We start from the raw sequence: 71,941 nt of genomic DNA, 5'->3' as shown, positions 1-71,941 counted from the left end.
ACACCATCCCATGACAGTCTAGACCCTTTGCTGACACTCTCAGCTGAGCTCAAACATGCACACATTCTACAGCAATTAGTAAACGCCAAGAGGCGTGGTAAAAGAGCAGTACACACTATGTGGCATTGGTATGCTAGTGTAGATGTACCCGCCTCAATGCATAGTGGGGATACAATATATGAAGTGCGAGTCATGGCTCAGGATTCTATGGGAGAAGAAATGTGTGGGGTCAAAAGAGGGAAAGAAGAACAAACCACAGGAAAAGGTGTCTGCCAGGTAATGTTAAAATTGGGGAAGCAATTAGAGATCATAGTTAGATTAGCAACACATCACAGCCCAAGTAATTCTTATTATGTTGCTGTTCATATTTGGAATGATAAAACCGGGGCCGAAATCCGATCATCAATGAGGTTAAAAAGGAAAGACACTCCTGATCCTGAACTTTTAATTACTGCACCACTCAAAAGTGAGATGGTGGAGGGGAAAATAAGGTTACACATTCCGTCCCAAGGAGTGTCAAACAATCTGTATAGACGCGATGTTAGGGTGATAGAGTTTGAAGTGGTTGAAACAGAGGTAACAACAAATGTGTTATGTGGATGGGCTAATCGGTATAACGAAAATGTGACAACTTGGGGATTACACCGATGTGGATTGGTAGTGTTTGAAGAAGCAGGTGAGTGGTTTGCTGAACTCAACCAGACAATGTATGAACCAAACATGTCTTACGCCTTAGAGTTTACCAGTACCTCCCAGGGGGGAAAAGCAGTTAAGCGAACACATCCGTGGTCGGTTCCAATTAAAGAAAGCGAGAGTGGGTACACTGGGACAAAAGGTAATGGGATTATTGAAAATTTTGTCACACAACCAAGTACTTATCCATACCCCCAGCCAGGTGAAAGAACGTCAGTTACCACATCCAAACATCTACCTACAACAGTAACTACACAACCTGTTAGCCATCATGTGACTCTAACACCAACTCCCGAATTAGACAGAACTAACAAAGTAGATACGACGACCACTAGTACAATTCAAACCGTCAGGCCAACATCGGATAAAGTGTTATATAAGGGGAAGCGTCTGTCTACAATAACGCCTGTAGATGTTACACAAAATGAAGCCATAACTTTAGCAGATGTCCCGACCACCTCCACAAAGCCAAGTAAAACGACAGAGGAAAGTCCTTATGGTGAATATGATGTCTATAGTGATTCTGAATGGCCATTGACAGGGGATAATCAACAGGTTAATGTAGGTGCAACAGTTAAACCCTTGCAGAGGAGTGTGAAAACTTATACAGATACACTTTGGGAAGCCGCTAGTCATAATGAATGGTATCAATGGGCTATGTATACAGTGAAACAGATGACACCTAGTGAGTGCATAATATGCGCTGAGGCCCCTAGGGCACTTCCCACAGTAATACCGGAAAAGTACAGTCATGAGGAATGTGCAAAAGTACAGCAACAAAAGTGTAGAAGTGGTGAGTTTACCCCCAGACCAGAAATTCCAGCCTTGTTCGGACTTCCTATGTGTGGTATTCAATGTAGACTCCTTTATGGCTCCAGAGCAGTACACGGTTACCTAGATACGTGTGTAGATTGTACTTTTAAACAGACATGCAAAGAGTTCTCCATTTCAACATCTCAAGATGAGCCACCGACAAACTACAAAGTAGATGAATTGGCTGAATACGAGTGTTTCGCCAGCGGAGGATTTATTAATTCTCCAGGGGGAGGGGTTCATGTAGGGAACACAACTGTTAATTGTAAAATCACATGGGTGTTGTCATGGTTTCCAGAAGCTAATATGACTGAGCCGTTTGTAACCAGACCAATTTGGTTTGAGAACCCTCAGCCGATAGATCAGACATGTGTAAATATAACTATGACCAGACCTAGTATATATTTTTTCGGCAGCCAGACTTTTGCAGTTGCAGACAGTTACTGGATGTGTGGTGATAACATTCTACGAAATACAATACCACCCAGGTGGATCGGACTTTGTACATTAGTACGAATGAAGTTACCTGTCGTCGTGCTGTATGATGGTATAGATGGAATTCTCAAAATAAATGGAAAAACAGCCGAATTAAACAGAAATAAAAGACAAATCAGTGAGAATGTGTACATTAACAGTATGGGTGTGCCCACCGGAATCCCAGATGAGTTTAAAGCCCAGGACGAAGTCAGAGCGGGATTAGAGTCTATTCTTCCGTGGATCACTATTAACAAAAATGTTCAGTGGATAAATTACATATACTACAACCAACAGAGGTTTGTTAATGCTACATCTGAAATTCTGCGAGCATTTGGCAGCCAACTACATGCAACAAGCATAATGACACAACAGAACAGACAGGTTTTAAATTGGCTAACCGCAGATAAAGGAGGAGTGTGCCGCATGTTTGGGAGACACTGTTGTACATTTATTCCAAATAACACAGCACCTGATGGTATATTCTCTGTGGCTATGGAGAAATTGACTAAGCTAAAAGGGGAACTCAGGGAGAGTGCTGGCAAGGGGGGGATGTCTGGTGATTGGTTAGACCAAATTTTAGGGAAATGGGGAGCCGTTTGGGCTAAAGTTGGCATTAGTGCATTAATAGTCCTAATACTGGTTTCCTTTTTGGCATGTTGCATCGTTCCCATCCTGAGGAGACGGTGTGAGCAGGCTCTGGACAGACAGCTGATGATGGTGGCTGGTCTCCAGCGAGCACAAATGTTGAACATGATGACTCCGTCCCAAAAAGCACAACTCTGCCTGGACGAAAAGGACGCAGAGAATGGGAGATATCCGGACTTGTACCCCAATCTTGACTACTGTGACGACTCTGATGGAGATGAGCAGAGTCCCGTCTGAGGTAACTCGTGAAAACTGAATGTTGTCAGGAGCAAGAGGATATCACAAGGGACGATGGAGTAATGGGAATAACCAAGAAGTGGCCATTAAGTGGACATTATATTGCAATTAACCTTTATACTACTTTCTCATATTCTCACAGGTGAATACATATTTCAGTTCATGAGTATGTTATGTTTTAGTATGTTTAATCATGTTATCAGTTATAATCGGGATAATACGTTCATTTAAGTTCATGTAATCAATACAGAAGGTATACTTAGAGGTTTAGCTACATCAGCTTCAACAGTTTTAAAAGATGGGTAATTAATCACATTTATCCTTGGGAGAAATGCTTACAGTTAAGATATTTTGTTAATCATCTCAAATGGCTTCTATGGTAATTGTTGTGTTTAAGTGAAAAGTGTAGTGACTTGAAGTTCACGATGAAGGTCGCCAGCGGGTGGGGCCGTAAGGGAATTTCCTGCTAAAAGCAGCCGGCAGGTTTTCGCCCTTGCAAGATGTGAACTTCTTAAGGTGAATGATGTATTCTGCATTCTGATTATGATGAAGTCAATGTTCTGGTTATATACAGACATCTATACGTGTACTCCAAAGTAGTTAGACTGATATTATCAAAGCTAACATCATTTTGTAATCCATGGTAACAATATTACATTTCATATATGTATTTTTGTTGTTTTTAGCTAAAGGAAGAACGTGGACTTTCGGTGATGTCATTGTGGGATTGCATTTTATTTAAATTCGGCTTTATGCTAATATAATCCCAAAATTGGAATTATAGGGGGGATTATGTTAGGGCGAATTTAAAGGCTAAACATACAGCTATTCGTTTCATGTGATGTTTGTGAGATTCTAGTTGAGGTAATTTCAGCCAGACCTGCAGCAGACTTGTTCTCGGAAAAGGTGCTTGTGAGAGAGGTCAGAGGTGAGTTTCTCAGCAGCGAAAAACAATACTCGAAACCTTTGCCAAAACGTTCCACCCTGATAAGAGAGTACAGGAAATCTCATGCCGTGACCAGTGGTAGTTTGGCTGGAGCCAAACTATCCCCATAGTGACGAGTTGGCAAAAACAGACACATGATGACGTCACTGAAACCTTCCATAAAGATACATGTTTGAAGCTGAGGGGAGTCGGTCCGTCCATCTACCATGATTGCTGTGTTTCGAGCTGTGTGACTTCAATAAAACCCGCAAAGGCTGCCAAGTTGATTCTGTCGTCTCATCATTGATATATGTGTATTTGCATCTGGGAAATCCTTAACAGGCACCAGTGTGTATGGTAAGTAGTCTGCACCCCCTTTCCCAGTCACAACCACTTACGAGCCCTTGGTCTGGAATCTCCCCTTTTATTAGTTTTCTTTTTTTTATTAACTGTTTTATCTTTTTCCTCTTTATGGTGAATTATTGTTGCTGCTGCAGGTGTTTTAAGTAATACCAAATAAGTTATACATTTGATCTTGAACTTAATTACCACTAAAGGTTATCCAAAAATAAATATATTTTTGAATTTCACTACTGACTCTGGTTTCTTTACTTGCTGCCACTCTGCCGTGTCTCAGTAAAACTAGTCCTCTTGGGGTTAAATCTAAACTTGGTAATTTCCTCAAAGTAGTTATATTTTGGGTCTAACCTAGAGCTTGGTCACATATAATTTCCACCTGTTGTCTATTCCATTTGCACAACAACATGTGACATTGATTGTCAATCAGTGTTGCTTCCAAAGTGGACAGTTTGATTTCACAGAAGTGGGACTGACTTGGAGTGACACTGTGTTGCTTGAGTGTTCCCTTTATTGTTTTGAGCAGGGTATTATGATAGAGTATAACTTTGATTGAGAGGCAATTCATGGCAATAAATAGTTCACAAGTCAAACTCAGTGTTTTTCAGGGGGCTTTTTAAAGAGTCGGAAAGTGAACCTTTCCCAAAAGAACATCATTTGTTCCGTGGACACCCTCTCCAGTGAGAAATATAGCAACATCTATGTTTTCATACCTTTGGGTAGATGATTAAAAATATGCTAACTTTTAATATAGGTCTCTCCTGCTTATTAGGTGCAATTTTTGAATAACTCTCTCCTTTTCTTGCTGGCTGAGTCCTTCTCAATAGGGGAGAATAGAGGGCAATGTGAGGCAGTGGGTAATGAGGGACACCCTCTGTATCCTGGCAACGGACCATATTTGTAGTTATCTGACCATTGTGTTTTCAAGCCCCTTCCATTTCCCCTTGGCCATGAAGGAGAGGATCTCATGGAGCAGTATTAAGCATGATATTTGTAAAGAAACGAATTTTTGTCATGTAACAGTAAATTTTCTTGCTGTTAACTTAATCAACTTTTGTGCCAAAGCAAACTGATTCAGATAGAAAAACTTTTTTCATAGATGTTGATGACCTATCAACATATAAAACCATGATGTTAGCTGAAGATTAGTCTGAATTGCTGAGAGAGGTTGTTTTTTCAAAAAACTGTGGTGGTGAGGTAAAGTGAGACAAATGGTGTGGGGTAAAGTGAGACAGTGATCACATAATTTTTTTTAAGGTTAACTAAGGCCAACTGATCTTGCCACAAACCTAAATCTTACAGTAATGAATTGTCTACTGTAGGTAGAGGTTGGTTTGGCAGCTCTCTAGCACATCTTCCTCTCTCTGTCCAAACTCCAGAGGCAACATCCCTGGAAAGGGCTACAGCCTTCAATAAAGCTACAGTTGGGGAGTTCTTTGGGCCATTGTAAGCTTGTGATTGAGAACATGGTCCACAAGTGTGATATATCATTATTGTCATCTACAGAAAATGTGTTGCCACTGTCTGTACAAAGGAAAGTACACAGATATACTTCCCATTTGATGGTTCATGAGATTAACCTTTAAGCTATTTCAGAAAACAGGTTGATCATTGGCTGGTCGAACGCTTCTCACATTTCTATTTGTTAGAGAAAGTCAAGGCTGACCAGGGAGCAATTCACCAATCCAGACAGATTTAGAAAAAATGTCTACTGGAATTGTGTGGAAAGATGCTGTCAATGAAGGCGGACACTTTCCTTCTAGCTCCCTCCTCCCTATGTGTACCAGTAGAACTCCAAAGCAGATGGAAAATTTTACAGTCTGCCTGTTCCAAAACAATTTTTTTATCTCTCTTTCGGCTCCTCCGCGTTGGCCTTGGTAGGCTGATAAGCGCTCTTCTCTCCTGGATGGTATGCAGACAGATGCTCTCTCCCTCCCAACCCCCACCTTCCACCTGTGAACTTGTCTCTGGAGGATCAGAACTCTTTGAGGTCGTCTCCACGGCCACCATCAGACAGCAGAGAGATTGTCGAGTCTGGTGGGGATGAAGTCCATGGGCTTACACATACACAGACATGAACTCACATGGCACACACACAACCTTGAACTCAACGCCTTCGTTGGCTCTGTCAAAGTTCATCTGTAGAGGGTAGTGCGTGAGTGCCCGAGAAGGCTGCATGCCCACGAGACCACTTTTTAAAAAAATAATTTTCACTGCCCTTCTTCCTGAATACAATCTGATGGTTTCCATTGCTAGGAAACATCCTAAATTAATGGGAAATGAGTTAATTTTCCACATTTGTTTTACACACATTTCTATCTGCATCCATTCTATGTACCTGGTACCTCCAGTGTTGCCACACATCCAGGTAACTACCCAAATCGCAACGTCAGTGCAAACCCACTATTGAACCTTATTTATTTATTCATTTAAATCAATTTAACCATATCTTTATTTTTGTTGTTGTTGTTGTTTTTGGCTAAAGTCAAAGTTTGATGATCACATTCATCAGTTTTATTTAAATTCTTAATTCAGACTCTGACATGTTTTGGGTACGTTTGAGCAGTACTGTACTTTTTAAAGAATAGATTTTATCTTATAATGCTATTCATTTTTTATTATTTATTTTTAGACATTTTTCATTTGTTTATTTGTTTCTTTTTATTTACAGTCCAAGTCTTTTTTACATTTTTACTCATTGTAACTTCTTTATACCTAAATTTCTATTTATTTGTTCTTTATTTTTTCTGTCTTAAAAAATCTTAAAATCGTCTTTCTTTCTTTAAGCATTTCATTATTTATGAGCCTCAGAGTCTTTTCTTTTTGTTCTGTGTGAAGCACTTTCAGTGCCAAACGTGGATTAGATTGGATTATATGTCCGAGTTTAAACAGGAATAAAAAATATATTCTTGTTGTTTTCATCCGCGTTGGTAAATTTTCCACTGAAAGCGGAACATAAAGTCCGCAGCGACACAGTCGGGGCTATGTTGATGTGACACACAGCAGAAGTATAAATAATGGAGGCAGTCCTGCTGTAGTAGCTCACCTCTTTTCTTCACTTGTATCAAATGCACGATGTCCTCACCTGAATCCCTGAGGGAGTTTGTGACCGAGCGGCTGGCTGCAGCTGCTGAAGACATTCTGTCCGCTTTTCAAGCGACCATCGTCCGCTACGAGGAGGAGATCGACCGGCAGCGCAGAATGCTGGATGTGGTTTGGAAACCTCACATTAACTTACACAGAATTGGTAAGTCTTAAAGATAAACCGAAAAACTGGGGTCATACTGGAGTAAAATAGTGTTACTGTGAGAGTGAAGACCTTATCACAGACCACTCCTGGTCTGTTTTGAAGAGACATGTCTGGAGAGCAGACTCCCTAAAGTGATGCACATGTCCAGACTGGAGTCAAGCCAGCACACAAGTAGAAACACTCGGTCAAGCCAGCTCACACGTTGTTTTATGATGCGCGAATATATGGCAAATTACGGTAATAGCGGCAAACGCCTAATTTCAAAGTAAAAACAATCTGACTGATAGTACAAGACGTGAGGATTAAACTCAGACAAAAATCAACTCATTCTGATGTGGAATTTCACAATAAAAGCCTTCTAAACTTTCGAATCTCACTGTAATTTGTCGATAATTAGATTATAATTATCAAAAATATATCTGTAGTTATAACTGGACCATTCCACTTTAGACTGATAGTACTTGACCTCAGGATGACACTCAGAAAAAAATCAGCTCTTTCTGATGTGGAATTTCACAATAAAAGCCCTCTGATTTTTTTCTGAGTGTCATCCTGAGGTCAAGTACTATCAGTTTAAGGTGGAATGGTCCAGTTATAACTACAGATTTATTTTTGATAATTATAATCTAATTATTGACAAAAAACAGTGAGATTTGAAAGTTTAGAGGGCTTGTATTGTGAAATTCCACATCAGAATGAGCTGATTTTTATCTCAGTTTAATCCTCACGTCTTGTACTATCAGTCAGATTGCTTTTACTTTGAAATGAGGCGTTTGCCGCTATTACCGTGATGTGCCATATATTCGCGCACCACAAAACAACGTGTAGGCTGGCTTGACCGAGTGTTTCTACTTGTGTGCTGGCTTGACCTCGGTATTTCCAGTTGTTTTCGTAGATTTTCAGTCACAGCTGACAGTATGTGTGACTACTTTTCTTTGTAACTATTTTTATTAAAATTCTGAGACAATCATTGGAATAATGGAGACTGCTTTTATTTTTGGCTTTAAACACAGTCTCTAAGATCTGTGTTTCAGATGTTACTTGTAATGGGCTGCCTTTGTTTTCCAGGAACAAACTCATACACACTCCTGTCTGTCACTTGATATCAGCCGCCATGAGGACCACAATGTGCTTTTTTTTTCAGTTTGCATTTTTCAGACAGTTTTTGTGGACATCTTGGACGTTACACTCCCTAACTGTACTTTTTTGGTTGTCTGACAGTTGTTTAACTGCTCTGCTGCATTGACCATTGTTAACTTAAAATCAGAATCATAACTCTGCCTCAATTCTCTGTTAGATAACCCAACTTTTGGTCCACTTTGCTCTGGACAATCAGTGCACCTCTCCATGCCTCTTCTCCTGTCTCTGCGTCTCTGCTGTGATTGACGGATCACTGCAGCCACAGTGAGGTCACTGTCTTTACAAAAAGCTGGCTCTCACCATAGACAACTATCAGCATGTGCCAATGCATAGACCCCGATTAAAAGAAGGCCCCCTACTTTTCACATTATTTTCAATAATGAAAAAAACTTTGGCTTATATTGTGGCCAATACTGTAATTCATGTTTCCTGTCTCACCTCAGTGATGCTTCTGTTTCATGTTCCTGTAGAGCTCCCACAGCAACATGTCTGCAAGGAGGAGGAGGAGGACGACGAGGTTCTCTCTGAGCAGCAGCTCTGGAACCAGGACAGGACCTCCAGTCTGGACCAAGAGGACCCAGAGCCTCCTCAGATTAAAGAGGAACAGGAGGAACTCTACAGCAGTCAGGATGGAGAGCTGCTTCAACCAGAGCTGAGAACTGAAGACTTGAAGCAGAGTCTTACATTTGAGGATGGGAAGAACTCTGAACTGGGACAAAAAAATAAAGAGCAGTTTCATTCTCCAGACCCTCATGTCCCTAAGAACCAAGATCCAAAGACAGACCAGCATGGAGAGTCCGAACCAACCGGACTATCAGAACTAAAACCTAAGAAAAGGGTTGACAGAAGAAGGAGTCCCAACCCCAAACTGTTAGAGACTCAGCAAGCACAGAAGTCCCTTCAGTGTGACACATGTGGGGAAGATTTTAAGTATAACTCAGAGTTACAGACACATTTATTCAGCTACAGGTCATTACTGACCGCTCACACAAGAACACACACAGGTGAGAGACCGTACTCCTGCAAAACGTGTGGGAAACGCTTCAGGTTCAGGCGCACTTTCACTGCTCACATGAGGACACACACAGGTGAGAAACCGTACTCCTGCAGAATCTGTGGGAAATGCTTCAGAAGCAGCCCAACACTAGTGGTCCACATGAAAACTCACACAAGTGAGAAGCCTTACTGCTGTGACACCTGTGGGAAAAGGTTCAGTCAGAATGCTTACCTGAAGAGGCACGCTCTGACTCACACAGGGGAGAAACCTTTTCCCTGCTCCGTGTGCAGCCAGTCCTTCAGAGAGAAACGTGCTTTGACTGAACACATGAGGACACACACAGGTGAGAGACCCTACTTCTGCAAAATTTGTGAAAAAAAATTTAAGTATTCAAACTCTCTAAAGTCCCATATGAAGACTCACACAGGTGAGAAACCTTACTGCTGTGACACCTGTGGGAAAAGGTTCAGTCAGAATGCTCACCTGAAGAGGCACATTCTGATTCACACAGGGGAGAAACCTTTTCCCTGCTCCGTGTGCAGCCAGTCCTTCAGAGATAAAGTTACTTTGACTGAACACATGAGAACTCATACAGGGGAGAGACCCTTCTTCTGCAAAATTTGTGAAAAAGGATTTATGTCTTTAAACACTATGAGGTCCCACATGAGGAGACACACAGGTGAGAAACCGTACTGCTGTGACACCTGTGGGAAAAGGTTCTACCGCAACTCCGAGCTAAAAGTGCACCATCGGATCCATTCAGAGGAAGAACCGTCCTTCACCTGCAAAACCTGTGGCAAAGCGTATCGGTTCAAGAGTGCCCTGACAGAGCACATGAAAACACACACAGGCAAGAAGCCTTACTCCTGCAGCGTCTGCTGCAAACAATTCCTGCGAAGGTCATCTCTGAATATTCACGTTCTGATTCATACGGGGGAAAAGCCGTTCATTTGTGAGACCTGCAGCAATTCTTTCAAATCCAGCAGTGAGCTGAGGAGACATGTAAGAAAAATCCACACGAGAGAGAGGCCACACTCCTGCAGCACCTGTGGGAAAGGATTCTTTGAGAAGGGAGACTTGAATAAGCATTTTAAAAGTCAGTCAGGTAAAAGCTGCTCTCCTGTGGCACCTGTGGAAGGTCACTCAACATGAGGAGTTCCTTTTATCAACACATTCAACCAAATTGAAATAAACCCTGTTAATCTGAAATACACCAGGTGTGTCTGCAGTCCGTCCCTGTTTTGTCACTGCAACTGATCCGATTAGTTTCCATTCAAATCAATCTGTCAACTAACACTGGATCTTTTCATCGCAGTCTGCCTGGCTGCTCTGTCGTGTTGCAGGTAATATGCAGCTGTCCTATTTTAACCAGACCTGGAGTCAACAGGTTTGAGGTTTCACTGCCCAACATGAATGAATGGAGTGGGAACTCCTCAGTCTGTGACTCCAGCTGTCCGTCTGTCTGTCAGGCAGCTTGTTGGACTGAACACACAACTGGTGTAAGTTGACAAACACAGTCAAGACGCAACGTAATGGAGTCACACTGCCGACGTATCTGGTGTAATGGAGACGTGATGCAGCATGTGGAGCCTTAGGCCATGTCCACACATAGCTGGGTATTCAGCATATATATTTATATGTTTAGGCCTGTTGTCCACATGAAACCACAGTTTTACACCACTGTAAACAATGTTTTCTGAAAACTCTGGCCAAAGAGTAGATCTTTGTAAAACTCTGGGTTCATGGTTTTGTGTTAGACGCTGGGAAACAGAGTTTTGTTTTCTCAAACAAGATCTGTGTGAAAACCTGCAGTCACACACCTGAGTTTGTAAGTCCTATGACATCACATGCGTGGAAGTGGCCGTGTGTAGATATGCTGGAGACGATTCAGTTGAAGTGATGGCTGTGTCTCTGTGTTTGAATGTGTTTCATATCCAGAGGAGATCTGGGTAGTGTCGATGTAATGAAAAGATTTAATTTGAACAATGTTTTCAAGTATTTTTGACTTTTTCCTCCTTTGAATTTCTGCTCATATCAAACATCTATCATGGATAATAAAGCTCATCACTCCTCATATGAAACAGTGACGTGTTTTTCATTGGCCTTCATGTCCTCCCTGTCCTGACACTAACTGCTCAGACTGAAGACATCAGACTGTTGTTCTTCCCTGAACTGCTTATGAACAAGCTGAAACAGAAGAAATAAACCTGATGACTGTTGGTACCAAAGACTGTTGGGATCTCACCTGTGTTTTCTGATGAAAAACCTTTGTAACATGAAGATGTGGGTTTAAGATCACTGCGGTGAGACATTCTGTTCACCACACCTTCAGATGACCTACATGCAGATGTCAGGGCTTGGTGTGAGACTGCAGCTACTTTTGCACAGTGTTTCCTATTTCAACACGTCTGGTGGTCAAACTACATTAGACATGTCCTAAGTCAGGCTGAGGTGCGTTTTCATCCAGCCTACAGTTTTCGTATGACTAAGTATTCATTACATCACTGTACGCAGCTGACATCTTTTGCCCTCTTTTGTCCTGTCAGGTTATTTTTTGCTCAATTTTTTGGCTGAAATTTTGGTTTGTCACCCCACACAGAATGATATTTTGTAAGAAGGTTTTTTTTTTTCATGACCAAGGTACATTTAATCAGTCTGTTTTCTGAGTATAAAAGACACGAACAGAAACAAGAAATCAAGCTGTTTTTCCATTTTGTACAAAAAACAAAAAAAACAGGAAATGGCTTGTTTTTTTGTTTTTGTATTTTGCACAAAAAAACAGCCCATTTTTAGTTTTAACCGTTTTTACACAAAAAAAAATGATGATTCCACTCAATATTTAATTTTGTTAGTGAAATGCCAGTGAAAAAGAGACACCCACTACTTTCCTCCTTCATTTTGAACGCCCCTGAATGGGCACCTTTGATCAGCTGATCAGTGTTTACATGCTCAACGTGGCGACCACTGCCAAGCGAGAGACCGACTGGGAAAATCGCCTCCATGGAGCGGCGGACTGCCAGTCTGCCGGTGGATGGCCTGGTCCATTTACGCCACTACCATCTGTAACAGTGGTACCATACAGCAGGTAAACACAGCAGAGCAGCTGTTCACTACTACAAGCCCCCCCCCGCTTGCTTGACCACAACTGACGTGAATGCAGAAAACAGCATAGTCCTTGAACCTAAACACGGAGGCACCATTTGAACATCCTAGAAAGGTAGTGGTGAAGTACGACTTCTGCTGGAAGAGCATAGATGCTGCACATGTCAACGAAAGTCCTCCACTTACTGTATGTAACTTACAGATAATAGCCATTATGTTTATTTTCTATTCGTGAATAATAAACTATGTAACAAAAAATGTACCCGAAACTACTGCGATTCATGAACATGACAACACTACAGTGTCAAATTCAGCGTTAATACCTCTTTCAGGGATGACCTTCGTGAAATAAGCAAGATTAACATTGGTGGGACACCAGATACTTACGTCAGCATAGTGACATCAATTCAGCAAAAATTTTAGCCCAATCAGTGTAGTCCAATATTTATAGTTTATTTTTAGTTTTTTTTAAGCATTATTTTTGACAAGATGTGCTGATTTATTCAGTATTAAATGGGGTATTTGATGATCGCAAAACTGATTAAAACATCAATATATATATATATATATATATATATATATATATATATATATATATATATATATATATATATATATGAAACCGTTTTAGTTTTTTTCATGATTCAAGATTAAAAAAATGAAGTATCGTCAAAGTATAATCATCCATGTATGGATCACTTGGACTTTTAGGGATGATTGAAGGCATCATTATGGCACGAAACACCTCCGGATCATTTAAATGCCTACTTTCCTCTTGTCTCCTTGATCTTTTCCTGTGCGTTTTATCGCAGACAAAAAGGTTTCTCTCTCAATCAATAGATTACTTCCGTGTAAATCCTGTACCCTGTAAACTACTTGTGTTGATTTGGATAAATGCAGGCAGTTCACTGAAAGTCCGATTCTCCAAGCCTGCCAGAGGAGTTTTATTGTGACGGGCACAGCACTGCCGGGGTTCAAAGCCCCGCCCACTAACAAAATGAAATGTTGAGTGGAATCGTCATTTTTTGTGTAAAAATGGTAAAAACAAAAAACGGGCCTTTTTTTTTTTTTTTTTTGTCTTATGTGCAAAATACAAAAATGAAAAAACAAGCCATTTCCTGTTTTTTCATTTTTTGTACAAAAATGGAAAAACAGCTTGGTTTCTGGTCAGGGGACACTAGTATAATCCGTTTTTCTGTCAATACTAATGAACAGAGAAAGCGAAAATGGAGCTTTTTTTCCTGCGCAGACGGGATGACGCAGGCTCCGTTCTCTGTGTCCCAACCTGCCTAGTTTCCAGCGGATGGAGCCAACTGATCAGCCGGGGGAGCGGGGCCCCACTCCTCCTAGAAGTAGTCGACGGCACAGAATCTGCAAGGGTGGTGGGCTGGACCCATGCAGGGAACTTTTGCCACGTCCCCATCGCCCTGACGGGGGCTCCATGCACAGCCCTGGTTGATACTAGCTCCACAGCGACATTGTTGAGACCAGACGTGGTGCCAGAGGGGACACATTTAGAACCCACTGAGGTGCAGCTACGAACAGTGACTGGTGAGCTAGCCCCCATGATTGGTAAGGGTGTGGTAACCATACGACTGGGGGGGCTGTCTGTTAACTTTACGGTGTGGGTTGCAGAAGTGCAGGACCCATATTAGGTCTGGACTTTCTCTGTGCTACACTGTGTGTGTTAGACTTGGGGAGGAACACACTGGCTTTCCCTGGGGGCCCCACAGTTGAAATGGTGTGCCCCAGTCAGACCTTGGGAATGCACCTGCCAAGCGTGAGAACAGCAGAAGAACATCAGGTGGCACAGTCTTCACCACAACTCACCTCCCCTGCACCCCAGCCCCCTGTTTCCCATTCCCCAGTGGTCATGCAGCATCCTTCCCAGACCCAGCCTCCCACTGTAAGTGTGAAAGACAGGATGACAGTGGTAAAGGAGGTGTGGAAACGCAGCTGCCACAGCTTGGATGCCACACAGCAGGAGGAGCTGTGGCAGGTCTTGATGGAGTTTCAGGACATTTTTGCTCTGACAGAAGAAGAAGTAGGCCTGACTCACCTGGTTCAACATGACATCGACACAGGGGATGCGAGGCTGATTAAGACACGCCCCCGGCGCCTTCCACTGGCGCATCAGGCGGCTGCTGACGACGCGATCAGTGAGATGCTAAAGGCTGGCATCATTGAGCCCTCAAACAGCCCTTGGGCCTCTGAAGTTGTGATGGTATACAAAAAGAAGAGCCCAAAGATGAGATTCTGTGTGGATTACAGACCTCTCAACAGCGTGACCAATAAAGATTCGTACCCGCCGCCCTGCATAGATGAGTCACTAGACTTGGTCTCCGGCTCTTCTTGGTTATCCTCCTTGGATCTGCACAGCGGGTACTGGCAGGTGCCTCTTAGCCCAGAGGCCAGACCAAAGACTGCGTTTTATACTGGCAGGGGCTTGTGGCAGTTTCGGGTCCTCTCCTTCGGCCTGTGTAATGCCCCAGCCACGTCCGAAAGGCTAATGGAGAAGGTGCTCGCTGATGTGCCCTGACAGGAATGCCTGGTCTATCTGGACGACATCTTGATTCATGGCAGCTCCTTCCAGATGGCCTTGGTGTCCCTGAGCAGACGCTGCAGAAGATAGCAGCGGCAGGTTTGAAGCTTCACCCAGACAAACGCTGTTTCAAAAGTAGAGAACTGGAGTTCCTGGGGCACAAGATTGGAGGTGAGGGCATTAGCACGCTGGAAGAAAAGGTGCAGGCAGTAAATCAATTGGCCAACTCCCACCACCCTGAGAGAACTGAAGAGCTTCATTGGCCTGGCGACTTACTACAGGCGGTTTGTGCGTGGCTTCTCTTGCATAGCTGCACCCTTGTTCCGCCTGCAGCAGAAAGACAGAGTGTTTGATTGGACCCCTGACTGTGAGCAGGCTTTTAGGCGCCTTAAAGAAGCCCTGACAGAGTCGCCCATCTTTACCCCCTCGGACCCCAGCCTGCCATTCCTACTAGACAGAGATGCTAGTGACGTGGGTATGGGAGCTGTGCTGAGTCAGATGGGACTAGAGGGGGAGAAAGGGGTGGCTTACTTCAGCAGAACCTTCAACAAAGCAGAGAGGCAATACTGTGTGACACGCAGGGAACTTTTAGCCATTGAGAGAGCAATAAGTCACTTCAAGTACTATCTGTGCGGCCTGCCTTTCACTGTCAGGTCAGACCACTCAGCTCTCCAATGGTTGATGTCATTCAAGGAGCCAGAGGGGCAGATCGCGCGGTGGCTAGAGGAGCTGGCACCGTACACCTTCAAAGTGGAGTACAGGGCTGGAGCATGCCACGCCAACGCTGACGCTTTGTCCCGCCGCCCCTGTGCTCCTGACGGCTGCTGGTACTGTGAAAGAACGGAGGCCCCGGAGATGGAGCTCCACACCGAGGAGTGTGAGTCCATGCTCAGTGAAGACCAGCTGGCCTGCAGAGCAGCGCAGGTTGTCGATACAGCTGAATGGCGAGTGCTGCAGGAACAGGATGCTGAATTCAAACCAGTGCTGCAGTGGGTGGATTCTGGACGGAAGCCCCAGTGGAATGAGGTTGCCGGTGCTCACCTGTCACTAAGGGTCTCCTGGAGAAGTTTGCAGCGCTCAGACTTAAAAACGGGGTGCTTCAGAGAGCCTGGAAGGTGCTACAGGGGAAGAGAGGTGGCAGGTGGTGGTCCCCAGTGCCCTAAGAGAGACTGTGCTAGGGGCCTGTCATGGCACGGCCGGGGCAGGGCACTTTGGAGTCTCCAAAACCCTTCGCCGGCTACAGCAGAGCTTTAACTGGGGCCAACTCAGGCGGTATGTGGAGGATTTTTGCCGCCGCTGCGATCTCTGCACAGCACACAAAGGCTCTCCCAACCAATCACACGCCCAGCTTCAGCAACTGGCAGTGGGAGCCCTGATGGAGAGAGACATAATGGGTCGGTTCCCACGCTCAGACAAGGGGAACCGTTATGTTTTGGTTGCCATGGACTACTTTACAAAGTGGCCGGAGTCGTATGCCATTCCAGACCAAGAGGCAGACACACTGGTGGAGGGCATGTTTACCAGATTTGGGTCAGCTGAGACCATCCACAGTGACCAGGGGCGGAACTTTGAGTCGGCTGTTTTTTCTGTCATGTGTGAGCGCCTGGGAATGGATAAGACACGGACCACACCTCTGCACCCACAGAGTGATGGGCTCGTGGAGCGGTTTAACAGGACCCTGGCGAAGCAACTGGCCATCCTCACTGCAGAACACCAGCATGACTGGCATGCACCTCCCCCTTGTTTTACTGGCCTACAGGTCTGCTGTGCAAGATTCCACCTCGTGCACACCTGCCCTGCTCATGTTGGGACGGGAGCTGCAGACCCCAGCGGAGATGGTTTTTGGAAATCCACCAGACACACCAGCAGTCCCACCAGGGCCGTAATATGCCAGGAGGCTACAGGACAGGATGGAGTCGGCTCATGCCTTTGCCCGTGATCAGCTTGAGAAAGCAGGAATAAGACAAAAACGGAACTACAACCTGAGGGCTAGAGGGAGAGACTTCAAAGCTGGCGATTTGGAATGGGTGTACAGCCCTAGGAGAAATAAGGGACGCTGCCCTAAGTTGGATTGCCATTGGGTAGGGCCCTGTGAGGTATTAGAGAGGTTGGGAGAGGTGGTGTATAGGGTTCAGCTGTAGAAGAGCGGCCCTTCACAGGGTCAGGCTGGCCCCATACAGAGGAGAGGCACGCCCACTTCAACGCCCCAGGCCCCCCAACATCCCCTCAGAGAGGCGACACAGCGTCAACCATGGACTTCCCGTCTGTGCCGCTGCAGGATACTGCAGGGCTGCCAACAAGGCCCCAGAGACAAAAAAAGGCCCCGGGCCACCTCAAGGACTTTGTTTGTAACCCCTCGGGGCGAGGGATTCAGTAAGGGGGGGAGAGGGGGGGGCAGTGTAACAGCTGTCCTATTTGTTCTGTGTTTGGTGTGATGTTAGTTGTTCCTACAGTGTGTTGGGTCAGTGAAGGCTGTGAGCGGGAGTGCAGCAGGAGGGAGGGGCGATGGTGTGTGAGTGAGAGTTGGAGCTGAGAGAGAGCCTAGAGACGGACTGAGAGACGTTTTTGAATGAAAGTTGGTTGCTTTTCTAAACTCTGTTGCTGACGTGGTCACGGCCAACAGTGGCCTGTTTATAAAGAGTTGTTCAACAAATCAGCATCATCCTTAAGCGGCCGTTACAATATGAATTGGCTCAGACTGCCATCTACTGGTCGAAAGGGAGAAAACGTGCTGTTCGCTGGCTCTTATCAAGGAGGAACAGCGTGGATGAGCATTGGTTCTACTCCAAGCTCTTCCCAGACCACCGCATTTCTCACCCCGTCTCTGAGAAAAAAGCCCAGCCATCCTGCAGAGGAAGTTAATGTCGATCTTGTCAGGTCAAAAGCCATATCGTCAACACTTTTCATGAAGGAGAACTAAATCATAGCCAAGCATTAACAATCTCAATTCCACGCATTAAATGTCTCTTATTGTCTCTAATAGATATTATTATTATTATTATTATTATTATTATTATTATTATTATTATTATTATTATTACTAAGATAATCATAGCAGTGTACATAATAAACACTGTACAAAAATAAAACAGTAATTTAACCTAATATATCTTTTATTACCCATTTATCAGGAAGGCTTTTATTTTGGTAGGAAGTCCAGTTTACCTATGATCGCGCTCTCCCGTTTCTTCGTTTTTAGGCCTGAAACAAAAAAATGAAAAAGGAAAGTTCAAAAGAAAAATTCGGCCCTAATTTGGTTGTGTTGGTTTTGTTTTTCCTTTTTCAATTCAAAAACAAAAAAAAACTTTTTTCGTTTTTGTTACAAAACGAAAAAAGGAAAAAAGGCTCCATTTTCGCTTTTTCTGTTCATTGGTATTGACAGAAAAACGGATTATACTAATGTCTCCTGACCTCCCCTGACCGTTTCTTGTTTCTGTTCGTGTCTTTTATACCAAGGAAACAGACTGATAAAAGGTACCTTGGTCTTTCATGAAAATCTTTAAGTGTATATATTTTTCATTTTCATGGGTCAGTTATAAACTGGGGGTAAATTTCCAATGTCACTGTTTATGAAGAAAAAAACAGTAACAACAAAAAATAAGCAAAACGTCCTAAACCAACAAATTTGAAAATATGATCAATTTTTGAGGACTGGGGATTTTTCTTTTCAGATTAGGCTAAACTATAAATAAGTTTAGAAATAAAACTGTTTTTGATGCATTGTTAGTTTTTCACATTTTTTTTTCTTTTAGTATAAAAATGGTGACATCATAACTGAATGGGCAGAGATAATATTAAAAATACTATTGAGTATTCAGTTTTGGACTGAAGTTAATTGAAAGATCTGAGGAAAAATAATAAACCAAAAAATCTGTTTTTTGTTTTTGTTGTTGTTGCAGCTTTTGGTAGAGGACATTTTTGTCCTCTTATGTCCTCAAAGTGTTGTACATTAAAGCAACCCATGAGGGTCCAAATGAATTTATTCATCACAATGTGAAAATGTGCTTCATCAGAGAGGACACAGGAACAGAGTTATGAAATGGAAGGTGAACAGTAGTGTCTAAAGTGGCACAAGTTATGTATTATTATTGTGTATTGAAAAAATGTAGTGATATATCTGTTGTTAATGTGAATCATGAATAGGTGGTTGAAGCAGTAGGTTCCAGCACTTGCAAGAAACTCTCTATCACAGTCTCCCTGGAGTCTGGGCACCCCTAAAAGTCTGGTCCTAAACTGCCTCTCATACACAAAATAAATACTGATTGGCTTTGCTTTTTCTCCTCTGATTGGCTAATCCACAGCACAGGTGTTCGATGAAAGGTTCATCTTTTAGCAATCAGGGAAATTTAAAAAAAAAAAAAAAAAAAAAAAAAAAAGAACATCTCCATTTCACGGCAGACTGCACTCAGCATTCTGGTGCTTTGCTGCCATCTATTGGAGTCTGGAGTTATTTCCCCCAATTACATACAAAAATCTCCTCGATACAACAACCATTGTGGAATGGGCACTAAAATAGTCTGCTCTAGTTTAAATATTTGGTTGTGGTAAAAGTGTCTGCCTTCAAATCTACTTCAGTTCATGTGGATGGTGTTGCGTTTTCCCTTCATGCGGCCACCAGAGGGCAGAAACACGGTGACCATGACTCTACGCTGCCAGATTTACATTAACGAAGAAGGTCACCTCCTCCTGACATATGAGCTGTGTCCCAATTCAGGGGCTGCAGCCTACAGAGGCTGTTGCCTTTATTTATGCCATTATTATTATTATTATTATTGATATAGTATAGAATCACCATTTACATGAGAGTGAGGCAACAATGTACATTTTTAACATTTGATCAAGTGCTGGGGGGATGATAAATAAAAAAATATAAAATACAAGCTGCTGAAATGATTTAATGTCTTTTTTGAATTCCCTGTAAAAATAAAAATAAATAATGAAAAAAAACACCAAGTAAGTTTTTTTCCCAAGAGAATTTACATTTATGAACATATTTTTATATAATAAAGAGAAGATTGATAAAGAGCTGTTTTTCATCAGTATATTACTTGAAAAGAGCCCAAACAGCACATTTTCACACAGAAAAACAAGATATTCTTTCATGTTTTAGAAACACAATCACATAGTTGTTGCCAGAAATCCTTCATATCTGGATAAAACAGGACTCCTTTTGGAGTTCGGCCGTGTCCATCATGTTCCGCATTCACGCCCAATGAATCTTGGGATATGTGAGGCTATGAAGGATTCACCGAACCCGTCCTTCTTGGCCCCCGAAACGGAGGACGGATTCGTTGGCCGCATTTGGAGGAGCCTCCCTATTGGGACAGCCTCTGATGCACCACTGTGATGTAATCAGTCTTCAGATCCAGCCTCTGTAGGCTGCAGCCCCTGAATTGGGACACAACTGAGGTGTAGAGCCCTGGGAGCGTCTCAATGCGTTCATTTCCTGCCTCCTCCATCCTTTCTCCTCAGTGGCATCGGAAGTACTTTCTTAGTCGCCATTTTGAAGACTGTTCCAAAGGGCCTTTTTCAAACCGCCCTACTCACTCCCCCTCCATGACGGAGTGCAGTCCATCATGGAGTCCCACTTGCAGCTGAATGAAGTTCACTTCATCAGGGTGTAGGGTATAAATACAGCTTTGGGACAGAAACTTCACTAGATCTCAGGCAGAAACATGTAAAGAAAAATGGAAAATAAAACACAGAAAAGTCAAAAGAAACATACTCCCACGCTTCTTTGGCTGCATTTCTTTTTCTAATTGAAGAGTTTCTCATGTTTCACTCTGGCTTGTATGAATTCTTTTGTTTTTGTGACAGTCCCTGTAAATATTAAACACTCAAATAAACACAAACCGCCTGAACAAATACAAGGCAGGCCTTAATCAATGAGACGTACATCTAAAGTTGTCATGACAAACACTAAATATTTGTGTTAGTTTAACAGTGTTTATGCAGGCACATATGCGTGGAACTTACATTTGTACGTTGCTTCCTCCATGGCTGACACCGGACACAATTTAGCGCTGCACATGTTCAGTGAGTCGACATTTGTGCAGACTCACTTGTGGAGGGTTTTATACAAAAATATACATAGAAAGACTAGATAGCTTACAGACGCTGTGAGCCAATGAGGGCTGACGTCGTTATCCTGATGCGCATGCGCCACCCGGCAGACACACAGCAAAACTACACAGCAGAGCTGCCGCTTTTATCTAGTTTTTAAAGGTTTTAAATGCTTTTAATGCATTGAGCCTTGACTATAGGGTCTCTTTTAAGTTGTGTTTTTAACTGGATAAAAGGTTTTAGTCATCGGACTATCGGATTTCACCGAGCATGGCTAACGCCTCGGCTAATGCTACGGCTAACGCTAACTTACCTGCAGAGGTAGGGCACCAACTCAAAAGGGCCCACAAAAAGATCGCTGATCTTCTGGAGGATATTGGACGGCTGTCGGACGAACTGCAGAGGAAGGACTCATTGCTGACCACCCTCAAATCCCGGCTCCCGGCGTTGACCAGCTGGCTGGAGACCACACAGACTGGTGAACTACAACACCATAACACTATCGCGGCTCTGAGGGACACCGTCATCTGGGAGCCTTCCTCCTCCAGCGGTCAGCGGCCCTCCTGCTCTACTCCGAACGGTGGGGCCCTCTGGTCCGAAGTGGTCGTCCGCAGTCGGAAACGGGCTCCTGGCGGCGCTCCTGGCAGGGCTCCGTGTGGAGTCTCCCCCTCCATCGGCATCAACCTCACCAACAAATTCTCAGCTCTTTCCATGAGCTCGGAGCCGGCGGTCCTGGGCCCTGCTGATCCCGACGTCTCCCAGCTGACGGACGCGGTGCCCCGGCTGACAGACACCACAGCCTTCCCCCCACTCAGACCCGCCAGTGACCACCGTGATAGACGTCCGGCACCGGACCGTGCGGTGACGGGCCGCTCACCTCCATCCTCCCGCCCCTCGTCTCAGCGAAAGCGGCTCCTCAGGGACGCGGTGCGCTGGCACACAAGGAGTCCTCACCTCCGGGCGCCTGACGGAGATGGCGGGGTCGCCGAGCCGGCCGCTCACCCCGGTCAGCTGGCCACGACACTCCTCATCGGGGATTCCCTCATCAGGAACGTTCGTCTGAGGGGGGCGTCCACCCTCTGTTTTCCTGGCGCCACAGTCTCAGACATAACAGAGAAAATCCCCGACGTCCTCACCTCTCATCCGCAGGTAAACAAGATCATCATTCATGTGGGCACCAACGACACCTCCAGACAACAGTCCGAGCTTTTAAAACGTGACTTTACGCAGCTTTTTAACAAACTCCAGCAGCACCAGCTGAGTGTTGTTATCTCTGGCCCCACCCCCACCTGTGGAAGGGGCATTGGCCGTTTCAGCAGATTGCTCAGCCTGAACACCTGGCTCTCCTCAGCCTGAGGCACCCACAGAGTGGGCTTTGTAGATAACTTTGATGTGTTTTGGGAGAGGAGATACCTTTTTAGCACAGATGGCCTACACCTGAATAGAGCTGGAGCCCGTGTGCTGTCTGCCAACCTGGCCCATGGTTTTCAACACTCACTCCCCTCACTGTCAACACATCACCCCAATAATACACAAACTGAACGGTCCACCCCTAAATGATGTCCCCCTGGTCCCACTTCCTATGTTTTTAGTTCCACCTCTGACACTCACAATACTGGACTTGGGCCCCCTGTTTTCACCAACCACTCATCAATCCCTGTTATTATCACTCATCGTCACATAACCAGACTTCATCATGCTCATTCTGTGAACTTCAATAACCTCAGGCCTCTCCCAAAACATCAACAACCCACCAATACAGACTGTAACTCACCTGTCACCATCAACATGGCACTTTTAAATGTCCGTTCCCTTTTAAACAAATCTTTTATTATCCGCGATTTGATTTTAGATAACAAGTTAGACTGTTTGTTCTTAGCTGAAACGTGGCTGGGTACAGACGCACCAGTTATTCTCACTGAGGCCTCCCCACCAAATTTTAACTTTACATTTTCCCTAAGAAGTGGCAGAAAAGGTGGTGGTACTGCATCAATAGTCAATAGTTCTCTTAAGACAAAAGAAATAAAATTTGATCAGTACACCACCTTTGAACATCATGCAATTCTTTTTAACAGTCCTTCAATCCTGTGCATCACTGTTTACAGACCACCAAGACATGATGCTGCTTTTATCAGTGAATTTTCTGAGTTTTTATCCATAATCCATGCCACTTACAATTTTATTATTATTTCTGGTGATTTTAACATACACATAGACAAACCTTCAGACTCCATGGCAAAAGAGTTTTTAAATTTACTAAACTACTTAGATTTTAATCAACATGTCACGCAGCCGAGTCACGAGAGGGGACACATATTGGATTTAGTCCTTAGTTATGGACTGTCAGCCAGTGTGTCCTCTGTCGTTGACTTGGCTGTGTCAGACCATTACTGTGTGTTTTTTAATATCACCAGTTTTATTCAACGGGAGACCTCGGTGAGAACTGTCAGGAAGCGCTATTTTACCCCGGAAGTGGCTGCAAATTTTATTGAAATATTAAGTAAACACCCTCCAGCTCCTACACCTACATCCTGTGATTTTATTGTTGAACATTTTATAAATAAACTGAAAACAACAATTGACCTTGTAGCTCCACTAAAGACAAAAAAGGTACTGCCAAAGCGCACACCTCCATGGAGAAACGAGGAAATTAAAAAATTAAAGAGAAATTGCAGGGTAGCTGAGCGGAGATGGAGAAAAAATAAGATATTCATTAATCATCAAATATACTGTGAGCAACTTAGAATATATAATATTGCTCTCAGACATGCTAGAACAAGCTATTTTACTAAAATTATCACGGATCATAAAAACAACCCAAAAATTCTTTTTAGCACCATTGATCTTTTAATCAACCCTGTTTTTAACAGAAACCAAATCACCCCTTCAGACTCTCTTTGTGAAGGCTTTGCAGACCACTTCAGCGGTAAAATAGATTTTTATAAGAGCTTCTATTTTTAACCAAAATACTGTTTTTAACACCTTAGAAAGCTTGTTTTTCCCTGAGGAAACACTGGACAGTTTTGCACTGGTTGATGCTGAATTGCTTGGTAGAGTTTTCTCCCAAGTAAAACCAACAACCTGCCTTTTAGATCCTATTCCAACATCACTTTTTAAATCGCTTTATGGTTTCCTTGAAGTTGAGCTTTTAAACATGGTAAATTGTTCTCTTCAGACGGGCTGTTTCCCTGCTGATCTTAAAACGGCAGTGGTGAGACCCCTCCTTAAGAAGAACAATTTGGATCCTGATGTTTTTAATAATTACAGGCCAGTGTCCAACTTACCATTTTTAAGCAAAATTCTAGAAAAAATTGTTTTTATTCAGCTGAATGATTTTTTATATAAACATTCCATTCTTGAGAAATTTCAATCTGGATTTAGGACGAACCACAGTACAGAGACTGCCCTACTAAAAATTGTTAATGATTTTAGGTGCAACCTGGACTTGCACAAACTCACAGTCCTTGTGCTACTGGATCTTAGCGCTGCTTTCGATACAGTGGACCACACAATTCTTTTAAATAGACTAAGACACCATGTAGGCCTCTCTGGTACTGCCTTTCAGTGGTTCAGTTCCTATCTCACAGATAGAAAATTTCTGGTAAGTCTGGACACATGCTCCTCAAGGACCCATGAAGTGAAATGTGGTGTTCCCCAAGGCTCAATTTTAGGCCCCATACTTTTTAATATATACATGCTCCCACTAGGAGATGTCATCAGGAGGCATGGTATTATGTTCCATAGTTACGCTGATGATACACAGCTGTATATATCCATGTCTCCTGATGACACAGGGCCCATTGATGCCCTTTTTAATTGTATTCTAGACATTAAATCCTGGATGGCAGAAAACTTCCTACAGCTCAACCAGGGCAAAACTGAAGTTTTAATTATTGATCCTAAGGCTCAGGGAGAGAAACTTTTTTCAAAACTCCAAACCCTGTCTTTAACTCCATGCAATCAGGTTAAGAATCTGGGCGTCATTTTTGACTCTGAGCTCAATTTTATTCCTCATATTAAAAGTGTAACTAAAACAGGGTTTTATCACTTAAAGAACATAGCCAGAGTCCGCCCGTTTCTCTCCCGGGCTAACACAGAGACGCTAATGCATGCTTTTATCTCCAGTCGTATTGACTATTGTAACGCCCTGCTTTCTGGTCTTCCAAAAAGAAACATCTCAAGTTTACAATTATTACAGAATTCAGCAGCTCGTGTGCTGACGAAGACCAGAAGGCGGGCTCACATTACCCCGGTTTTAAAATCACTGCATTGGCTCCCTGTGTGTTTTAGGATTGATTTCAAGGTTCTTTTAATGGTTTTTAAATGTCTTAGGGGTCTTGGACCTTCTTATCTTTCAGAACTACTTTTACCATATGAACCCTCGCGGACCCTGAGATCCTCTGGCACTGGCCTCTTAATAATCCCTAAAGCTCGAACACGGACTTACGGTGAGGCATCTTTCCAACATTATGGCCCCCGTCTGTGGAACAGCCTGCCAGAGGACCTCAGGGCTGCAGAGAATGTTCATATTTTTAAAAGTAGACTCAAGACCCACCTTTTTAATTTAGCATTTAATTAATCCCATATTTTTATCTGTTATTATTTATTTTTTTTATTTTATTTATTTATATTATCTCGCCTTTTTACTTGTTACTCTTATTCTATTACTATTTATTTCATTTACTAGTGTTTTATTTATTTATTTATTTTATTCATTTTATGATTGTTAGCATATGTAGTTTTATGTTTCTACTCCATATCTCCAGTGTTTCCTCAGCAGGGGGCTGCCTGCACTGGGGGCTGCTGTTGGCTCTGGCTGGGATGTCTCTGTCTGTGGCGGGCGTCGTCTTGGCCAGGTGGGGGTCTGCAGCAGCGTTTTGCTGCAGTGGGCCCCTTGCTGGTCCTGTAGCGAGGCATGCCCGGGTGGAGGCGTCCTGGCTTTAGACTGTGGACGCCGCCCAGTGCGGTCGGCCTCCTGGCGTTTCCTGACCTGGCTCCTCTGTACTCAGCCACACGATTTTATATCTACACATTAAAATCATGTATTGTGTGTGCATATGTATGTGTGTGTGTGTGTGTGTGAGTGTGTGTGTGTGTGTGTGTATATGTGTGTGTGTGGGTGGGTGGGTGGGTGGTGCTTTGGGGTGGAGTTTGAATGGGGGGGCGGGGACTGTTTTTAACATGTATAGCACTTTGTGCTGCATTTCTTTTAATGTATGAAAAGTGCTTTATAAATAAACTTGATTTGATTTGATTATGTGGCGGCCATCTTACCTAGGGCCTGCAGGCTCACTGATGACATTAATGCCTATGGAGCATGTACTATTCGATTAACCATAACTTGCTCAATTTTCAACTGATTTTTAAATGGTTTGATTTGTTATAAACACCAAAGATGTACTTATGTGACTGCATATTTTCCCTGGTTCATCATAGTGAAAGCACTCTGAACGTTGGCAGGCAGGTCTTTGAGTTATCCTATAAGAAGAGTGATGCCAAACAGCTCCTCCAGAACAGCAGACGAGAGCTGAGCCTCCAGCTTCTCATAGGAGTGTAACAGATCTGCATCTATGGTGTTAGAAGGTTCCAGGTATCTGAAAATGAACAAGTGACAATGCATGTCATGCACCCATCAAACTTATTTAAAAACATGATATTGCTGCATGCAGTAAAAAACATGTGATGTAGCAGTAGTTATTTTAAGGGTTTATGTTGACCCACCTGTGCAGGAAAACTTTGACATACTGAAGAAATGAAACACACTGTAGTCTCAGGTCCTCAGCTTCATTATGGAGATTGACCTACAACACATAGAAGATATGTCAGCGTTATTCCCTAAGATTAGAAAAAAAAAATCCCATAGTTGTAGAATTGAGTTAGCATGCCGTTAAACCCATAGATACATCTGGGTAGTTAGTCTGTGGACACTTCTAAAAACAGCCGATTGCAGAAAACCCCTTGTAGTCAAAGAAGACTTGGAGGTTGAATGCCATATTTCAGGCAGCTTGATCAACAGTACAGAGTTGGGGGTTTACCAACCTATTCTAGGTGTTAACAGATGCTAAAATCCTGTCAAATTGTAATCTAAAAACTGTGATTTGTCTGATAACATTAAACTGTGATATTCATTATAATCAGTGTTTAAATTGTCTTACTGAATGGACATTCAACAGTCCAAAGTTCTCATACTGACATGAATAGCAAGTGTCTGATTATTAGCTGGTAAACAAAATCACCCTGGAACATGCCAAAGTCATTAGAGCGAGACTGCACCAGCATCTACAGCCTGTAAATCTTTTGTCTGAAAAAAAAACAAAAAACAAAAACAAAGATAAGTAAACAAAAACCAGCAACATTTCAATGAATCAATATCAATCAATCAGTGTGAATTAGCAATAGCTGTGATCTAATGTTTTTACCTCCAGAGGATATGGAGTTGTGGCAACATATTGTAACATTAGCTTCAGCAGTACATTTGTACTTCCAACAAATAAAATAAAATTTAGTTTTAACTCTCCCTTGCCTTAAGAGACCAAAAAGGAGTTTTGTTGATTCCACCAAAGCCGTCTCAGGCTAGACACCACCCTGTTGGCTATGGCTGCCTTTTGCAGCAGCTCTCTCTTCTTTCTTGTAAATTTTTCATCTCTTTTTCGTAGTCTTTGTATTTGGAGTGGATCATTACTTTGTATGGCTCATTTTTTGGTCATAGGCACCAAACTTTTTGTGGCTAAAGCAATATTTTTACTCCTTTTTCTCCTGTGTTTGTCTGGAGATCCTACATGTAACCATGGCTGCATTGTTTACATGTGAAATTAGCTGTTGGCAGTCTATAGCATGTCAATGCTAACTGGTGTAAGGCCTGATGTCTTCCCTCAAGGTGAGGAGAAGGAGGTGGGGACGGCATTCTGGTTCTCAGGTGTGAGCTTAGAAGTGACGACATCGACCTGTCCTTCCATCCATCGTCATTGGAAACTTAAGATCTTTCTCCAATAAGATGGATAAGCTAGCCATGCTAACCCAGCAACAGAGGGAATATCAGAAGGCAGAGTAGCATCATGCTATTCACAGACATGGCTAACAGAGCTAACAACACACACCAACGCCACATTGGATGAACTTCACCTGCTGTGAGCAGACAGGATCCAGGAGACAGAGACTGAACAGACTGCTGGGGAGGCTCAGTCCTGGACCCTGTGGAGGTGGAGGCTGGCTGAACTGGAGAGTGGTGAACGGGATGTCATCATCTATTTTCTTATGGACCTTTGTGCACTTTCTGTACACTTTCTTACTTTGGCTTTCTTGATTGCTGCTGTGACTTTAATTTAGTTGTACTTGTTACAATGACAATAAAGTTCTATTCTATTCTATTCTATTCTATTCTATTCTATTCTATTCTATTCTATTCTATTCTATTCTATATTTACGGATGATTATAACCATGGACTTTCATATTGAATTAAAAAAGTAGATTGTAGAGCATAGCTGCACACATACACACGGTGAAATTAAGTAGTCTGTGTTTATGTGAAACATTTAATAGTTTGATATTTTATATGTCTAATTAATACATATATGTAATATAAAGGGGAAAGTTGACTCACATGATATTTTAAGCTTAAACTGAACAAATAATGTATGGACATTATATGTGATTCATATTGGTTCAATTTACCCCATGACTTTTGGTTCATCTTGCGCCATGACCGTCATTTTGATAAAACCTAATAGATTTAATGATTCAGAATGATCTTTTGCTAAATGATTCACATAGTTCTATAAATTGCATATCACTAACATGCGTAATATATATGTTTAGACCTGGGTCCATTTGCTTTAGCATAAAAATAATTATACCACAAAAGTCAAAGAATTCCACAGCAAGTTGGAAATAATGTTTGTGTTCTTATTCTAGGGTCTCGTGACAACTCGTGACAACTCATGTGTATAGTTTTAAAGATCAAGAGGATGGTTCATTCATCTTACCTGTCCTCCCCTACATATATTCTATTATACATTTTTTAATACACATTCAGTAACATGACATCAAGGTTTCTTTTATTAACAGGTGTGCACAATTACAAAAAAATTCAACTGTTTTTCTTTGCCCTCCTCTCCCTCGCCAAGACTTTGCTCTTCTCCCGCTGCAGTTTCCGCACTGTTGCCAAGGCTGCATCGAGTTTGGCCTTTATAGCCTTGGGGCAGGAAGGCAATGCATACAGGTGGTCAGAGGCCTCCCTCTTCAGGCTCTTTCTCCTCTCTCCAGTGGCTGTCTGAGGCTTTGGAAAAATATATCAATAATGATAATAATAATGAGGACAGTATTAACGGTAACTTTTTAACAATTCATGTTCACCTATCAGTGCTGAGTTCAATACAATGGTATGTTCTTTAAATCTACAAAATGAAACCCAAATCAGTGTTCTTTTTATAAATTGATTTTAATAAATTCTCTTGGCTAAAGGTAAAATTATGTTTTAGGTCCCTTGACAAAAATGTCAGTTATGATTGTACAGGTTTCCTACACCTTGTTGTAGTTACACATGCTTATTCATAAAAGTGTATGAGTGACATGAGCAAGTGACAGCCTGTGGTTCTCAATCCTTTTACACAGATTACCACCTCAAATTATATTAGGTTCTTCAAGTAACACCATCATATCCCTCCCTGGGAACCACTGAGATAAATCATTTAGGTCCATGGGCAGGCTTTCTTCTGCTCTTCTAGAGGCAGCAGTGCTTTTTGTTGCTACTGGCTAAAATATGCAATTAAATGTTAAAATGTCCTTAATGCACAACATTTTATGTATTCCTAAACTTGCAGAAATTGTGAAAATACGTAAATTACATATTCTTGTTGGCCAATGATACACATACCATTTGGAGATGAATAGAATAGAATAGAATGGAATAGAATAGAACTTAATTTGTCATTGCAACAAGTGCAACAAAATTGCAAAAGCCCTTTAGTCAGTGCAAAACAGTTAAAAGTGCAAAAAAAAGTGAAAAAGCTGCCATGTATAGGTGCATTGATAACATGGAGGTAATTGTTATGTTGTAATCATTTGACGGCTATGGGGTATTGATTTCAGCCTTTGTTTAGGACCCTTACAGCTGTTGTGTGACAAAGTGATAATTTGGTGTACTTAGGGGAAATCACAAACAACGCCCCCGAGGGACTCAAGTCCCCAAGGATGAATAGACAAAGTCTAAACCGCCCAAAACCAGGGGCACACAGGTGAGTATTGAGGAGGCAAGAGACGTGGATTACAAAAATATGCTTTTATTTTATGTTACCAAAGGGAAAGAAACTGAAGCTGAAAAGGAGAAAAAGAATTGTTAAAGCAAATGAAACAACCCAACCAAGAAGTGAATTAAAATTATCCTTAATTACAATATTATCTATTTTTTTCTTAAAAGGCCTGGTAAAAAGGGATAAAAACAAACTAAAATTTGATTGCTAACCTAAAGACAACTAAACCTAAATGTGGAATGGACACCGCATGCGCCGTGCCAGATGTAAACAAACGCAGGTAGTCTGCCAGGACGAAGAGACACGATGAGAACTAGAGCCTTATTTAGCGTTGTTTTTGTGTGAAAGTAATGCGCTGAAAATTCTCTAAATAAAGTGTGAATGCAGACCCATAACAGATTTTTTCTGTGGGAGTCCGTTTATTTGTGTTTTTGGTCAAGTAAAATATGGCCCCGTCTGAGTGCAGAGGAAACCGGCAGAGGAGCAGGGAGGGGGTGTTTGGTGCGAGCGCTCTGGGCTTCTGCTGCACAAAAACACTGCTGTAGGGGTCATTTCTGCCCTAAACCTTGTGATAGGACCCAACTTGTTCCATCCCAGAGTATCACTTTAAAGCTCTAACACAGTCTTTTTTAGTTCTTTGTTTACCTTTTTAATTTTTCTCATGTTGGCTGTGAGAGTCTGGACAGCGGATTTAAGTTGCTTGTTTTCGGCGCTAAGTTGAGTTATTTGTTCATGACAGAATTGTATGTTTATCCTCAACTCTTGAAATTCTTTGTGCAAAACCTCAACAGGAGCTATGCGGGCCGCTATCCTGCTGCTCATCTAAATGCACCTTTGCTTCATTCAGCGCTCCACACCTGCGGGGTGCGGTCTAATCAGCACCAGATGTCAGTCCTCTCCTTGATTACTTCATGCAGTACTAAAAGAAAAATACTAAAACCACTCTACAAATTAAGATGCATTAAAATTCACACAAAAAACTACAAACTATAAAAACTATGGTGAGGTGTGATAAACTGGCACTGTGACATTTCTCCCCCGATTTTTGACAATGTTCATCCCGACCACTAGTCCTTGTTCATACCTGTCTGGTTCATTACCTAAATTACTACGTTGTGAGCGACGAAGAGGCTCAATATTAGGGACTGTTGGTCTTTGAGGAGGGTCAGGTAGGTTGGCCAGAGCTGGGCCTGGTGCCTGCCCTGTGGGCTGCTGGGTAATGTTTATCAAACTGGGGAGCCATCAAGTGGGTGGTGGGAGTTCAGCAGGTAGATTGGCTTCTTGGTTCCTTGGCTGCTCCTCTCGGCCCTGGTTGTTCTGCAACACATTTAGAGGGCAGATCTGAAGGTTATTGCGATGAACAGTGCGTGTTGGTCCTTCCTTTTCCTCAGTCTTCAGAACATAAACTGGGTGACCCTCTTGAAGTTGTGCCACCACCACAAAAGGCACTGGGGTCCATCTTGGGGTCAGCTTTCCTCTAGCTCTCCTGTGGAAATTGCAAATGAGAACTCTCTCACCAGGAAGCAGGGGTGTCTGTTGAGCCTGTTGATTGTAGCGGGCCTGGTCCTGTTCTTGTTGTTGCCGAGTGTGCTCCTTTACAGTTTTGTAGACTTGACTCAGGGGTATGGGGTTCTACCCTGGGTCCTAGGCCGGTTGCCCAATCAACAGGGAGTCTGGCATGTCTTCCAAAGACTACATAATGTGGTGTCATCTTGGTTGTGCTATGGATGGTATTATTGTAGGCTTGTAGCGGAGCCGGCAACTGGCTGGGCCAGTGTGTCTGATCAGTCTCCGTCAGGGAACTCAACAGCCTCAACAAGGTTTGGTTGAACCTTTCACAGGCGCTATTCTCCTATGGTCGGTATGCTGTTGTGCAGCTCTTTTTGCATCCATACAGCTGGCCCAACTCATGCATCACAGAAGAATCTATTCCTACAATTTCAAATGGATATGAAGTGGAAATGGGAACTAATGGGGCTCTTACCTCTGCTCCAGCTTTTGCACACACGCAGTGGGGACAAGCCACAGACCACTCTTTCACATCTTCTGTCATTCTGCCAAGCACACCGCCTTTCAAACTGATTCTGTCCCATTCCTTCAGCAGTCTTTTCAAAAAAGGGGAGGGAGATGGGCATACCTCTGGCTGTGGTAATTGCTGTTCTTTCCATCGTCTAATCTGAGAGAGGTCAGGGTCTCTGACCTGAAGTTCTTCCCATGTCTCACCATGTTCAACCACAACCTAGTCTACTTGCACTGGTGGAATTTCTCTTCCTGATTCTTGGACAGAGCATCAGCATTTTGATTTTGGGTACCAGCCTGTATTTGATGGTATACTGGGAGTTAGCAAGCTGGGCCACCCATCGCTGCTCCCCTGCTCCAAGTCTGGCAGTCTCTAGATGCACCAATGGCTCGTTATCTGTAAAGAAGGTAAAATCAGAACCATGGAGATAGTCTTTGAATTTTTCTGTATAGCCCATTTGAGGGCCAACAATTCCAGCTTGAATGAGCTGTGATTTTGATCATTATGCTCTGTTGGGTGAAGGCTGCGACTGACATATGCAATCACTCTTTCTTTGCCTCCCTGAACTTGGGCAAGCACTGCTCCCAGGTCATCAAAACTTGAATCTGTGAAGTGCCTAAAAGGGAGGAAGAAGTCAGCTTATGCAAGAATAGGTGCATTCACCAAGGCCTCTTTTAACTGTTCAAATGCATTCTGACATTTAGGGGACCAATTAACTGGAGCTGACTCTTTTTTATCTATTTGAATCAGTTTAATCATATATTTATTCAATTTCTTTGGCTAGAGTCAAAATTTGAAGATCACATTCATCAGTTTTATTGCAATCCTAAATTCAGACTCCAACATGTTTAATTACCAGTTTTGAGCAGTACTGTACTTTTTTAAGAATATATTTTATGATGCTGTTATTATTTATTTTTTATTATTAATCTTAAGCCATTTTTCATTTGTTTATTTGTTTCTCTTTTTATTTCCAGTCCATGTCTTTTTAACCTTTTACTCATTGTAACTTCTTTTTACCTTAATTTCTATTTATTTATTCTTCATTTTTTCTGTCTTGACTTTATTCTGCTGCTTTAAAATCGTCTTTCTTGCTTCAAGCATTTCGTTATTTATGAGCCTCAGAGTCTTTATTTTTGTTCTGTGTGAAGCACTTTCAGTGCCAAACATGTGGATTAGATTGGATTATATGTCAGAGTTTTAAACAGGAATAAAATAATTATTAGTGTTGTTTTCATCCGCGTTGGTAAATTTTCCACTGAAAGCGGAACAAAAAGTCCGCAGCGACACAGTCGGGGCTGTGTTGATGTGACACACAGCAGAAGTATGAATAATGGAGGCAGTCCTGCTGTAGTAGCTCACCTCTTTTCTTCACTTGTATCAAATGCACGATGTCCTCACCTGAATCCCTCAGGGAGTTTGTGACCGAGCGGCTGGCTGCAGCTGCTGAAGACATTCTGTCCGCTTTTCAAGCGACCATCGTCCGCTACGAGGAGGAGATCGACCGGCAGCGCAGAATGCTGGATGTGGTTTGGAAACCTCACATTAACTTACACAGAATTGGTAAGTCTTAAAGATAAACAGAAAAACTGGGGTCATACTGGAGTAAAATAGTGTTACTGTGAGAGTGAAGACCTTAGTACAGACCACTCCTGGTCTGTTTTAAAGAGACATGTCTGGAGAGCAGACTCCCTAAGGCAGGGATGTCAGACTCGTGCCATGGAGGGCCAAGAGGCTGCAGGTTTTCCTTCCAACCAAGAACTCCACCAGCTGGTTTCACTGATTAGTCCCTGCTCTCTGCTTGAAGGTGAGGTAATCATTGGAATCAGCTGGTGGAGTTCTTGGTTGGAAAGAAAACCTGCAGCCTCTTGGCCCTCCATGGCATGAGTTTGACATCCCTGCCCTAAGGTGATGCACATGTCCAGTTGTTGACATAGATTTTCAGTCACAGGTCTATTATGGGTTTCTTCCTGTCACTTATGTTGGAAATGAGGTAAAAACTATGCGTTTTTGAATTAGCATTGTATTAGAGTATGTGTGATTACTTTTCTTTGTAACTATTTTTATTAAAATTCTGAGACAATCATTGGAATAATGGAGACTGCTTTTATTTTTGGCTCTAAATACAGTCTCTAGGATCTGTGTTTCAGATGTTACTTGTAATGGGCTGCCTTTGTTTCTCAGTAGCAAACTCATACACACTCCTGTCCGTCCCTTGATATCAGCCGCCATGAGGACCACAATGTGCTTTTTTCAGTTTGCATTTTTCAGACAGTTTTTGTGGACATCTTCAACGTTACACTCCCTAACTGTACTTTTTTTTGTCTCACAGTTGTTTAACTGCTCTGCTGCATTGACCATTGTTAACTTAAAATCAGAATCATAACTCTGCCTCAATTTTCTGTTAACTAACCCAACTTTTGCTCCACTTTGCTCTGGACAATCAGTGCACCTCTCCATGCCTCTTCTCCTGTCTCTGCGTCTCTGCTGTGATTGACGGATCACTGCAGCCACAGTGAGGTCACTGTCTTTACAAAAAGCTGGCTCTCACCATAGACAACTATCAGCATGTGCCAATGCATAGAGCTCGATTAAAAGAAGGCCCCCTACTTTTCACATTATTTTCAATAATGAAAAAAACTTTGGCTTATATTCAGGCCAATACGGTAATTCACGTTTCCTGTCTCACCTCAGTGATGCTTCTGTTTCATGTTCCTGTAGAGCTCCCACAGCAACATGTCTGCAAGGAGGAGGAGGAGGAGGAGGAGGAGGAGGTTCTCTCTGAGCAGCAGCTCTGGAACCAGGACAGGACCTCCAGTCTGGACCAAGAGGACCCAGAGCCTCCTCAGATTAAAGAGGAACAGGAGGAACTCTACAGCAGTCAGGATGGAGAGCTGCTTCAACCAGAGCTGAGAACTGAAGACTTGAAGCAGAGTCTTACATTTGAGGATGGGAAGAACTCTGAACTGGGACAAACAAATAAAGAGCAGTTTCATTCTCCAGACCCTCATGTCCCTAAGAACCAAGATCCAAAGACAGACCAGCATGGAGAATCCGAACCAACCGGACTATCAGAACTAAAACCTAAGAAAAGGGTTGACAGAAGAAGGAGTCCCAACCCCAAACTGTCAGAGACTCAGCAAGCAGAGAAGTCCCTTCAGTGTGACACATGTGGGGAAGATTTTAAGTATAACTCAGAGTTACAGACACATTTGCGTGGCCACACAGGTAAAGAGACACACACCTGCAAGAGCTGTGGGAAAATATTCAGCTACAAGTCATTACTGACCGCTCACACGAGAACACACACAGGTGAGAGACCGTACTCCTGCAAAACGTGTGGGAAACGCTTCAGGTTCAGGCGCACTTTGACTGTTCACATGAGGACACACACAGGTGAGAGGCCGTACTCCTGCAGCACCTGCGGGGAAGGGTTCTCCCGGGTATCGCACTTGAATCGGCACATCCAGACCCACACAGGTGAAAAGCCATTCACCTGCAAAATATGTGACAGATCTTTCAAGGAGAAACACTGTTTGACTGTTCACATGAGGACACACACAGGTGAGAAACCGTACTCCTGCAGAATCTGTGGGAAATGCTTCGGATGCAGCAAGACACTAGTGGTCCACATGAAGACTCACACAGGTGAGAAGCCTTACTGCTGTGACACCTGTGGGAAAAGGTTCAGTCAGAATGCTCACCTGAAGAGGCACGCTCTGATTCACACAGGGGAGAAACCTTTTCCCTGCTCCGTGTGCAGCCAGTCCTTCAGAGATAAAGGTGTTTTGACTGACCACATGAGAACTCACACAAGTGAGAGACCCTACTTCTGCAAAATTTGTGAAAAAGAATTTAAGTCTTTAAACACTATGAAGTCCCACATGAGGAGACACACAGGTGAGAAACCTTACTCCTGCAGCACCTGCGGGAAAAGGTTCTACCGCAACTCCGAGCTAAAAGTGCACCATCGGATCCATTCAGAGGAAGAACCGTCCTTCACCTGCAAAACCTGTGGCAAAGCGTATCGGTTCAAGAGTGCCCTGACAGAGCACATGAAAACACACACAGGCGAGAAGCCTTACTCCTGCAGCTTCTGCTGCAAACGATTCCAGCGGGGCTCAGATCTCAATATTCACATTCGGATTCATACGGGGGAAAAGCCATTCATTTGTGAGACCTGCAGCAATTCTTTCAAATCCAGCAGTGAGCTGAGGAGACACGTAAGAAAAATCCACACAGGAGAGATGCCACACTCCTGCAGCACCTGTGGGAAAAGATTCTTTGAGAAGGGAGACTTGAATAAGCATTTTAAAAGTCAGTCAGGTAAAAGCTGCTCTCCTGTGGCACCTGTGGAAGGTCGCTCAACATGAGGAGTTCCTTTTATCAACACATTCAACCAAATTGAAATAAACCCTGTTAATCTGAAATACACCAGGTGTGTCTGCAGTCCGTCCCTGTTTTGTCACTGCAACTGATCCGATTAGTTTCCATTCAAATCAATCTGTCAACTACAGTGGTGAACCGTGGCCCCAGCCATTGGGCCTTCAGTAGGACCATGGGACCACACGTGGCAATAAACAATCAAACAAAGAAATAAAAACAATAGCCAGAATCATGTAACATGGAAGTTCAGTATACTGATAGTTTTGTGGGATTACAAATCTATCATGTGCCTGAACACTGCAACACTTAACACAACTTCAAACAATTAAAAAATTAAGATATAAAATGGAAAAAAAAATCAACTTAAAATCAATCACTATGCTCACAATGGGTCTCATTCATGAACAGTGCGTACGCACAAATTTGTGCTTAAATCGTGCGTACCTTTAGTGATATGCTGTATACTCTCCCAGTGTCTTCACCTCATCCTCCTTACAGTAATGTACTCCATCTTTTTAGATCACATTAAAAATAAAGACTAAAACAGAGAAATATGGGAAATCACGGGTACATATAGAGTAACATACATTTATTTTCTCTCTTTTTTCTTCGTCTTTTTTCTCCTTTTTTTCTTTGAATTTAATGAAATGAGAGAACCAGATATATACTCAGTATCAGATGTTAAGGCTGTTTATTGTTTAATTGTAAGATGTGCATCAAACTTCCAGCTGCCGTCAGGTTAACTTTCCATTATGACAAACGGCTTTAATCTGACATCATATGTGACGGGACAGTTAATATAGATACAAATGTATATGCTGGTTCAGACAGTTATATTAAATAGTGATTACTGTGATTAGTTATTGCATTAAAATGTGCCTGACACTTTGGAAACCTGCCTCTGAGTCGGCGCACATGTGCGCCTGTCACCAAATTACAGCTGTGGAGGGTGCGCTCCGCCCTGGGCCGAGGTTAGACCAGGTTGGAGCTGGCGTTGCTTTCAGCGTAATTTCAAGCTTTCCTTGAACAGACAGCCTTGAAAATGGAGTTTAAAGTAATCCAGAAACCACACAGTCTTCTCCATTACTTTCTGCCATTTCTCTTCACTGTCTGCCAACTAGATCTTCTCTTTTCTCCTCACTCACTCACAGCTACAGTTAGGCGCTTATCCATTAAGTATTCGCGAATCCCCGGAAGATGACAGGAAATGATCCTGCCCACAACTTAACAAAATATGATTGGCTATGACAGCTGTCACTGTCAAATTGTGTCCACATTCACTTGAGTTACACAGGCATTATTTGCAGTTACTGAAGGCCCTGTCTGCCAGAAGGTGTTGCTGATTTACCCTGATACCATCAAAAGGAAAATTGTGATTGGTCCATTTTCCATTTAGTTATATTAACCCACTGTTTGCCAGGACAAGTTTATAAAAATAATGTAAAACTCATTGCTATGATTTCAGTGAGTAAAATAAATAAATAAAACAAAATAAAATAATTATTTAGGAGTAATTCTTTCAGTATTTTTTATTAGGCCTTCACTGAATACCTTGAAGGCCCAGAGGGTTCCCCTCTGGTCAACTAACACTGGATCTTTTCATCGCAGTCTGCGAGGCTGCTCTGTCGTGTTGCAGGTAATATGCAGCTGTCCTATTTCAACCAGACCTGGAGTCAACAGGTTTGAGGTTTCACAGCCCAACATGAATGAATGGAGTGGGAACTCCTCGGTCTGTGACTCCGGCTGTCCGTCTGTCTGTCAGGCAGCTTGTTGGACTGAACACACAACTGGTGTAAGTTGACAAACACAGTCAAGACGCAACGTAATGGAGTCACACTGCAGACGTATCTGGTGTAATGGAGACGTGATGCAGCATGTGGAGCCTTAGGCCATGTCCACACATAGCTGGGTATTCAGCATATATATTTATACGTTTAGGCCTGTCGTCCACATGAAACCACAGTTTTACACCACTGTAAACAATGTTTTCTGAAAACTCTGGCCAAAGAGTAGATCTTTGTAAAACTCTGGTTTCATGGTTTTGTGTTAGACGCTGGGAAACAGAGTTTTGTTTTCTCAAACAAGATCTGTGTGAAAACCTGCAGTCACACACCTGAGTTTGTAAGTCCTATGACATCACATGCGTGGAAGTGGCCGTGTGTAGATATGCTGGAGACGATTCAGTTGAAGTGATGGCTGTGTCTCTGTGTTTGAATGTGTTTCATATCCAGAGGAGATCTGGGTAGTGTCGATGTAATAAAAAGATTTAATTCGAACAATGTTTTAAAGTATTTTTGACTTTTTCCTCCTTTGAATTTCTGCTCATATCAAACATCTATCATGGATAATAAAGCTCATCACTCCTCATATGAAACAGTGATGTGTTTTTCATAGGCCTTCATGTCCTCCCTGTCCTGACACTAACTGCTCAGACTGAAGACATCAGACTGTTGTTCTCCTCTGAACTGCTTATGAACAAGCTGAAACAGAAGAAATAAACCTGATGACTGTTGGTACCAAAGACTGTTGGGATCTCATCTGTGTTTTCTGATGAAAAACCTTTGTAACATGAAGATGTGGGTTTAAGATCACTGCGCTGAGACATTCTGTTCACCACACCTTCAGATGACCTACATGCAGATGTCAGGGCTTGGTGTGAGACTGCAGCTACTTTTGCACAGTGTTTCCTATTTCAACACGTCTGGTGGTCAAACTACATTAGACATGTCCTAAGTCAGGCTGAGGTGCGTTTTCATCCAGCCTACAGTTTTCGTATGACTAAGTATTCATTACATCACTGTACGCAGCTGACATCTTTTGCCCTCCTTTGTCCTGTCAGGTTATTTTTTGCTCAATTTTTGGCTGAAATTTTGGTTTGTTATCCCACACAGAATGATATTTTTGAAGAAGGGGTTTTTCAGTTATACAGTGGGGGTAAATTTTCACAGTCACTATTTATGAAGAAAAAGACAGTAACAACAAAATAAACAAAACCCCCAAAACCAACATATTTGAAACTATGATCAATTTTTTAGGACTGATGATTTTTCTTTTCAGATTAGGCTAAATTATAAATAAGATAATAAATAGAAATAAAATTGTTTTTGATGCATTGTTAGTTTTTCCAGGGTTTTTTCTAGTATAAAAATGGTGACATCATAACCGAATGGGTAGAGATAGTATAAGGACTACTGAGTATTTGGTTTTGGACTGAAGTTAATTGAAAGATCTGAGAGACTGCACTCAGCATTCCGGTGCTTTACTGCCATCTACTGGAGTCTGGAGTTATTTCCCCCAATTACATACAAGGAGGAAAAAATCTCCTCGATACAACAACCATTGTAGAATGGGCACTAAAATAGTCTACTCGAGTGTAATTATTTAGTAGTGGTAAAAGTGCCAGCCTTCAAATCCACTTCAGTTCATGTGGATGGTGTTTCGTTTTCCCTCCATGCGGCCACCAGAGGGCAGAAACACGTCGACCATGACTCTACGCTGCCAGATTTACATTAACGAAGAAGGTCACCTCCTCCTTACATGAGGTGTAGAACCCGGACACTTCACCTGAATGTGGCTCAAATATCCAGTTAAACCACAGAAACACAAGACAGGTAAGACATTCCCACCACACTGATCATAGTTAGCCAGCTGAGCAGCACTGTTAGCTTGTACAGGTTACACCGTCAGCGGAAACGGGTCGTTAGCTTGAGCTAGGCTACACATCTACTGTTTACTATTGCCTCTTTCAATCTTTTTAAGTCATTTTAATCCTTCTTTAATCCTTTAACCGCAGTTATTTCAGCCATTTAATCATGTAATGTATGTTAAAGGTTTTGTTTATGAGATGTTTGTCCCGGGTGTTCTGTGTGGTAAACTTTTAGAATAAATATCTGAACTCCGGCTAAAGACTTCAGTTAACATGATCTTCTCTCTGGAAACGTCCCATCACTCGTTTCTTTCTTATGAGCATACTGTCAGATAGTTTCACAGTTGTTAGACTGTGTGACGCAGTGAGGTCTGCCTGCTAGAAAGTGTTACCCCCGTTAAACTGCCCGGTATTTGACCGGAGTTAGGTCCTGACGGTTTCTGAACGCGTGTCTTCTCCACGTAGACATCTGTGCTGACCTTTGAGTGTCCTGTGTTTACATTCAGGGCGAGTCTCTGTGTAAACCGTTTCAAGAAAACCGTCACTGTGCTGTTTTCTCCTCACTGATAGTAATGACATTAACTCGTGTTCAAAACACAAGTTTTATCAGTAATGTCTCCTGCACAGAAGTCTTACCTCAGTTTGCTGGTTCTCAGTTGGGTTTCCAGAAAACGGTTCAAAGACTTTTATCAGGGTGTTTGGAGTGTGTCCCCAAATCACGTAACTGCTACCTCTGGTTTAAGGTGAAGCAAGATCATGAGGAAGTACGTCATGTTTCAGGTGTTTATAGGGACTTCTTACCCTGATTAAACAGAAACCTAGAATCACGATGCTCAAATCCACTTTTTAAGTCCCCATACAATAATGCTACCAGGGCTTTGGCATCATCGACTCTGATACCAGCGTTCATTCAACATTCTCTTTTCTCTATTTTGATAATGAGCATTATGCCTTGGAAACTTCTGTGTTTTCTAACTCTCTAATCCAAAAAAGAATATATTTAAACTGACTGTAGTAGGGCTGCAGCCAGGAGCGTCACTAGGATTTAGGGGGGGGGGGGGGGGGGGGGGGGGGGGGCTTCAGCCCCAGGAGATGCAAATGATCAAATGTGTAACAAATAAAACACAACACATAGAGTTAATAACTGCTCAACATAGAGGCTAATGCCATGACTTCGCAGACAACTCAGTAGTAGTTTTGTATTTTGAAGTCAGATTGATAAAATTTTGGCACATAAGTAACTAGAAAAGATTTAGAATAGAATTTAAGGTTCTTTTAATAGTCTAAAAACCTCTTAATGGTCTTGCTCCTTCATATTTATCAGATTTGCTTTCACCATTTGAGCCAAGTAGGGCTCTCAGGTTATCAGGTAGTCGACTTTAATGGTACCTGAAGTTAGAATTAAAACATATGGGGAAGCCTCTTTCTATTATTATGTCCCCCATCTGTGGAACAGCCTACCTCAAGACCTGAGAGTAGCTCCTACTGTTCATATTTTTAAAAATAAACTGAAGACCCACCTTTTTAGTCTGGCTTTCAGCTGATTGTATTTAGTATAATTTATTGTTATTTTATTTATTTATTTAAATCCTCTTAACCTGTTTTATTTCTCCTTTTTAGACCAGATGTATTACTTCTAATTTTATGACCTGCTCTGCTTTAGCTGTTTTTATTACCCACCGAGTTAGGCTATCTCATTTTTACCATCTTACTTATTCAAATTTTATTTTATTTATTTTCAGTGTCCTACAGACAAATGACTCTATCTTTAGACTCACCTTTCCAGTGGAGGTCTGTCCCCTCTCATTCCCTGTGCTCCTCTGCCCTGACTCCTACAGATCAATAGGGATGGTGGAGTGATTATTGTTAATGTTTTATTATTGTTATATTCATCACAATAATATGATGATAATAATAATAATAATAAATAATCATAAACTACTGTTAGCAGGGGGCTGGAGTCAATTGTTAACTACCATCAGTGATAAATACTTACTTTTTTGGAAAAACTTCCTGATATCCATTCTATATTGATGGCTTAAATAAAGACTTCTTGTGTCTTCCTTTACTCCTGAGTCCATGACAAGAAGATAGCCTCCATCCTTTTACTGTCCGTCCAGTAACAAGGAAGAAGAGACGGATAAAGCCTGCCCACCGCTCCTAGCTTAGCTCAAACGCTGGGAGTCAATATGAAAGTTTAGCCTGTCTCTGCCTCATCAGATAAACTCTTCAGCCCTCCAAACGGTCTTGTGTGTCCTTTGTGAGTCGTTTTTACCTCATTAGTTAAGCTAGCTTCTACTATCAAAGTGTTATCTCCTTTCACTACTAAAAAGAGGCTTTGTTTCGTAACTTTAGTTGTCCTAGTACTGGGATGGTTTTCGCAAGAGATGGGACGTTCTCGAACGAGTCGACTCTTTTGACCAGCGCTTTTCAGTGAACAAAAATAACTGATTCGCTGATCTGTGTCAGTCCTTTATTTGCAGGCCATTACTGAATACAAATTGCCTGCATGTTCAGAACGAACAGCTCACTCACGACTATCAATCGGTTCTCACCGTTCATTTGAAAAAGCTATACAAAAGACTCAACACGTTCGCGATCTTACTTCTCCCGCGAAAACCACAGCGGGTGTGAGTAGTATGTTGAAATCACCTCAAATCATTTAGGGGGGCTTGATGATACTTTAGGGGGGGCTGCAGCCCCTCAAATTAGGCCTAACGACGCCACTGGCTGCAGCTATCGAATATTTTAGTATACAAGTATTCTACTGAAAATCCTATTGATTAATCGAGTAATCGGATAAAATACATTTTTGTTTAGTTAAAGAGCAGTTATTTTTCAAATGAAATTTTTTCTCTTTAAGAAATATAATTTTCTGATACAGCATTTCAATAAGAGCACTTGTATGGTAGCTCCAAAAATTTGTAAACACACTTTGACAAATTTTTTGTGCCTTGTACAGCTCATCAAATGTTGCGGACCCAAATGGCCCCTGTACGTTGAATGACCCATTAGTCTCCAAACTCCAGAAAAGAAGCTAGATTTGTTGCTATTTTGTATAAGAAGTAGCTTGAGGGGTCTGAAAACTCTCTTAATATGGCCTCAGCTCTATTTGAAATACTATATTATATACTATAAATACTATTTGAAATATGGGATTGTACGTGTGAGGTGAGTGCATTTTCACACTATGACGAAGTCCGCCCACACTGCTGACATCACTGGATGCTTCAGTGTATGCAAACCCAGGATGCCTATGCTAACAGAGCATGTGCTTCATGTCTCATTACTTGGCTGTGAAATGTTTGTCATGAACAGACAAAACAGAAGTTTTTCTAATTTCTTATGACTCATTATTTAAATCCATCGCAGGACAAGTGTAACGAGTGGATCTTTATCAAACACGTGTGTGTTTCTGCAGCAGCTGACAGGAGGTGGGAGATGTGACACGAGTCTCTGTTTCTTTCTGCAGGTGTGGAGTTGATGCTGTCTTCACTTCATTCATTTCACCTGCTCCCTCAACTGTGCTGAGTGTGTGCATGTGTGTGTGCAGATTCCCTCTGTGTCTATGTAAGTGTGAATGTGTGTCACCCCCCCTCTGCCCATCATGTCCCTGTTTCCCTCCACGGTCCAGCTGAGTCCACAGGTGTGTCTTCACCTCCTCTGCCTGCTCCTTTTCCTCGCTGTCTCCTCCTCCATGTCGACTCCAAGGAAGGGTGCCTTCCTGCTGAGCACCACCCAAGGTAACTGAGCACCTTCATGTCAGTGTGAGCAGAAATACCTTCTCTGTAGTTCTGGTAAACATACAGCCCTGATGTCAGGAAAAGGAGGGACATGTCTAAACTTTATGGAAAGAAATGAGTAAATGTTTAAATTGTGATTTTGACTGAAAATAGAGTAAAGCTACTTTTCATTCAGTGACAGCAGCATGTTTCAAACTCTTGTTACAGGAACATGTCTCATTATGTGTCATCAGCTCTTCTTTGAACAACACTGTGATGGTTTGTGAACCAGTAGACCACCTTGAACCTGATTTTCATTTCATGATGCTCCCAATGTTTTCAGTGGGTCACATGTTCTTTTTGTTCTGAGGTTTCTCTAAATGCTCTGGATCTTTTATGACATTTCGTATGGAAATGATGAAATTGACTAATTCTTTTGTCTTATTTAACTCTGAGGAACATTATTCTCTAACTGTTGAACTATTCTCTCACTGTGGCCCTCATTTATCAAACGTGCGTACACCTGAAAAATGGGTGTACACTAGGGATGGGTACCTTTCACATTTGAAATGATACAGTGCCTATGCTCGGTACCTGGTAATCAGTACCGGTACTCAATGGTACCAATTTTTTGTACTTTTTTTGTGTTTTTGTGATAAAAAAAAAAGTTTAATAATAAAGTATAAAGGTTTTTTTTTTCAATTTAACATATTTATTCCTCAATATATAACCCTGCAATGCCGTGTTCATGTCCAGTATGGAAAATTACCTACTCTTCCACTCCCTCACAGTCACAAGGGTGCATTTAGGTACCTAAACATGGTACCTTTTGGTTTTATGTGAATTGGTATTCAGTACTTTTGACAGAAATTCCGTCAACACCTATAAAAGTTTGTATACACAAGTTTTTTTTCAAAGGGAGAAGGGGGGCAGTGAGGAAAATATCAATGTGGTGGAGCCTAACACAGACAGACTAACAGAAATTCACAGACAAATATTAAGTTGGTGAATAAGATATGACACCAAAAGAAGTCCCTAACATTTCAGTCTTCTTCAAACAGTCCGTAAAATACATCCCCTCTGAAAGAGCAGCGAGAGCTGTCAGCTGAATGTATAAAACATGTTTCCTTCATCATTTTACTTAAAAAAAAAAAAAAAGAGAGAGGCTGTTACCAGTTTTTATTCACTCACGTGTCCATTATAAAATCTCTGCAGAGATCATTCAGAGGACGCTGAGTCAAACTTTTAGTGTCTTTTTTAGGGATGGGCGAGTACTGGTATTGGTATTGAGTATCGGGCTGATACCAGCCTTTTTTTCAAGGTATCGGTACTGCCAATACTCAAGGCAAAAAAAAAGTCATACATGGAGTAAGTCCTCCTCGCCAGTAGTTGCTTCTAGCTGCGGTTTCACACAACGGCAAATATGTGTCGAGTCTGTTCGGACAACATGAATGAACCAGGGGAGAGATCACAGTTCAACTGTTTTATTTTGCACTTCAGTTTATTTTTAAAAAATCACTATAACTCTGACAGTTGTTAGTTTCATTTTGCACTTTTGTTAATTTATTAAAATCAAATGGTAAACTCGGGGAAAGTTATTTGTGTTTTAGTGTGGATGTCACGGCAGAGTGACTGCTGTCTTTGTTCAAAATCATCTGTCACTGTTAATTGAAATTTTATGCATCAAAAGTACTAGTGGTATTGGTACTGGGTATCACTGAGTACTCAAGGGGCAGTACTCATACTGTAAGACATTCATTAACATGGGATCACAACCAGTCAGCTCGTCTCGTGGTACAAATAATCATAAAACTCTGGTCTAAACTTGGTGTAATTGCATACGATCAACACACTCCTTGTCCAGGTACCAAAACGAGCACAAATGAAGTTTTAGGTGAATTAGTTTGTAGTATTGAAAATGTTTTATTATCTGTATCTGACACAGAGCAGGTTGGTCTGTCCCTCCATCTGTCAGAGCTCCACTCCCTCCTCAGTCTGTGACAGGTTCAGATTCAGGTTCAGGTTCAGGCTGGAGTCTGCAGCTTCTTCCAGAGCTCAAACCATAGACTGTATAAAACATGGATGTAGTCTCTGTGACGTCACCCATCTGTTACTGAAACGGTTAAATGAAACCAATCCACAGACACAGCCACATTTATTTTGATGCTGGCTGTGAGTTTCCTTTCAAACAGCTACAGAGTGCCCAGCAGTCACATGACCTGAGCTGTGTCTCTGATTGGACAATCGAACAATCCTGATATCTTCTAAACCACGGAATTAGAAAAAAAACAACTCACTGACTAATAGTCTGTTTTTATGACTGGGTGTGTACGTAACTTCTGGTCTTTCTGCAGCCAGCCTCAAGAGGATTCTCCATGAACAACAACTTTTAGCACTTCCACATAGGCTTCATTTTTACCAACCAGATGTTGCCGCTTAGCTTAAACTCATTTTTAAAAGCCAACTTTCCATGTTTCCAGACCTGAACGGAAACAGCTAATAATATTATGGCTTATCATAGTCACATAACACAGATTAATTATCAAAGTTTAAATAAAGGATGCGTGAATTAATTGTTAAAAACTCTGTAGCTTAGTTGAGTTAGTCACATCCACGCTGCTGACTCCTGCTGGATTTCCATGCAGACAAGTTTTTTTCTGACTCCCTCTAACACCACTTTTCCAGCTGCCAAATAACACGGCGTCATTTCTCTCTACCACTGTTGCTGTGCTGTTGTCAATCTGTAGCACAGAGAAGTTTCCTTTTCCCAGTAATGCATTTCTACATGTCATAAATTCTGTGGGTTCGGCCAGCTGAGCCTTCAATATTGAGGAGCATGTTATTTAAACTGTGATTGTTTTCAGCCACCACATTTATTTACACCTGGTCAGGCATATGCTGGGATTGGCCCTGGTACGCACGTTTCATAAATCACACCGAAACGGTGACGTAAGCTCATTTTTACACCCAGCTCTTTGTCAATTCCCATGCAGGATTGATAGGTGAGGGACACAGTCTCTCACAGAGTGGTGAACCTCCTCACGTCCTCCCCTCCAAGAGTCTCAGCCTCTCTGGAGAGTCCTTTTCATAACTGTCATGTGACCGACCTGTTGATCATTAGCTAAGTTAGTTTGAACTGTCCCTTCAGCTGATTTTTTTAGCATTACATCACATTTTCACCTGTTTGTCTCTGTTCTCACTGTTTGAAACATGTTGGGCCTTTGATGTGTTGCTGTGATATGAAACAGTTCATGATTAAATCATGTTTTTGATCCTTTGTCCACAGGTGATAATGACCCCGTCAATTCCTTAGGGACCCCTGTGGTGACCACATCCCCACAACACAACAAGTTGGAATCAGGTGGCAACAAATCAGCTGATGCTGTCGCAGCCTTAAATCCTTCCTCCCAACTACCAGGAGATACCAACTCATCGATGAACACACAAGTGGCATCTCCAACCCCTCAGCCTCCACCTCCAGAGGTCAAAACTCAGCCTGCTGCTCAGGCTCCTGCTTCTGCAGAGGGATCCACCATGAAGGCTCATGTTGGATCCAACAGTACAGCAAAGTCTGCAACAGCACCAGCACCACCCCCAACAAATCAGACGACATCAGCTCCACCCTCTGCAACAACTAAAACAACAAACGAAACAACTAAAGCAACAGCTAAAGCAACAACTAAAGCAACAACTGCATCACCAGCTGAAACTATGAAAACAACAAACACAACTTTATCACAACTTCCAACAACAGGAACTACAGCATCAACAGACACATGGTCTCCTGCAACAACCACATCTCCACCAGCAGCAGCAGTGCCCCCATTGACCACTTCATCTCCATTGACCACCACACCCTCAACAACAAAGACCACTTCAGTGACCACCACCGCGTCTCCAACAACAACAACAACCAAAGCGGTACAAACCCCTGCAGCGACGCCAACAACCACAGGCAAAAAGACGTCGGCTCCACCATCATCAGTGTCCAGAACCACCAGGATACCACCAGTCCAGACCACCTCCAGACCCACCACCATTCCTCCAACCCCTCGGCAGGAGCAGGTCACGAGGGGAACTCCGCGGGTCGCTGTGGTGGAGGTGGCTGGATCTGCTCTGACCCGACAGCTGGTGGACACGTCCTCTCTCCTCGCTGTCCTGCTCTTCGGTCTTCTCTTCTTCTTGGTGACTGTAGGGGTGTTTGTGACGCAGGCCTATGAGAGCTATAGGAGGAAGGACTACACGCAGGTGGACTACCTGATCAACGGCATGTACACCGACTCTGGAGTGTGAGGAGGGATGCAGCGTTTTGGTCTTTGGTTTGAGGGGCTGTGGTGTTGAAATGGACTGGATGGTGTCACAGTGTTGATGCAGTGCATCTGATTGGTCACTTTGGTCTGTTCTTATTCCTCCTTGAACTGCTATAACCCGACCCTTTGCTCTGTTCATTTGTTCAAAGGTTTGAATGTGAAAGGAAAAAAAACACAACAAGAGAGGTTCGTGGGTACAACAGACATTCGTTTCGTTTCCAGGGTGGCTGGACCAATCAGGATGCTTTCATGAGGAGTGAGAGTTCAACCACCCTGTCTCATTTGAATGCAGTCACACAAAGGTCCAGGGTTTACTTGTCGTACCAGGGTGGTCCTTTCAGACGGAAGTTCAGATGTCAAACAGGGAGTGTGATCCCAGACTGTGTTTAAAAATCTAGAAGAGCTCTGTAAAACCCACTCACACAAAGGTGCTTAAGCCACCAACATCTTTTTAGTGTGCCGCTCTGACCATATTAGGTGGAGAGGGTGGAGCTGGAGAGAAGCAGGGGATCGTCAGCTGACACTGTTTTGGTCAGTAGCATCCATCTTCACTGGTTTTGGATGCTGCTGTTTTTCAGTTTAGTTTCTCAGACATTCATTACTGATGAGATATTAACAACCAGGCTTTAAAGAGTCTGTCAGAACCTCAAAACACTCAAATTAACGTTCTTCTGGCTGCTGGGGTAGGGACGTGTCTCTGGTGTCCCCTTTCTGATTCCTCCCCTCTGTCCTGCTGGGGCCACTTTAAATGGGACCAAAAATGACTCGTGTTGTGTTGGGAAGACTTGAAACTTGACGTTTAGACCATAAACTCATCAGGAAGATGTATACTGAGGGAATAAATCAGCTGAGGAGGAGGAGGGACGCTTTCTCTGATTGGTCTACTGTCTATGAGCAGTGGGGTTCCTCTGCTGGACCTCACAGGTGATGCCCAAAATCCAACAATCCAGCCAAGAGACTACCCACACTTTTTAAACACAGTCTGTGAGCACCAAACAACTCTCCTGACAAATGTTGACGGGTAATGGCAGCGTCACGCTGACATAATCTGAGGTGTTCAACATGAAACAGTCACACATGGAAATCAGCACAACGGCAGAGTGTTTGACATTATGAGACCATATTACTCCATCAGTCAGTTCATCAGTTTATGACATCATTTAGTGGATTTTATCTGATAGGGGCCAGTGTGAAATCTTTTTGGACCTTTGAAGCAGGGAGTCAGTGTTTGGAAGGTGTAATGACCAAGTTTGTCCAGATGAGTGTGCTAAAACACCACTCTTCACACAGACACAAAGTAGCATTTTCTTTCTAGAGCAAACAAGAGCTTTAAAAAAAGAAACGCTCTTTCTTCTGGGTTTAAACGAGAGATGAAATTCATAAATGTGCTAAACATGACTCTAAATCTATATGATGCACTGTTTGTTGATAGACAGCAGTATTTTTTAGCCCTGGCCTGACTTTACAGCACACAGATGGATGTGAAGCAGCCTGTGTTCACTCTAAACTAAACATCCATGTGGAAAAATGTCACATGAGTCCAGAGAGCTGAAGAGAGATTTCCCAGAAACATGTCAGACCTGCCAGCAAGCCGTATGCATGTCGAAGAAGAAGAAGTGTTTCCATCACTCTAAGTTCCCCCAGATGTGGCCCGCACTGTGTGTGTATGTGTGTGTGTGTGTGTGAGGGCAGGAGTGTACACACACAAACACATTGTGGTGTCAGTAACTAGAATAAGAGAGAGACCACCAAGTCATTCCAGTCAGAGTTGACTTTTTCCCTCTCTCTGAGCATTTCTGCTGCGTGCTTACCACATTCATCTGAAGATTTCACTTCAGCTCTGAAGGACCACCCTGAGTCTGCAGTCTCACCTACCAAACAAAGTCTCATTTCCAGAAGTAGAAATAACCTGGCATCATTTTCCCTCTGATGGACCCTCAGAGTGTGACTTTAAATCATGAGGCGTGTCTAAAAGACAAACAGACCTTTGTTCACCCACAGGAAAGATGACAGACAGTGTTTGTGTGGACTTTTGTCATTTTGTGTCTTTATTTCAGAGCTTTAAAGCAACGCTCAGACGTTTAGAGCAGTTTGATTTCTGATGGTAACAGAAAGAACTTAAAATGTCTGATTGTTTCTTTAACATGTTTTGGTCTTATAATTTCACTTTTCTAACACGTCATGTTGTTCACTGAAATGTACCGTTAATGTTTTTCTGCAGCTTTTGCACACATGCATTGAATCATGGGAACAGGGCCATACTAGAATTTGATTTCAGGATATATTTTGACTTTTTGCTCACAGTGAATGTATTTTGTAATGAACTTGCTCTATGAGGTGTTTCCTTTGATCAGGACCATGTGAGGGTTGAAATGTGGGCTGTGGATCTTCCTGAGCAGAGTGTTCATGTAGCCTGACGTCCTTATGTCTTCATACCTTTGTTTACAGATTTTCATTCATTGTCATACATTTCATCCACATTTCCCTCCAAACATTCCTTCAGTTCAGACTTTCCTGATGTCCACTTCATATTCTGTGACTTTATTTCAGTAGTTACTGAATTATTCCTGAGCTGTTAAAAAAAAGTCTTAAGGTTTGAGAACCGTCCTAGGAGTGGATCAGCACGTCCTGGGTGGTTTTTAGGAACAGCTCTTTCTGTTTTTAGAGGTTTGGTTCAAACTCATCTTTCATTCCACAGACTGAACAATAGATGCCTTTTCTTTTTTAACCAGGTTGTATTAATATTTTTCTTGAACGGTTCATGTCTGATGGACTTTTGCCAAATAATAGCTGAAGCACATTATTATTGATGAAGCCAAGGGAAACATAAAGCCATTACGGACGAGCTGAGAGCTCACGTCAGATGAGAAGTAATGTTGATGTGTGTATGTGTGTGTGTGTCTCTGCAGTGTGTTTGACCTTGGACCTGCTACCTTTGGATTCAGGTTTAGTGTCTGTAACATTGATGTCATGACTGATGTGGTGTTTCTCCTGAAGTCAGTATCTGTTTGGAGCATTCAGAGTGTTTTAAAGGACGACAGACGCTTAAAGTATGGAAGCTGAGAGCAGCAGGGTTTTTTCTTTATATTACCCAGACCTGGAAAATACGTTAACATACACTTCTCTAAGGTTACTTTTTGGCTCTTATGCCTCTGTAAGAGAGGAAATTATGGTGGGCTGAGCTGGGAAAGAGGGGGAGGGCACATGTTGGAGTCACACCTGGACCAAAGCCTCTGTGCATAAAGTTGGGATTTAACCACTTGGCCACAGAGACGTCCCACATACCTTCATCTATCGTCTAAAAAAAAGAACTCTAGTTTTCTGATATCTCTCCAGAGCAAACTAGAAAACATCTTATCTTCAGAAATTACAGCTTTTATTCTGTTTTGTGAGCCTCATTTCTACCAAGCACTTCAGTTTGGTTCATCTTGGTACGTTATGCATTATATGGCGTTTCCTTTGACCAAAACCAGGACAGGTCCCGAAATTACTGACCTGTACTGTCCCACTTTTTGGTGTCCTTCTGTTTGGGGGGGTCAGACATACGATCTGACCCCAGAAGGTGCAGTCTTTTGATTGGTGGAAAGAATCAACACTTCCTGTGCGACAGTGGTGATGAAGATCATGCTTTTACGTAGTTGACGTTGCTTTCAGCATCCAGCTGACATGCCACCTAGGGCACAGGCTTAACTGATCCAACCCCTACCAAACTGTACTGTTCCAAACCGGACCACTTGGTGGAAACAGGGCTTTAGCTTCTTAAAGGTGGGATATGTACGCCTTGGTAACATGTCAGGACCGTCATTGTGTCAGCCAATCAGAGGCAGTAACAGACCGGGATCACTGCCATGCTCTGTTGAGCAGATATTAAACTGGGAGCTGACAGAGACACTTTCACACTGACAGGCTCAAAGAGGACCATTGTTCAGGAGGTACTACACCAAGTACCACCATCTAACAAACCTAAGAACTAAAGTTAGACCCAAGTGTCCAGGTGTGTTGGTTCACGTTGTGCGGCACTGTCAGCTCACAGTGATCCCCCCTCTGCCACTGCCTCTGAGGACGCCTTGGCCTCACTCCTCTGATCAACCTGGTTTGCTCTCAGCCTCCATACAGGGGTTATCTCCTCTGAAATCCTGATCCTGAGGACTTTGATGGTCCCAGCTTTACACAGTTTGCTTTCTGCAATCACTAAACAGCTCTAGGATGCCAGCGTAAAAACATCTACAGATCTTTGATTGGAAAGCATTATTGTGGACATGATGTTACTTTAGTGGGCTCTGGTGAAGACAGGCAGACTGTGTTTTACTGAGACAAGAAAAGACTCAAAGATGAGTGGAAGTGTCGGACAATAGCAAAGCCAGTTTTCTTTAAGCTGAGCGATAGAGGAAGAGCTGAAGTATGGACATGATCCAGGCTTCATTTGAGGAAAGAGTTATTCAGAAGATTTCACCTTGTCCTGAAGTCAAACTTTACAAATCCTCATCCTGATCAGTTCTCTGACATTCATGGAAAGGTCAGTGCATCAAAACACCCAGGATGCTCTGGTTAAACTTGCTTTCCTTTGCTCTGAACGTGAGGATGGTTTTCTGTGAGTCTGCGTCCTCAGGTGTTGCTCCTCTGAATAGAGTCCTGGTGTTTACGGGGATTTTTGGGGATCCCTGGTTTCCTGAGTGTAGAGCTCATGATGTCAATATTTCAAACAGGTCCTGGAAACATCACAGGTAGATTTACGCTGTCATGGGTTTGTTAAAATAAAAAAGAAGACGACAAAGAGAGGACGTCTGCTATGTGCCAACTCAACATGTACGAATGCACTTTGAAAAGATATTTTTACTTGCAGAGAATAAATAATAAAAGAACTAATCTGACGTGTTTGAGTGTGTGTGGATCAATGATTAGGCAGCATTGATTGAGCAGCATGTTTTATTCATGCCTGAGGTGTATAACAGAGGTCTCTGCCTGTAAAGAGGACTTGATGAAAGCCGCAGAGTGCTGCAGGTTTATCCAGCAGTTCGGCCCGTCTGCACGCTCCTCAGAGAGTCAGCTGTTCATCACATCGATCTGCTCATCACACTTCTCACAGCTCCACCTCAGCCCCGGGGAGTCTGCAGGACGCACAACCAGCTCCGCTTGGCTTCTGCTCCGAGGATTAGTAAAAGGAGAACTATTTTTATTGGTTGTTTCATGTTAATCAGGGAAAATGCACGCTCATAAAACACACATGCGTGTTTCACAGCAGGTTTGGCAGAGGAGGGGAGCGTAAAGGTTGAGGAATAAACCTTTAACTGATTTACCTTTGTGATCTTTCCAAAACCTGGATTAACTTTCAAGTCTTTCAAACTGCCAATGATGCCATGATGTTTTCCTCACCATCAGGGGGCAGTCACATGCTAGGGTCATGGATGTAGTCTCTGTGATGTCACCTTAAACCTTTTGAAGAGGCTTAAATTTAATGTTTGTCATCCACCTTATTTTAACATCCGTCATTTCAACTGCTGCTCAGATTGATTTTTATTTGAAAAAAGTTATGCAAATGTATTAAAATCAAAAACTAAAACATCTCATGTTCATAATGGTCTTTGTTTAGTCCTTTGTTGACTCACTGTTGGCAGCAGGTACAGCCTCCAGTCAGGTTTTTCATCCAGGATGTCTCTGCACATTGCTGCAGTCATATTTCCCTCAATCCTGACTGGTCTCCCAGTTCCTGCTGCTGAAAAACATCCCCACAGCATAATGCTGACACCCCCATGCTTTACTGCAGGGATGGTATGGTCCAGGTGATGAGCTGGGCCTGGTTTCTTCCAAACATGACGCCTGGCATTCACACCGAAGAGTTCAATCTTTGTCTGATCAGAGCAGAGGATTTTCTTTCTCCTGGTCTGGGAGTCCTTCAGGGGCCTGTTGGCAGACTCCAGGTGGGCTGTCATGAGCCTCTTACTGATAGTGGAGCAGATAAGTGAAAAAAACGTTCACATGATGATGCAAGCATGAAATTTGGCACAAATACTCTCTAAGGGTCACTCTTTTGAAATAAAACGTTAGACATATCAAAATTCAAGATGGCAGCCATTTTTAAAGATGGACACCATTTCTATTAGACGTTTCTTATTTCAAAAGTTCAAATGGTGATGCAAGCATGGAATTTGGTACAGATACTCTCTAAGGGACAGTTTTTAAAAAATAAAACATTAGACACCCAAAAATTCAAGATGGCGTCCATCTTTAAAAATGGCCGCCATCTTGAATTTTGGAATGTCAATTTTTTTTATTTCATAAGAGTGTCCCTTAGAGAGTATCTGTACCAAATGTCATGCTTGCATCACCATTCGAACGATTCTCTTGAAATTTGCAGTTATCTGCTCCACTATGAGGAGTGGCTTCCTCTGGCCCCTCTACCATTCAGGCCTGATCGGTGGATTGCTGAAGAGATAGTTGTCCGTCTGGAAGGTTCTCCTCTCTTCACAGAGGAGCTCTGGAGCTCTGACACAGTGACCATGGGGCTCTTGGTCTCCTTGACAACGGCCCTTCTCCCCAGAGTCGCTCAGTTTCGGGGTCCAGCTCTAGAAGAGTCCTGGTGGTTCTGCACATCTTCCATTCACAGATGATGGAGTCTAATGGGCTCATTGGGACCTTCAGAGCAGCAGAAATGTTTCTGGACCCTTCCACAGATTTGTGCCAGCAGTGGTCTACAGACAGTTCCTTTGACTTCATGTTTGGTTTGTGCTCTGACATGCTCTGTCACCTGTGGGACCTTATATAAACAGGGGTGTGTCTTTCTACATCAGGTCAGATCAGTTGGATTTACAACAGGTGGACTCTCATGAAGCTGTAGGAACATCTCAAGGAGGATCAAAGGAACCAGGATGAACCTGAGCTCAATTTGAAGCTTTGTGTCAAGGGCTGTGAATACTAAAGAACGTGATGACTGCGTTTTTATTTTTAATAAATTTACACACAACAACAAAGACTACACAACAACATAGCAGACAGAGAGGAAACATGCATTTAAAAATCATAATCACTAATAATAAAAGATGATCACCATGTTCACTCTGATGGTGGTGGATATGATATTCTGCATTTCTGTAGAGGTGATGAGTCTGCTGCCCCCTAGTGTTTTCACATGGTGATGTTTTCATGCAGTAATGTAGGAGAGAGAGCCACAGCAGAGTGTTTACAGAGAGGATTAGGGGTTGTTCTGTTATTTGCTTTACAGTGGTGACAACAAGCTCAATGATGTCTGTCATGTTTACAGTGAGAGTGTAAATGTGTTTGTGTTGAACAGGTTAACCATGCTCTATACCTGAGCTAACATCTGCCAAACAATAATGCTGGGGCTGATAGACAGGTTCATAGTCTGCCACATGCAGCAATACACATTTAACCAGGCGGTGAAGTAAGAGAGGATGTAACGTCAGACCACCAGTACACCAACACATGAGACCATCAGGGTCATGTCTTCTCTGTCCTAAACCCCTATCATCAGCCAACACAACCTGCTCTGGGCTCAGCTGCTTCTCAGTTTTCATGCAGATAACTGGATCCACCACATCAGTCCATCCTGAGGCCTTCTGATTATACAGCTGCAAAGCATGAAGATGGCAGACATCAACCAAAGTGTAGCTCAAAGAAAGGGACTGTTTGGTTCATGACTTTCAGTGTGAGACCTCCCTTTTCATGGAAGCAGATTAGCACCATCATTGATGGAGAAATTAATTTCTTGCAGGTTGAGTTAAAAATCAAAATGTTGAGAATAAAATAAAAAAAATATCAATATAAAAGTTGAAATGACTAGAAAAAAGTCAGAGTACCTGATGTTTACCAGTAGTACAGTCAGCTCCTCAACAGCCACAGGTGTGACTGATGGTAGCAGCTGCCGGTACTGAACCCATAACGACAAGGTCTGGGCATGTGTTGGTCATTGAATTTTCCGTTCAGAGGAGGATACAAAGAATTTTTTTAAAAGAGCGGTTATTTGGTTTTCATTTTAAATAAAGTTCAAGGCATGTGACTTTGTTGGGGAAGAACTCCCAACGGAACTCAAAAACTGGTTGATTTTCATTTTCTGTCTCTGAAAAGAAGATGCTGTGTTCCTGGCGGGCGCACCAAAATGACTTCTACCTGTGGTTTCCTGTTGTGTGTGTGTGGCAGCTGCTACTACCATCAGTCACACCTGTGGCTGTTGAGGAGCTGACTGTACTACTGGTAAAAATCAGGTACTTTGACTTTTTTCTTGTCATTTCGACTTTCAAGCTTGTGACAATTTGAGGAAAAACAGAGACTCAGGTGCAAAGGAAAAACCAGGGCACAGACAAAAAGGTTGAAGCAAAGACTTGACTTAAAGAGGACATATCATTCTTATTTCTCCTTTTCACTATGCCAGACTAGGATGCCTGTAAAGCATTTCTGCCCTCAGTACAAGTCGTTTAGTTCCTTCATTGCCCCACAATAGCGTTCTCAATATCCTCATTTTAGGCCATTCTGAAGATCTTGTTGAAACGGTCCGTTTCTAGAATGACCTCCAGTAACCTCACAACGTCACAGCCTTTTGTGCTCTGATTGGTCAGTTCTATCAGAGGGGTTGAGGGGGTAGAACCAGGGGGCGGTTTTTGCAGCATGGCAGTATTTACAAAATCGCCATATTGGATGGAGCAGACCGAGCGAGTTTGCTGTTTGCCAAAACTTCACTGTAAGGCATTGATAGCACTAATAAAATGGCAGAGTGCAGGATACGTCCTTTTGTATTGGACCCTGAGTCAGACCCAGACGGTTCTGCAGCTCAGGAGGAAGAAAATCCACCTGGACACAGATCATCTCAGGACGCTTCAGTGTGGTGAGTCAAAGCGGTACTGTAACATGTATAGTTTATACGTTTATACTCGGCTCCTGGTGGGTGTATCCCTCAGTGGCGGTTGTGTGACTAACTGACATCACAGAGGAGGAGCTGCTTTATCACATTACTCCAACAAAAAGAAAGGATCCTAATGTCGTCATGAAGGTCGAAATCTCGTGGGCAAATGGCAATGACCTATTTTCAGAGGCATCAAATCTCGTTCTAGGATATCAGAGAAAATACAATATCTCATTTTTTGAAAATTCGGGGGGTGAAAGGTCTTGTTTTCAAATTTATTATATTATATGTAAGTATTAAATCAGGGATCAGCATGATATGTCCCCTTTAATGGTTAAAAGGTTATACATGAAAAATCAGTCCAAGAAGGCACAGGTGTGGAACTAAAAAAGGTGTGAATCAGAACAATAGAGGGAAGTAAAACTGACTGATACAAAATAAAACAGGAAGTAAAAACACAACACATGGCATAGGATATTACAGAGCTGACTGTACAACTGGTTGACATCAGGTATTTTTAACCTTATTTTAACATTTCCACTTTAATCTAAGGCCATCACAACTGGGGGTCATGTGACTGTGGACTGAGGGAGGGTGTAATAAAAACACTGTGGTTCCGCCATCAATTGTAAGCCTTCTGTGCCTGTTTTTGCTCTTGGGAACGACTGTTAATTACAAAAATAAAAATAGAAAAATGTTCAACCAAATAATTTCTCTACATAAATGATCACATATTCATATGAAACAGCATTTTTGAATATTTTGTGTGTAAATGTCCCATAAAGGGTAGTATCAATAATATGGCAGGTTGTACAATAATGTTTTTCTGTTGCCTCAGGAAAATTTAAACAGGCAGGGCACAGTGAAAGTGTGGAACTAGGGAGCACTGAATATGCTTATATGGGCTTATGGGCTGTATGCTTATAATATAATATAAAGTACGGGGGAGATTTTACTCATTTTCAATTTGAACTAACGGTTCTTCAACTGTTTCAAACTATTTTCAAACTAAAAACGCTATCAGTGACTGATCGACTCTATCAAAAGCCTACATTTTGAATGGAGCCTGATGGGCTTGTGCTGCTGTCAAACCTCGCAGTAAGTTCTGAACCACTTTCCGAAGCAGTCACGTGGTACAGTCGGGCAATGAGGCTTCGGACATCATCATTTTTGGCTCCTCCTCTTAATGAAGTAAGCCTCGATACACGCTTTTTAGGAACGCCCCCTCCATTTCTCGATACACGCTTCGAAGCCTCAGCACATCTTGTAACATCACCACTTTTAGCGCTTTGTCTAACAACGTTTTTTTTTTTTATTTGTCTTAATTCTTGCTTGTGTTGTACGTTGCTTTGGACAAAAGCATCTGCTAAATGAAACTGCAGAACTGAAGACTTAGACTCGTGACCAAAGACTTGAGACTTGACTTGGACTTTCAAAAAAAGACTTGTGAACACCCCTGCCCTAGTTCCTGTGGTGGGATAGCACTTTGTTCCATTGGAAAGTTCCTGTGGTTGAAGAGCATCTTTACTGAGTGATAAACCACGTTGTCCTGGAAAGATCACTGTCTGCGAGAAGAAAAATAAAGACTTTATTTTCTGTTTTATATCAACCGACCAACATCCTTTTGAAACAAAGAGAAAACTTCTTGTTTTGTTTCCAATGTCAGTGATTCTGAGTATCCTCCAGGACTGCAACACCATCAGATGAAACCTGCACGCACGTAAGCATACACTTTACTATCTGGACGAATCAGCTAGCAGTAAAGCCTCTTTCAGGCTGGTTGGACTGTGCTGATGGTTTAAAGTCATTCAGATGAGTGTTAAGGAGATGGAGCTGCTGAGAGGGGTGAGACTCTTCAACAGGTGACCATGCTCAGAGGACATGTCTCCCAGTGTTTACCCCCATTCCTACGTCAGGTAAGACAAACAACTCCTCCAGCAGACTGTGGCCACAGCTAAGGACTGCTTCCTGGCTCAGGAACCCCAGAAAGGGTCCCTGGAGTCCTTCTCAAACTCAGGGGAAGTTTTATTTTGAGGTTAAGTTTTGAAGGGGTGTCATGATTTTCTTATGAATATGAGGAACACTGAAACGTCTCATACACATCACCTCATTCCTCTGCCTCTTTCTGGTTCAGGGGATTTTTAAAAGCTGCAGATGTTGGCTGCAGTTTTCTCATGGTACAGTAAAATCCTATGGAGAGTCTTTGTAAAGCGTCTCCTGTTGTTCTCCCTCTGTGGGCTGAGAAAACACCTCCTCCCTCTCTGGCTCATGTAATAAATAAAGTTCAGGCCGTAACGCTGGAGAACAAACTGCTTGTCCTGAAAAGTTGCCATTTGGATGATTGTGCTGAAAAGTACCGACGTATGAACTACTCCCACACAGATTTCCAGCACGACCACACTGACATTTCAACCACACACACTCACACACAGATATGCACACACACTCACTCAGCAGGAGGCCCCTCAGGTTCAGAGAAAACAACAGTTTTAAGAGGGAAACATGGCAGCCATTACGTGTGAAAACTGTGAGAACAAAATCTCTGAGGCTTCAAAGGTCTGAGTCAGGCCGTCCGCAGGCGGCAGGCTCCTGGCTCCTGGCTCCTGGCAGGAGAAGTGGGGCCAAGGCTGAGGTACACAATACCTGCAGTTTCCTGAGTGTCCACTAGAGTCACTAGCTGTGCCCCAATTCAGGCTGCAGCCTTTGGGGGATCCACCTTCGTAGTCTGGGGGGCATCAAATAAAACTTTCTGTAAAGTGCAATCTGGTTGCATCTGCTTTTCTCAAAGTATTGAACTGATTAAATGTAATGTTTGAATTCCCTGCAAAAATGAAACAAAGGAAGTCTTTCCTCTCAGTATTACTCACAAAGAGCCCAAACAACACATTTTCCACAGTACAACAAAATCTACATAAATGTTTTCAAATAATAAATCATATCTGTATCCAGAAGTCCTCCACAACTGGATAAACAGGAGTCCTACTGGAGTTTGGCTGTGTCCATCATTCTCACACATTATATCTTTGAATATATGAGGCGGTAAAGGACCCAACAGATCTGTCCTTAGTAAGGAGAAGCCTTTAAGATGGAACAGCCTTTTAAGCAATGCTGTGATGTAATCAGTCTTGAAATTCAGCCTTCATAGGCTGCAGCCCGCAACTGGGACACAGCTGGTCTCTCCTGAAGTAAGTCAGACCCCATAAAGCTCCTTGTTTAAATAAACTGTAGTTCCCTGAGTGTCCACTAGAGTCTGTCTCCAGCTGTGAGTCAGTCCTCATAGAGCTCCATGTTAAAATAAACTGCAGTTCTCCGAGTGTCCACTAGAGTCTGTCTCCACCTGTAATTTAGTCCCCACAGAGCTCCATGTTAAAATAAACTGCAGTTCCCTGAGTGTCCACTAGAGTCTCTCTCCAGCTGTGAGTCAGTCCCCATAGAGCTCCATTTTAAAATAAACTGCAGTTCCCTGAGGGTCCACTAGAGTCTGTCTCCAGCTGTGAGTCAGTCCTCATAGAGCTCCATGTTAAAATAAACTGCAGTTCTCCGAGTGTCCAAAATAAACTGCAGTTCCCTGAGTGTCCACCAGAGTCTGTCTCCAGCTGTGAGTCAGTCCCCACAGAGCTCCATGTTAAGCTGTTCAGCTTTAATATCTGTGTACCCCTCTTGATATGTGATTAGGCTTAAGTAAAGGCTGTTGACAAAGTTGTGGTTAAGAGGTTTATGAAGTTTCATGTTGTCAGTGCTTGTTGCTGGTCTGTGTTCTCCAGCAGACAGACCAAGAGGACAGGTTACCTTCACCGTCTCATCTTTGTTGATGTTCTTGGAGCAGCAGGTGTGTGTCTTCATGATGATGAGCCTGCCATCTCTGCGGCTGCACAGCTCATCAGAGTGAGAATGGCCTGCACAGGTCCAGCTCTGTCAGAGAGGGGCTCAGACAGAAGCTGTGCTCCAGCTGACACACCTCCAGGTGTGCTGGAATGACACCTTCAGGCTGTGTTTGTGTGTTTGCAGGTCTGAGCGTGCTCCTGATTTCTCTCTTAGTTTAATTATCAGAAGCATCTGTTGTGAGCTTGTGTCCGCTTCACTGGCTTCAAAGACAGCTCTGAGTCTATCTTTGATTAACCTCCATTCAGCTTCATGAAACTTCTCCTCAGTCACTCATCAGACACATCAAACAGCTCTGTGTTATCAGTCGCATTATTGGTGAGATTGAAGGTTGCTGCTTGGCCTGGAACAGCATTTGATTTGACTGGAGGTGTGAAAGAAAAACAGCCTCCAGCACTTTTTATCCCCACATCGTGTTTATTTTGTCCATGTTGGCCTTTTGCTGTGTGTTCAGACCAAGAGCAAAGGGAAACTCTACCTCATGCTGCTGAAAGCACAGATCTAATGGTTAAAACATCCTGAAATACTTTCCCTTGAACTGTAATAGACATGGGGGAGACCAGGGACAGGTATAACATGGGTCAGTTTTAACATTTCCAATTGCTCCAATCAGGAACAAGTTAGTAATCACGTGATTCACTCTGAAACACTGATGTGAAGAAGCAGAGTCCTGAAGCAGACACAGCTACATTAGTGAGGGTAAACATTGTTTTAATGTAAGATTTTTATCTCTATTTTTGTGATTACCCAGCCTGCTTTGTAGTTGAACTCATTTAACTTACATCATTTTGATCATGTATCTGTTTAGCTTCTTTCTTTCAGAGTGTTTGTGGTAATGTTTTAGCTGTTAGCTGTAAGCTAAGGTAGCTCATTGCTAATGCACTCAAGGACAGTTGTTGGGGCAAGTTGTGAAAATTTAAAAATGGGTTAAGTAGTGATGTCATCTGAGGGCCCATGAAGCTTGCAGGAGTTCCCAGTCTCCCCTATTTACTATTTTATCATCATTATTGATAGTATATGATTGAAAAAAAAAAAAAAAAAAAAACTCTACTTTACAGAACAGCAGGATGAAAACATTAGCATGGATTCAGCACAAATACACACACACACACACACACACACACACACACACACACACACACACACACACACACACACACACACACACACACACACACACACACACACACTGGTGCTTGCAGCCTGTGTGGCCTCGCAGCACAGGACAGGGCTGATCTGAGATCAGCTGACAGTAACCCAACTCTGGGACTTCCTCTGACCAAACCACAGTCTTCATCAGGAGGTTCCCTCCAGAGCGGTACAGATGGTTCAGGCTGCTTGATTACTGTTTCTATATTAAGGTTTAAAAAAGCATGCAGCCCTGCCAGCAGCATGAGAGCGCCTTTGTTTCCTTACGAGAACAACAGGAGTTAAAGGACCATTCTGCTGTTTTAAGCCTTGGATGTATTTGCCATTGTTTTGGTCTTAAATTGCTTACAGACGCAGAAAGTTTTGTGATGTCTGCAGCAGATTTCTGCTTTGACAGAAATCTTGATTTACTCAACAGAGCACAGGAGTCTCTGGTCTCAGCCTGCCTCCATCTGTTAGCTGCTTTGAGTTATTGTGTGGTCTTGGTGTTTTAATGGTTGGTTTGCAAAGAAACCAGAATTTCTTTCATGTACAAAATCCCAGGAGCAGAGACTACAGGAGTTTTTGAATATTAGATTGGTATTTTATTTGTAAATAAAACAGAAAAACTCCATGGGCTCCATGTGGAGCTACACTCCAAAAAGACCTGAAGCATCTGAGAACCACGTTTAGTCTCGTTTCCACCAAGCAGTCCGGTTTGGATCAGTGCAGCTTGGTATGGGTTGGATCAATTAAGCCTGATTCTATTTGTGTTTCCACAGCCAACCGTGTCCCCTCGTGGTAGGGGCGTGTACGCCAAATGCTAATAGCCGTGTCAGCTACATGTTAGACTGACACCATAGCAGCGTGACAGTGTACCCCACTAATAAATCCAAGGAAGAAGAAAAACACAACACAGTAAACAAAGAGCAACGATGGAAAACATTCAGCAATTCATCGTCTTTGTGATTGGCATGTGGCTTTTTGTTTTTATTACTATCATCATGCTGATGTTTATACTGGGTCTTTAGTTCTTCAAATACAACTTTAAAGTTTGGAAAATGAAATATATATCTTTCTTTCCTGACTCACCTTGGTACCCGGACTCCTCTACTACAGAGCCGTGCTGTTGTAATCCCTGCTGTATGTCACATAAAAAGGAGGGCAGGGTCTTGCTGAAGACGTCATTGTCTGGATGGCGGCACGTGTTGGTCCTGCATTAATGGAGCCTCACGCATGTAGAAGATCCCCAATGCCGTGGACTCCTCTGATACCCAGAAGGACACTGGTTGGAACTGTGAGCTGAGAACAAGCCAGGGACCTGGATCTGTGGGTGCAGTGATCAAATGTGTTTGCAGACTGTAGTTTTTAATGTGACTTTGGGCCCATGCAGTGATCTCCACTACAGAGTCATGTCTTGTCATCCTGGAACACAGCATTTGGACCAAGGTCCCTCATAAAGCCATCAACCTCTGGAGTGATGATGTTGTTGATGTAACTCTGCCTGTTGAGGTTGCCCCTTACTGTACACTCACACCAGAAGCTGTCTGAGCGTCGGTGGCATCTGGCTGCCATTCATTTTCTATGATCACCAGCGTCGAAGGGCGTTCGAGGCGACAGCGATCACGAGCAGCGCGTTGCAAGCAAGGTTATAATAGTTTTGGATTTCTCATTACAGTTTAGTTTTAATTAGTTTTAGAGCAGGCATTCTAGTTTTTATTTAGTTTTTATTTTTGCAGCAAGGCTTAGTTTTAGTTCAGTTTTAGTTTAGTTTTAGTTTAGTTTTAGTTTTTTCATACCTTATTAACCAGGTGCAGGATTCAAAAAGGTCAGAGTAAATATTTTGTAATACAGTTTATTTTAAAGTCCAACATATTGCTCTCTGCTCAGTCAATGCTGATACTGAACTGCTGCCTTAAACACAGAAAAATAGTATAAACTTAATACAAAAAATATAAACATAAATTATGTAGAACAACATAATATGATCTTTAATAGTTAGAAACTTGGACTCTGTAACTATAAAGTCAGACTCACATGCGATGAAACTATTACAGATGCTCTGATTTATTGCTCCTCTACGTTTGGTCACAGCACAGCGCACAGCCAGTCAGTGCAGTAAACAAGCACGTCCCAGTACATTACTATGATGGTGCTGTACGGCACTGACAACTGCCGAAAACTGTTGTAAAATTGGTTGGGAAAAAGTGTCTGATTAATTTAAATTCTAAAGGCTATTAATATCGTCAGAAACTATAAGTAAGGAAATTTTTTCTATAACTTCAGTTAGAGTCAGTTTTATGAACACAAGATACAGTTATAGTTTACTTATTGTTTTTGTTTTCTTTTCTAGTTTTTATTAGTTTGAGTTAACTGCAATGTATTTTAAATTTCAGTTTTCGTTTTTAGTTTCATTTTAGTTAACTATTGGTTGTGAGCGTCATGGAGCGTCATGGAGAGGCGTGTTGCAAGCGGAGCGAGCGATGAGCTGAAGTTGGGAGAAACTCAACTTAATGCATATGTGCAGCAGCGCGAACGAGGCATCAGGCCTATCTGTATTTCCGGGTGGAAGATTTTGAGGGGGAGAACCAGGATAAATAATAGAGGACAAACTTATTATTGCTGTGTCCGGCTTCCTGGAGCTGTGTGATGTGTCTCTGTTTATCTACAGGGACATTAAAAAAAAGAATGATTCTTCATATGCAGAAAGAAACATGGTGGATCCCGCTCTCCTGCAGACTGACGTATATGTGTGTGATGTGACTGACAGACCTGTGAGGAAAAATGTGTTTACCCCTGATTTTGTATGTTGAGAGAGAGCGTCCAGAGCGATGAGAGCGGCCAGAGCGTCGACAAGCGAATTTGGCGCTTCTGGTCTGAATGTATGGTTACAGCAACAAGATTAGAATGCTTAGTCTACCAGATGGACCCACCAGACCCCAAACCATCACAGATCACCAGGGATCTTGATAGAGGACCAAGCAGCAACCTCTGGTCTAAAACTGAGACAATGCTAAAGTGCCAAAACCTGCTGTTTCTCCAGTGTCTGCTTGAGGCTGGCTGTGAAAGTACAGGAAGTCACATACACACCAAGCCAAAAAAAGCTGTTTGCACTGCAGAAATTAACATATATACAGGCTGGGACTAAAAACATCTCCAGTCTAAATCACTAATTTCACTATTAGCACACACTGTATGTTACGAAAATATAGCTCGGCTCCGAATTTTTTTCTCTGACTCCGCAATTTAGAAGATATGAAGATCACAAGTTTGTCCAATCAGACGTACAGCTCAGCTCACGTGATTGACAAGTGCCCTATACCTGTTAGTGTGGAGACTCAAAGCTTGCGTCACTTTCGATAAGGCTGCACCAGCTGATTTGCTTCAAATATCTGTTTCAGAAAGAGACAGGAGGCGTCAGGGAGACTACATCCATTTATTATACAGTCTATGTGCAGGACTTTATCGGGTGCAAGATGTTGCCCACACTCTCAATGGTTGCGTGTTTGACCGTCTCTAGGAGTGACCTGGAGTGTTGACTCATCAGAGAACACTGCCAGCCTCCAAATGGCCATGCTCCAGCGTGAAGGAGTGCAAGTTCAGGCTAATCGTTGACTATGTGGTGAGTACTGGTCTAACCAAAGGCCCGGATACTACAGGCATGCAACCTGTTCCTGAGTGTCTGGTCTGATACCAAGACACCAGGTGCTTTCTGAAGGTCATCCTTCAGCTGTGTGGCAGACCTGGCTGGGAAAAACCCTGGGACACCCAGTCCTGGTTCTGTCATTTACCTGTTGTGTGTCGAGATACCCATCAGCCAGTCTGTCAATGACGGGGCGACCACATCCCAGCCTCAGAGCCACCTGGCAATGAGACCAACCTGTCTCAAGCACGCCAACTCCCCTGAGCCTCTCTTCAATCATCAAATGGTACCTTATACATCGTTATGTTTTCAAAAATATTCATTCATTTTCTTAACCACTTATCCTGTTCAGGGTCTTATGTGGCTGGAGCCTATCCCAGCTGGGAGAGGCGGGGTACACCCTGGACTGGATGCCAGCCAATCACAGGGCTGACACAGACAGACAGACAACCATTCACTCACACACTGACACATGGGCAATTTAGAATGGTCAATTACCTCTGGGCACAATCCTCCGCCACCATGGGGTCCACTTTCACTGCTACGCCGACGATACTCAGGTCTACATCTCATCCAAACCTACTGCTGCCATCCCTCCCACCTCCCTCATCCTCTGCCTGGAAGATATTCGGAGCTGGATGAGCAGGAGTTTCCTGAAGTTCAACAGCAATAAAACAGAGGCCCTGCTCATTGGCTCCAAATCCACCCTCACCAGATCACAGTGCACCCCAGTTCCTCCGATCATCACCAACGGCTTCCCTATACCCTTCTCCCCCCAGGTCAAGAGCCTTGGCGTCATTCTGGACAGCACCCTCTCATTTGCACCTCATATTTCAAATATCACCAGGACTGCTTTCTTCCACCTTCGCAACATCTCCAGACTCCGCCCAACACTGTCCCAATCCAGCACTGAAATTCTGGTTCACTGGTATCATCACTCGCACAAAATCATTGGACCACATCACCCCTGTTCTCATTCAACAACACTGGCTCCCTGTCAAATACTGTATTCAATATAAGAACCTTCTCCTCACCTACAAAGCTCTGCATAACCTAGCCCCCTCATACCTCTGTGACCTACTCCATGAATACACTCCCTCCCGCACCCTCCTCTCAACCTCTGCTGGACTACTCACAATCCCCACTTCAGGCCTCACTACCGTGGGTGCCCGAGCCTTCAGCTGCTCAGCACCCAGACTCTGGAACTCCCTCCCCCCACACATACGACAGTCAGACTCCATCAACCTATTTAAATCTCAACTCAAAACTCATCTGTTTTAATTGGCTTACTCACTTTGATTGAACACTGTGCATCTCACTTGCTTTTATTCTGATGATTTGTTTTAATGATGTTTTACAATGTTTTTTATCTTTTGTTGTAAGGTGGCCTTGGGTGTCATGAAAGGCGCCTCCAAATAAAATGTATTATTATTATCATTAGTATTATTATTATTATTATTATTATTAATTAACCTGATGAGCATGTTTTTGGACTGTGGGAGGAAGCCAGAGTACCCCGAGAGAACCCACGCATTCATGGGGAGAACATGCAAACTCCACACAGAAAGGCCCACCGGCCAAGCTGGGAGTTGAATCAGTGACCTTCTTGCTGTGAGGCTGCAGCACTAACTGTTGTGCCACCGTGCAGCCCCTTAAAAACATTATGAGGAAAAAACAAGCTCAAGTAAGTAAAACTGCTATGAGTTTCTGGCCTATAAAAGACTTGATTAAGGAAGTATATCTGTGCCATCGGGGATTGAATATGAATTTCTAACCCTGTTTTTTTTTCAGCATCGAAATCAGACTTTGGTTGCTTTTGCACAATTTTATAAAACATCAAGCTTCAAGCACTGATTCATTTTTTGTCAAAATAAATTCAGTGTAAAGAAAAAATCACCTTAAAAAAAGTTTTATGTGAAAAAAATCAACTTCTCAAAAAATTCAGTAAAATAAAATTCATTGTAAAGAAAAACAAAAAAACAAAATTAACATGAAAAATTTCAGTGTCATCAAAAAATTCAGAGTCATCATCCAGGTAACCAAGGAGAAGCAATTGATCCCTGGTCAATTGGCTCTATGCACAGTTAATTTCCACATTAGCGTAATGACGCTGGGGCATTTTCAGTTACCAAAAACATTAGAAAGTATTTTTATTTCAAAATACTACCCTCCAGTGTTAAACCCCTGTAATGCTACATATGGGTCACATGGGGTGCCAAAAGCGTGTTCCCCCTTCCCTAAGTGAAAATAAGTCAGCCCGACAGTCCTCTTCAGTTTGGTCTCCAAGTTTTGTCTTTTAATTAGCATTTCAACAAAACTGAAACTCTTCCACTCAGTTTTAACAACAACATCTTCTTTTCAGATTTGTTTAACAACAAATATTTGCAAACTGAATAAACTTAAATAAGACTGTCTCCTATGAGATCTTCTCAACAAGCAACTAGCTGTAGAATAATGAGCTATAGACTTAGAAAAGAAACTTGAAACAACACATTTCTAGTGGTGAAACAAAAACCTTTGCATCCTCAGCATATTCGAACCATCTACCAGTTTAGCCTAAGCCAAATGGAAATGTCTGAAACAATTTCTCTCCTCAGTGAAGCAATGTCACATTTCTCACAAAGGGTGGTGGTTGCATTGCATTTGCTGAATTTGTTACAGCCACGCTTGTCACATTTGACAGCCAGTGTGCAGCCTGATCAATGTGAACATCATCTGGAACTCCAACTTGAACTCTTTTGGGGAGTGGTGGTGGTGGAAATATGGTGTTGAGCAACAGGTGAAACATTTGCTTCTAGGCTTGTTCACGATACCGGATTTCTAACTTCGATACGATATTTTGAAAAATATTTATTCTCAATACGATTTTCGATACCACGCAGCCACAGGGATTTCAGCTGTATGAGGAACTTTCCAGAACATTCAAAGGCCACTTACGCGTGATCACACAAAATCTGGTTCAGCACATAAAAAATCAGACCACAATTAAAAAACATCAGCATAACCATTACCATTAACCACACAGCAACAACAAATATGCATTGTTTGGAGATTTTGATGACAAACATTCAACTGTATCATACGATAGCACGGCTCGATTGCTTCTCCTTGGTTACCTGGATTTGATGCTGAATTTTTTGAAAACAGATGTTCTGACACTGAATTTTTCAAGACATTGAATTTTTTTATGTTGTTTTTTTTTCTCCTGATTTTTTTGAGATGTTGTGTTTTTTTTACATTGGAACTTTTTTTGAGATGTTGAATGTTTCTCCCACCGAATTTATTTCAACATGGATAAACAATAAAAAGAAGAAAATAGAAATCAATGCCTGAAATTTGATAGTTTTCAAAATTGAAACTTAAAAAATTCAGTGGTAGCAGTTCATGTTCAATCCCCGATGGCTCAGATATCCTTCCATATGGCTCAGTAAATGTCAATGACATCAAGGCCAGCACAGATATTATATTTTACATTTCAAGTTTCACCTTTCTTGTAGTTGAACACCTTACATTTGACGTTTCAGAATATCACAGCAAAACTAAGACAGGCCTTATCTTAATCATGTCCATCTGTACTTAACACCTGTGAGAAAATCTGAAGTTATGTGCTGAGGCATGTAACCAACATGTAGCGCTGCAGTGAGTCTATATCCCTCCTCACACAGCCTCACCTGTTCCTCATTAACAGCAGAGAAAGAGTATTTGTTACACTCAGCGGTTCAATCCCTGAGCCTCCTTCTTTACAAAGGGGAGACCAACGCAGAGTTGTGTGTTATTTGCAGAGCATGGCACGCAGATCAAAGTGGGGCCAGCAGCTGAGGGCTGCAGGTGACCGAGGAGAAAAAACTATGTTTCATTACTGGATTCCAGAAAAGAGGCGAGAACGGCGGGGTGCAGAGGAACAAGGGGTGCAGAGGAACACTGGGAGCACAGGAACACTGAGAGCAGAGGGACAATGTGACCAGAGGACCACTGTGACCAGAGGAACACAGAGAGCAGAGGAACACTGTGACATGAGGAAAACTGGGGGCAAAGGAACACTGGGAGCAGAGGAACACTGTGACATGAGGAAAACTGGGGGCAAAGGAACACTGGGAGCACAGGAACACTGTGACCAAAGAAACACTGGGAGCAGAGGAACACGGTAACCAAAAGAACACTGGGAGCAGAGGAACACTGTGGCCAAAGGAACACAGAGAGCAGAGGAACACTGTGACATGACGAACACAGGAAGCAGAGGAACACTGTGACCAGAGGAACACAGGGAGCAGAGGAACACTGTGACCAGAGGAACACAGGGAGCAGAGGAACACAGAGAGCAGAGGAACACTGTGACATAAGGAACACAGGGAGCAGAGGAACACAGGGAGCAGAGGAACACAGGGAGCAGAGGAACACAGGGAGCAGAGGAACACAGAGAGCAGAGGAACACTGTGACATGAGGAAAACTGGGGGCAAAGGAACACTGGGAGCAGAGGAACACTGTGACATAAGGAACACAGGGAGCAGAGGAACACAGGGAGCAGAGGAACACAGGGAGCAGAGGAACACTGTGACATGAGGAAAACTGGGGGCAAAGGAACACTGGGAGCACAGGAACACTGTGACCAAAGAAACACTGGGAGCAGAGGAACACGGTAACCAAAAGAACACTGGGAGCAGAGGAACACTGTGGCCAAAGGAACACAGAGAGCAGAGGAACACTGTGACATGAGGAACACAGGGAGCAGAGGAACACTGTGACACGAGGAACACTGTGACACGAGGAACACAGGGAGCAGAGGAACACTGTGACGTGACGAACACAGGAAGCAGAGGAACACTGTGACCAGAGGAACACAGGGAGCAGAGGAACACTGTGACATGACGAACACAGGAAGCAGAGGAACACTGTGACCAGAGGAACACAGGGAGCAGAGGAACACTGTGACCAGAGGAACACAGGGAGCAGAGGAACACAGAGAGCAGAGGAACACTGTGACATAAGGAACACAGGGAGCAGAGGAACACAGGGAGCAGAGGAACACAGGGAGCAGAGGAACACTGTGACATGAGGAACACAGGGAGCAGAGGAACACTGTGACACGAGGAACACTGTGACACGAGGAACACAGGGAGCAGAGGAACACTGTGACGTGAGGAACACAGGGAGCAGAGGAACACAGGGAGCAGAGGAACACTGTGACGTGAGGAACACAGGGAGCAGAGGAACACAGGGAGCAGAGGAACACTGTGACATGAGGAACACAGGGAGCAGAGGAACACAGGGAGCAGAGGAACACTGTGACATGAGGAACACAGGGAGCAGAGGAACACAGTGACATAAGGAACACAGGGAGCAGAGGAACACAGGGAGCAGAGGAACACTGTGACGTGAGGAACACAGGGAGCAGAGGAACACAGGGAGCAGAGGAACACTGTGACGTGAGGAACACAGGGAGCAGAGGAACACAGTGACATGAGGAACACAGGGAGCAGAGGAACACAGGGAGCAGAGGAACACTGTGACGTGAGGAACACAGGGAGCAGAGGAACACAGGGAGCAGAGGAACACTGTGACGTGAGGAACACAGGGAGCAGAGGAACACAGGGAGCAGAGGAACACTGTAACATGAGGAACACAGGGAGCAGAGGAACACTGTAACATGAGGAACACAGGGAGCAGAGGAACATTGTGACATGGGGAACACAGGGAGCAGAGGAACACTGGGAGCAGAGGAACACAGGGAGCCGAGGAACACTGTGACATGAGGAACACAGGGAGCAGAGGAACACTGGGAGCAGAGGAACACAGGGAGCAGAGGAACACTGTGACATGAGGAACACAGGGATTAGAGGAACACAGTGACATGAGGAACAC

General features: G+C 42.9%; 4 protein-coding genes across 4 annotated transcripts; all 4 read left to right on the top strand.

Moving 5' to 3' along the window:
- Positions 1 to 7,139: 7,139 nt before the first annotated feature.
- On the top strand, positions 7,140 to 12,072 carry LOC141796321 (uncharacterized). The gene is made up of 2 exons (XM_074677360.1): positions 7,140 to 7,394; positions 9,008 to 12,072. Exons 1-2 carry the CDS (start codon positions 7,223 to 7,225, stop codon positions 10,684 to 10,686), a joined length of 1,851 nt encoding a protein of 616 aa, XP_074533461.1. The 5' UTR covers positions 7,140 to 7,222; the 3' UTR covers positions 10,687 to 12,072.
- Positions 12,073 to 21,511: 9,439 nt separating this feature from the next.
- Positions 21,512 to 25,820, top strand: LOC141796151 (uncharacterized). Its single transcript, XM_074677119.1, has 2 exons — positions 21,512 to 22,390; positions 24,249 to 25,820. The coding sequence occupies exons 1-2, from the start codon at positions 21,512 to 21,514 to the stop codon at positions 25,818 to 25,820; spliced, it is 2,451 nt and encodes an 816-aa protein (XP_074533220.1).
- Positions 25,821 to 33,824: 8,004 nt separating this feature from the next.
- On the top strand, positions 33,825 to 37,421 carry LOC141796322 (uncharacterized). The gene is made up of 2 exons (XM_074677361.1): positions 33,825 to 34,073; positions 35,232 to 37,421. Exons 1-2 carry the CDS (start codon positions 33,902 to 33,904, stop codon positions 36,881 to 36,883), a joined length of 1,824 nt encoding a protein of 607 aa, XP_074533462.1. The 5' UTR covers positions 33,825 to 33,901; the 3' UTR covers positions 36,884 to 37,421.
- A 2,864-nt stretch (positions 37,422 to 40,285) lies between these two features.
- Positions 40,286 to 53,977, top strand: cunh11orf24 (chromosome unknown C11orf24 homolog). The gene is made up of 3 exons (XM_074677362.1): positions 40,286 to 40,507; positions 44,015 to 44,285; positions 47,551 to 53,977. Exons 2-3 carry the CDS (start codon positions 44,123 to 44,125, stop codon positions 48,555 to 48,557), a joined length of 1,170 nt encoding a protein of 389 aa, XP_074533463.1. The 5' UTR covers positions 40,286 to 40,507; positions 44,015 to 44,122; the 3' UTR covers positions 48,558 to 53,977.
- The last annotated feature ends 17,964 nt before the right edge of the window (positions 53,978 to 71,941 follow it).

The sequence above is a fragment of the Halichoeres trimaculatus genome, unplaced genomic scaffold, assembly GCF_033239565.1.
Source record: "Halichoeres trimaculatus isolate MK-OKI-2021-1 unplaced genomic scaffold, fHalTri1.1 fHalTri1_scaffold_10, whole genome shotgun sequence".
In the NCBI taxonomy this organism is placed as follows: domain Eukaryota; kingdom Metazoa; phylum Chordata; class Actinopteri; order Labriformes; family Labridae; genus Halichoeres; species Halichoeres trimaculatus.
Note: the sequence above shows the minus strand (reverse complement) of the source record. Positions and strands in the feature narration are given on the sequence as shown.

What these genes read in the sequence shown, in the direction of transcription:
- LOC141796151 (XM_074677119.1), top strand. Translation starts at nt 21,512, where the DNA reads ATGGCTAACGCCTCGGCTAATGCTACGGCTAACGCTAACTTACCTGCA. An exon ending in TCCTCACCTCTCATCCGCAG is followed by an intron (nt 22,391 to 24,248) that starts GTAAACAAGATC and finishes TTTTTCCCTGAG; the next exon opens with GAAACACTGGACAGTTTTGC.
- LOC141796321 (XM_074677360.1), top strand. Translation starts at nt 7,223, where the DNA reads ATGTCCTCACCTGAATCCCTGAGGGAGTTTGTGACCGAGCGGCTGGCT. An exon ending in CATTAACTTACACAGAATTG is followed by an intron (nt 7,395 to 9,007) that starts GTAAGTCTTAAA and finishes ATGTTCCTGTAG; the next exon opens with AGCTCCCACAGCAACATGTC.
- cunh11orf24 (XM_074677362.1), top strand. Translation starts at nt 44,123, where the DNA reads ATGTGTGTCACCCCCCCTCTGCCCATCATGTCCCTGTTTCCCTCCACG. An exon ending in CCTGCTGAGCACCACCCAAG is followed by an intron (nt 44,286 to 47,550) that starts GTAACTGAGCAC and finishes CTTTGTCCACAG; the next exon opens with GTGATAATGACCCCGTCAAT.
- LOC141796322 (XM_074677361.1), top strand. Translation starts at nt 33,902, where the DNA reads ATGTCCTCACCTGAATCCCTCAGGGAGTTTGTGACCGAGCGGCTGGCT. An exon ending in CATTAACTTACACAGAATTG is followed by an intron (nt 34,074 to 35,231) that starts GTAAGTCTTAAA and finishes ATGTTCCTGTAG; the next exon opens with AGCTCCCACAGCAACATGTC.